Raw genomic sequence first — 72,089 nt, forward strand, 5'->3', positions numbered from 1 at the left:
AGGCAGAAGCAAAGAGGAAGATCTTGAGGTGCTTCCGGAACCGGAGATGGTTCTCCTCAAGTTTTGTAAATAAACCAAGGAGAAGCACTGTAAACATTCTGGTTATGCCATCCAAAATGACAGTGAGCTTGACCAAGAGATGTGTTGAATTTTGACAGATTGAAGCAAATACCAGTTGTTATGTTGAAGTCTTGGGGAAGGAAACCATGAGATTTGATGAACTGCAAATGTTGTCTTCAGAATGGAACCTCAAGACCGTTTTCTTTTGAACTTTATTGCCAGTAACTTGTGGAAAAGAAACCCTGAGACAAGTTGCTAGATTGAAGTCTTGGGGAAGGGAACCCTGAGACTTTACAAACTGCAAATGCTGCCTTTAGAACGGATACTCAATACTCCTTTTCTTTTAAACTGTGTTGCCTGAGACTTGGGAAAGGGAGCCCAGAGAACTGTGTGGAACTGTATTGCATTGAACTTGGGAAAGTAATCTTAAGACTTTTTGTGGGACTCTCTTGAATTTGGGAAACAGGAGCTGAAAAGGAAGCTAAGAGCTGGATGAAGCTCAGAACTTTATGCTGATCACCATTTGTTTCATTATTGACATCCTTACACATTGTTTAGCTTTAGTGAGGACAAGGATAGGTGTTGGACATAGATATACTTTTAAGTTCAACTCTTTGACTCAGACTTTCCTTAGTTTTGTTCAGGTAGGGAAACCCCACCTTAGCAGAGGGCAGGTTAGGCCTTCTTCCATCCTCACATTTAATGTAATGAACCATTTTGTTTTGAACTTTGAATCCGTTGTCTTTGTCTTGCTTCATGATACCTTCTCTATTGGTGTTAGAAGTGGGATGCACTGAATTGACACAAACTGAGGGACACCTATGTGGCTGGTAATTCAACAGACAGTAAGAAAGGACACTATTGTAAAGGTTCAAGATCAGGATCGAGTATCAACACTGAAGAGGATGATTGCTTTACAATTGCACATTCTCGTGAAGTCTCACAACTTATTCTATAAGCGCCAGGGCCTCCTTGGCACCCTTCCAATAGCAATTTATCACTAAAAACACAGTTATAAAATGTGTCTATCAATCAGAGAATCCCAAATCTTTTTTCGACCTGGAGCCTTAGGTCTTATATGTACAGGGAAGGGGTCTTCTTACATCTCTTTCCCTTTCTCTCTTGTAGAAGCTATAAAAGAGGACACAACCTCCATTAGCCAAAGGGATGTGAAAGTGAGATCTGACACCACTGAGGAACCTGCATTTTTTTCCGATGTCTGAATCCAAAGAGGATTCATGTGACACTTTATCCTCCCCAGAGACAATGACAGCATTAGAAGAAGTGGTAGCTAGATCAGCCACCCATAAGATCTAAGCTGAACAAAGACTACAAAAAGGGTTAGAAAGACTGATAGCTGCCCAGGAAAAGCCTAATATCCCCCAAGGAGTCTTGCAACCATACAAAGAAGGAGATGGTCTAGGGAACTTCTTCCAAAACTTTGAAAGATTAGCATGACAATTTCAATGGAGGATGATTTGAAAATATATTATCTGGGGCACCTTTTGAAAGGACAGTTACAGACATTATACCAGCTGTTAACCCTCCATGGAATCACCTATTTTGCCATTGTCTGTGCCTTGCTTCATGATGCCTCCACAGAAGCTAATATACATGTTGGCAGTTTGAATTTGTAAATATGCCAAGGGCATTAGTCAAACACATCATAAACCAAGTTGTACATATTTTTCAAAAGAATCAATGCTTAACCTTCACAGAATAATTTTACCAAAACTCAGAAAATCATTGAAAGAGGTTCCCATGCACACCATAGATGTGGACCAGAAAGCAGGCAAAAGACTATCAGGGGATCATCAACATAGGGATTATTTTAATGATCTGCACACCGGCCGCACAACCGCCATTATCTCAACTGCTGTAACACAAAAACATTGCTAGTCAGCAACTCTTTAAATATTTGCCATGGAGAAGGCACCCGCAACAGGAAATGCCCTGGCCATATTCAAAGCCAAAGCTTTGGGCTGGTTTAAACCAAGCAGATGAGCTAATTTCTTTTTTTCAGCAACAATGGTTGTAATATTGTGCTTACACAGGTGGCTAGGAACTAGTGAAAATGAGAAACTGAATGAAAACCAAAAAGGATCCCGACACCACTACACTGTTTACAAAAAGAGATGTTTTAAGGAAAGAGCTGAGTCCCCTAGTATTCCTAAATGTGATGTTTTGCCTAAAATACCCAAATCACTTGTTAACCCACTGTGTTGTCCAATATTATCTGGGTCAGGGTCTATGCCCGAGCCCCTCCCTAAATTTGCAGGCAGACATTTAAAACCCTTTGTACTGGGGATGGGCTTCTTTGTACAAGACACTACTGAGATCATTATTGTAATTGAAGAATACCCATTTAATACCAAGACACAACTGTTAATTAGTTTAGATACTGTTTCATTATATACTTGTATTCCACAAGTAGCACCTTTGGCTATGATTAAAGAGTTATTGTTGTCTAAATGGAGCGAGGGAGTCACTCCAAATAGTTTTATCCTATGGAGCACTGAAATGGCATTGCCAGAGAATTATATCTCCTTAAACAACAAGATGTTTCATAAAAATACATGGAACAGCAATGGGCTCCTCGGTTGCTCCTTCTGTAGCTAATCTTTATGTTGAATCATTTGAAATATCAAAAATGTTTAGTGAAATTAATCCTTTTCTACCAAGCATACAATTGTGGAGAAGATATATTGATGACATCCTGGTTGTATGGAATGGTGAATCCATCATGTTCGAAAATTATAGGATTTGGATCAATGATCAGAATCATTTTTGGAAATTTACGTCTGTTCACAGACCATCTTAAATTATTTATTTTTAGATATTATGATATGGGCTAATGCGGCTGATAATATGTTGAAACCATTCCATAAAGCAACTGACAGGAATTCTTTACTCTTGTTTAGCTAGCAGCTGTCATCCGTGCCACACTAAATAAAACCTTCCTATAGGACAATTCTTGAGATTCAGATGCAATTGCTCTAATAAAAAAACATTTGAATCCGAAGCAACTATGCTTTGTTAAAAATTGCGAGCAAGAGGGTGCCCTTAATCAGTTGTTAAAAAGGCATGTAAAAGAGCTGTTAATAACAATCATGAGTCTCTGCTTGAATACACGGGTCCAACAGCAACGAGTATATAGCCTTTGTACTTACATTTAATCATCTTTCCAACAAGATAAATGGTATTGTTAAAAGGAGTTGACTGGAGTGGTGGTGAGCTATGCACTACTTGGAATACTTGTAGTCTTATTCAAAAACTTGTAACATACGAATAGTAAAACTTTGGTTTGCAAACCCACTGTAGATAGTGCCTCCGTGATTGGCACTGCAAAAACATGAAAAAAGAAGACCTTGGCCGTGAGGCCAGCGGTGTGGGCTGCACACCCGTTGACCACTGAACAGTGGTTAAGTTAAATATGTAGAAATAATTCACTTAGCTCGATGTATTTTCAAGAGTTTGCATATATTTTAATTTGTGGCTTATTTTCTTCATAAGCTTGGCACCTTCATTAGGTGCTTGTAAATTTTGAGGCTGAAATAATGTCACATAAAGGGCCTATGCATTTCGGGTAATGAACCCTTCGTCAGGGCCTATTGACATTTGATGAACAATTGCCTTTTGGTCAAATCTACTTATATGGTCAATATATAAGCAAGTACATAATACAACAACAGTACAATCCCAGCAACAAGGGAGAACATTAATCCATGGATGTCATGTAAAACAACATTCAAATATAAGCGTATCACAAAATAAAAGGTACGTTACCATTGAACATCACAAAGTGGTCATGCATGGTCAAGTCATTTCCATTGCAGTATTGGACAGAGTATGGGATTTCATCAAAAACAAAACAAAAAAATAAATAAAATAAAGACAAAAGAATAATACGCTAATGTTAGACTATATCTCTCGGTGGTTACATATTAACTGGGTCAGAAAGCTAAGATTGCTTTAAAGATTGATCAAAAAAAAGTATGAACTGAAAAGCAGGTAACTGACCTTCTGTTTGCGTGCTCGTTATTGTGTAGATGGCGAGTTGAAACGGAGTAAATATCTCCGTGATTGTCAGTATCTCTGCGCGAATCTATACAGAAGATAAAAAAGCTGTTAGGAAAGGAGTGATGTGAATGGAAGCAAATGCAGAAGCCGAGTCCAAAAGCATGTCATTACCTTAGTCATGCAGCGGGAAGTGGCGGCAGGACGCTGTCTGCTCGCGAGTGAGAAAAACGAAACTAGCTGAGTCAGGGAGGTAGCTATAGAAACCAAAATGCTGGTTTGTTGAAAAGAGGAGCTTCATGTTCTAAGCAAATGTGACCGCCATATTGAGATGGTGCGGTGCATGTATGCAATTGGAGTGCCTTAGCGAAAGAGCGCTAAATAGCGGTAAACAGGGGGAAGTGTGAAAGTTAGAGGAGTGAGAAAAGAGAGAAGACAAAAAAATTAGGTGGGTGAAAATAAAGATGGCAAATTCAGAAACATAAAGCAATAAAAAATAAATATTAATACAAATATGAAAAAGGATGCAGAACTGAAGTTATGTGTTGCGAAAGAGCTGATGAAAAAAACAAGTAAGTTAGGACAAGAGTATAGGAAAATAGGAAAAAACTGCACTGCATCGAAACTGAATGGAGACTGCTTACCAAATAGGATCAGAAAGAAATGATATTAAAAGATGTGCGTGTTTCTCCACATTAATTCAAATCATATCTATAGTTAACAGAAAACAACTCAAATCAAGTTCTTCATTCATCCCATCGGGATTCAGTGACCCCAATCTTTCGATCCATAGTGCTTCTTTTTGTGCTCTCAATTGATTCATGTTAGCACTCTGTCCTTTGGTGGGAATCACTTCCAGTACTGCAAATCGTAGTTGTGCTATTGTATGGCCATTCTGAGTGAAATTTCTTGCTACTGCTGATGCTGGATTTTTAAGTCGAATGCAAGATTTGTGTTTGTTGATACGTATGCGTACCTTGCGTGCTGTCTCGCCGACATAATACTTGACACATGGGCATTTAATTGCATAAACCACATTTTCAGACAAACAGGTCGCATGGTTTCTGAGCTGAATTTTTTCTCCTGTTCTGGGGTGTGATATGAAAGATCCTTTTATGGTATTATTACAATTTCCACAACTCATGCATGGATATGTCCCGGGATGTTTATCAATCATCCGCTTTTTGGATTTTTTGCCTTGTGTGTCAACCAATAGGTTGCGGAGATTATAACTTTTTTGATAGACAAACACCAGAGGTTGTGCAAACAGATCTTTAGTCCTCTGATCGTTTTGCAGTATGTTCCATCTTTTGAGCACGCTTTCTTTGATTTGTTGACTCTGGATGCTGTACTTTGTGACGAAAACCAAATTTGGACTTTGGCGTTCTGTTTTTTTTTTAAGTAATTGTGCACAATCTTGTGCATCTGTTTTGACCTTAGCGGCTCGAAGATCATCCTCTGGATAGCCTCTTTCTTTCAATTTGTTGTGCAATTCAGTGAGTTCTAAATCACATTCTGCTGGGTCACTCACAATCCTTTTAAGTTTTTATCGCATCTGGCCAAATGGTAGATTGCGAAGAATGGTAGGTGGATGAAAACTCATTCTATGCAATAAGTTGTTCCTGTCGGTGGGTTTGGAATACAACTTGGTTAGAATCCTGGTACCATTAATAACTGTTTGTACATCTAAGTAGTGGATATCCGGGTCACCTATTTCCATAGTAAACTGTATTCTTTTTATCAATGTTGTTCAGATGCGATAAAAACTGACTGAGTTCTTCTCTGCTACCTGTCCAGATTCCAAATATATCATCGATGTATCGATGCCACTTTTTCAAATGTGTACTCCATTGTGGATGATTGACAATGTGTCTGCTTTCGAAGTCATACATGAATGTGTTTGCATAGGTTGGTGACATAGTAGCACCCATTGCTGTTCCGGTAAGCTGTTTATAGAATGTTTCCTTGAATTGAAAACATGAATTTTCTGAAATGAATTTGAGCAAAATCAAAAGAAATTCTTTGTTGGCTCCTATGTTGCCTGCATTTAGTAACAGTTGTTCAACCGTTTTTTGTCCTGAATCGTGAGGTATACTTGTGTAAAGACTGGCAACGTCTATTGTAAAAAGAATGTCTCTGTTGTGAGTTCAATTCGTTCTAGGATTTGTAAAAAAATGTGTGGTGTCTTTGACATATGTAGTAGTTTGCTGAATTATGGGTTGTAGGAAGTAGTCAATGTATGTGCCCAAGGGTTGTAATAAGCTTCCAGTGGCAGCCACTATTGGTCTCCCGGGAGGGGTCATGAGTTGTTTGTGAATCTTGGGGAGGATATAGAGATGTGGCATTTTGGGGTATTGTGTCCATAGGTAGGTCTTAGTTTTGCTGCTGATCCAGTCATTTTCCAATGCAATATCCAATATTTAATTCAGTTTGCTTTTGATGTCTTTCTTTGGGCCTTGCGTTAAGATTGAATATGTTTCGGCATCCGATAGTTGTCTCAAACACTCACGCTCGTAATCTGTGGTATCTTGTATAACTATGGCATCTCCTTTATCCGCCGATCGGATTGTTATGGAATCATCTGTGAAAAGATTTTTAATAATTGATAATTCACCTTGGTTTAGATTTTTCCTTTTTGGTTGATGAAATTGTATTTTCTTGATATCATTCAATACCAGATTATGGAAAATATCAATAGCTGTTAGGTGTACTGTTGGGTTGAATGTACTTTTGGGTTTGCACTCAATGTATTCGCTATCATTCTGGTTGTCCATTGTGTTGGTGGTTTCAGCAAAATATGTTTTTAATTTGAGTTTGCGAACTAATTTGTACAACTCCACTTTTGTGTTGAATATGTTGTTGCTGTAAATTGGCACAAATATGAGACCTTTTTCTAATGTTCTGATTTCTTTAGTTGTTAAATTTCTGTTGGATAAATTGACAACTAGTTCCGATTGGTTTGAAGACGTGTTTTCATTCCTTGTCCTCTTCTTCCTTCCTCTCCTTGTCCTCTTCCTCCTAAAAAATCTTTCATTGGCAGATTCATTGGTTGTCTTGGTCGTAGATTAATTCCTGATCCACTTGCTGTGGGATTCTCTGTTGTCGATTCTTCTGTGGCTTCTACATTATCTGATTCGGGACTAATTTGGTTGCTTTTAGGTTTATTTGGTCTTTGAGGCTGGTTCTGATATTTGTCATCCCACCTATACACTTTGTTATTTAAGTAGTCGTAAGTGTCCCTTTTGAATTTTCGTATTTTACGAGCTTCTAAATCTTGTTTGTATCCGTCCAGTTTGGTATTAATATCCACCAGAATTTCAGCGAATGATTCTGCATCTGTCAGGTTGGTTATATCCGTGGATAAAGTTTCTATTTCTTTTTCTAACAATTCAATATTGCCTGAAAGTTCTTTAATAGTGAGTAGGATCAAATCGAGGGAACATTTGTTTAATATTTGTTCCCATTTTTCCACAAACTCTCTGTTTTCTTTGCATAAAGTGGGATGTAATGGTATTCTAAGTCCTCTGGGAATACGTTGTGCTTTGTAATATTGGCTCAGGGTGACAGCATGCAGTTTGCGATTGATTAGCTTCCTGATTGAATATTCAAGTTGTTTAATCATGCTTTGGGGATCTTTGTTAGTTGTAGTGTGTACTGTTTCTTTGATTAGACCTAATATGGCATCTGCCTCTTCGGCTGAAAAGCCAAGCGTAGTTGCTCTGTTGTCTGTTAAGAACTCAATGGGCCCCATTACGACCCTGGCGGTAAGTACCGAACATTACCACCATGGCGTAATCAACGTTTACGCCGTGGGTCGATGGCGTAAAGTGCGGCATATTCCGACCCATCGGGCACGTGCATTACGCCATGGCATTAATGTAAAGTACGGCATGGCGTAAATGGGCCAAAAACGGCCCTTACCGCCATCGCACGCCGCGCAAGGAGCACTACCGCCACACACACCATAGCAGCGACCGCAATTAGCGGTCACCGTAAATAGGCGGAACCGGAAATAGCGTCATCGCGGCGGAACGGGAAACTGCACGACGGCCATCTTGAAAAACACAATCCATTGCCATCCTCCACAACCATACCTGATCCAACCCTGACACCTATCCACACCCAACACCCACCCAATTAGCCAAGTAAAAATGCCCAAAGCCGTTAAAAAAGCATGTGACCGGTAGCGCCAAGACCGTTTCTCAAGGGAGGAACTAACCATGCTCGCAGAGACTCTGCAAGAAAATGCTGCAGCTGTATTCTCCGCGCAGATGACAAGGCCGGCAATAGCGAAAAAGAAGGCCATATGGGCCCTAGTGGCACAGCGTGTGAGTGCAGTTGGGGCCGTACCCCGCACTGCCCAGCAGTGCAGAAAACGCTGGGACGACTTGAGGCTCCGTGTCCGAAGCATCCTCTCAGCTAACCGGAACCTAGCCACGTCAACTGGGGGTGGATCCGATTCGCCCATAAAGCTGCAAGCATGGGAGGAAATATGTGCATCCACCATCAGGATGGAGAGCATCCATGGTGTCGGAGGGATGGAGAGAGGAGCGCCGACCTCAGGAGATGCAGGTAGGTGGCCAGAGCAAGCCATGCTAAACTCAACAAAGTCCCATCATGTGAAGTACCATGTAGCCCCATAGTGCATATGCAACACATCGGCAGATGTATGTCCACAGACTCCACCCTGTACACATGCAGCATGCACACCCTAACTGCTGGCACACACATACCACCATGCTACCTCCACACAAAAGGCACAAAACCTGCATGCCCCTGCCTGAAATGTGCTGCATGTACCCACTGTATAGATGTCATCCCTCACAATGCACGGCCAATGTCCGCTGACCCATCAATAACACTATCCCTCCTTTGCTCCACCACAGGATCTGACACAGACCTCCAGGAAGAGGACAACACTGCATCCAGATCCACCAAGAGGGCCAGGCCACAGGCATCCACCTCAGCCGTCCTGAAGGAAACACACCGGCAGCCACAAACCCTGCCTGGGGAAGAGGACAGGCAAGTGCCAGCCCCCACAACAGCAAACACAGACCCAGCAGCAGCACCGCACATGTCACTAGTCGTGCCCACTGAAGGGACAGGCTCTGCTGCAAGCAGCACCCTGGGTGAAATCGCTGCCATAGCGGCAACCTCCGACAGTGAGGCAGGCAGCATCGAGGTCATCGATGAGGGAAGGCCCACTGCCCAGCCACATTCCCCCTGCACATCCCTAAGCCCCCTGCAGGCGGATGCCACACAGGGGCAGTCGGAGGCCGAGGATTGGCCAGCCACCCCATCCCCCCAGCCTGAGGTGAGCAGCCCAATGCACATGCAAATGCCACTGGGCATGGGCCAGCGGAACCAGCAGACACTTGAGGATATAGTTACCCGCCAGCAGCAGCTATCCGCCCTCCTCAACGAACATGTTGCACAGTGTGGGGTGCCAAGGGATGGCATGGAGAGTTTGGCAGACCGAGTCACAGCTGCCATAGAGTCCTCCACAAAGGACATATGCACGGAACTCGCGGCTGTGCGCAATGTCCTCACAGAACTTGTCCAGACCATCAGGGACATGCGTCCAGATTTGCAGGCGGACCGTCCTCATCAGCCAGCTCGGCACAGAGCAGCCCCATCCGCAGATCAGGGCGCAATCTACGCAGCACGGGCAGGGGTGCCCCGGGGGCCAGGGGAGGGGATTCACATTAGTGGCTTCACAGTCGAGCAGGACTACTGCACACCCTGCTGCACAGACACTACCGCACCTTCGTAGGGATTCCAGGGTGGAGGGGGGAGGGGGTGTGTTGGGGTGTTCAGGGGGAGGGGGTGTGTTGGGGTGTTCAGGGGGGAGGGGGTGTGTTGGGGTGTTCAGGGGGGAGGGTGGAGGGGGTTTGTTGGGGTGTTCAGGGGGGAGGGGGGAGGGGGTGTGTCACGACGTTTCATAGTTTGAATACACTTTTTTCTTTCCCAAAATGAAATGTGTGGTTTATTGGTGTACATTGGTGTACAGTCCACAGTGTGCATGTCCCAGAGACACACAGTGCCCCAAGTGCAGTCTCCATGTGATTCACACCAGCCGTGTGTGCTAGAAGCAGAGGTCGATGATACTTTGGCGCATTGCACGCCCCTCCTGTGCGTCGCCTCCTCCATGGGGTGCTGCCCCATCGGCACCCTCCTCATCCTCATCGTCAGGTGGTTGCAGTCCTGCGTCAGGGGGCAGGGGCACATTCCGTCTGACGCACATATTGTGTAGCATGACACATGCCATGACGATCTTTGCCACCTTCTCATGGTGGTACAGGAGTGCCCCACCAGAACTGCTGAGGCTTCGGAACCGTGCCTTCAATAGGCCGAATGTCTGCTCTATGACCACACGAGTATGTGTATGTGCACGGTTGAAGTCCTCCTCGTGCTGGTTCTGCGGGTTCCGGACTGGTGTAAGGAGCCACCTCTTCAGGGGATAGCCTGCATCACCTGTATGTAGGCGAGAATGTATGTGTCAGTCATGTCGTCTGATCAAGAACATGATGTGCCACCATGGCTTGCATCCAACTGTTACTTCGGCTCACTTCTACATGCACTAATTGATTCACACAATGCAACCAGTATATGCTCATGGCTCCCATGGCCTGTTTTGCATCCCATCACCCAATGTATGCAGAGGGGTTGAGTGCATTGTGAGTGGCCATCCTCTGTCTCCGTTCTCTGTGTTGCTCACAGCCAGGTGGAGTATGCATCATTCCCCCCCTTCAGCCAGGTGGAGTATGCATCATTCCCCCCCCCTTCAGCCAGGTGGAGTATGCATCACCCCCCCCCCCTTCAGCCAGGTGGAGTATGCATCATTCCCCCCCCCCTTCAGCCAGGTGGAGTATGCATCATTCCCCCCCTCCTTCAGCCAGGTGGAGTATGCATCATTCCCCCCCCCCCTTCAGCCAGGTGGAGTATGCATCATTCCCCCCCCCCCTTCAGCCAGGTGGAGTATGCATCGGTACGTCATTCACCTGCCCACTTCCATGACATTGGACTCACCGAGTAGCCAGGATCTTGGGCCTGCATGTCGCTCCATGTAGCGTGGTATTGTGGAGTTCCTCAGGACCATAGAATCATGGGTTGATCCGGGGAATCGGGCACAACAATGTGTGATGATCTTGTTGGAGTCACAGACCATTTGCACGTTGATTGAGTGGAACTGTTTCCGGTTGCGGTACGGTACCTCCATGGCATGTGGAACCACCAATTCCACATGGGTGCAGTCGATGGCACCAATGAAACCGGGTATGCCGGCTAGTGCATGGAAACCCACTTTGGTGTTTGCAATGTCCTGGGCAGTCCGTGGTAATGAGATGTGGTCGTCTGTGTGCTTGAGGAGGGCATCGAGCACTTGGATGAGTGTTTGTGAGAATAATGGTTGTGAAATGCCATGCAAGTGCCCCACTGTGTGCTGGTAGGTGCCTGTGGCCAGGAAGTGGAGTACAGACACTACCTTCAGTAGGGGGGGATGGCGGTTGGAGTTTCTATCATGCTGACGATGTCGTTGTGTATCATGTCTACGATGGCGGTTATGCTGTCCCGGTCCATACGGTACAGGGTGTGGATCTGCTCAGAAGTGAGGTTGAATGGATTGGCTCTGATGCGTGGGATTGGGGGCTGCCTGCGTGGTGGCACTGGCTGTGCTGGTGGGGCTTGCTGGGCCTGCCTTGCCCTCCTTCTCCTCCTGCGTCTCCTCTGTGCAGCCTGTTGTTGTTGTTGTTGTTGTTGTTGTTGTTGTAGTAGCACTTGCATTGCTATCAGGTCCTCCAGCCCCAACATTGCTAGACGTATTGGTATCATTGTGGAGTGTGACTGGGTGAGGGAAGGGGTGGGGTGTGCTCTTTTTGTACTTCTGAGTCTGTATTGCCTTCACCTGTGCTGTTTCTGTGCACCTGTGGCAGCTGCATTCACTTTACATGGCCCTTTACGGTTGGTTCGCGATGGCGTAATTAGCACCATGGAGGTAAGGTTCTTAACGGGCTGGGTGATGGCGTTAGGTGCATGTCCGCTTGGCGCTAAGTACGGTGTGGCCAGTCGCGTGTGCGCACCCTTAGCGCAGTTAGCGGTGGAGTTAACTACGATGCCGCTAATGGCATCGTAGTTAACGGTCACGGGTCATGATCGGACCTGGCGTTTTTCACTTAGCGCCAGGGTCGTAATGAGGCCCAATATCTTCATACGACATAGTAGTGTGCAAAAGCTCAGAGAGTAGCACGGATGTGAAGAAGGGTTGACTGGAGTGGTGGTGAGCTATGCACTACTTGGAATACTTGTAGACTTATTCAAAAACTTGTAACAAACGAATAGTAAAACTTGGGGTGCAAACCCACTGTAGATAGTGCCTCCGTGATTGGCACTGCAAAAACATGAAAAAAGAAGACATTGGCCGTGAGGCCAGCGGTGTGGGCTGCACACCCGTTGACCACTGAACAGTGGTTAAGTTAAATATGTAGAAATAATTCACTTAGCTCGATGTATTTTCAAGAGTTTGCATATATTTTAATTTGTGGCTTATTTACTTCATAAGCTTGGCACCTTCATTAGGTGTTAAAGGGAGTTGGCATATTTTGAATGAAGGATGAAGGAGAGTCCCCCCTAAATTGTCCCCTGTGTGCATTTAAAGAGGGTTCTAATCTGAAGGACTTACTAACAAATAATTACATCATCACACCAAATGAGAAACAAATGAGTATCACAGAAACATGGGGTCTAATGAAACTCACAAGTCACACGCCGTGTGGATCATGCAGCTGTTGTAATTCAACTAAAAGAACAAAATTGGTGAACATTGGCCTAACTAGACCTTGGTCACAAACACAGTTCACTCATTGGAACTCCCACATGCTGATTTAGGCTATTTGGTGTCCATGTGGGAATCTGTATATAGGAAATACTGAGAGAAAAATGAATAACAAAAAAAACAGTACACAAAAGTTGCATTAGAAAAACAGTGCTGACAGCCCCTTTTTGTGGAACACTTTGTCGATGGGACATACTGATGACACATTAAGATGGAATGTCTCATAACAGATTCCACCAATTGGCAACTTGTCAAGTGATAAAAGGAGACTTTATGAAAAAGAGCAGTGTCTAATTACAGAATGCAGCCTTAGTGAGGTGGTGTATTGGCACAATATACTTTGAATTGCACCATTTTAGTATGGATTGGGCTAAATGTACACTTAAGAAATTTTGAGAAGATATGTAAATAGGAAATGTCTAATTCTTTTAAATAGTATTGATGGAGGCGACAAACACTCTTTGGGATATAACATGATTTTGTTATGTACAATGGTCGTGGTTCAATATATTTTAAATTCAGAGTAGTAAATATTTTTTAGAAAATGTTAGACCATTGCTGCAATCATTGTCTGTGTCTTGCTTCATAGCAACGCACTCCATTGCAAGATGGCCGACTCTATAGTAGTCAGAATCCATAGCCGTATTAGTATGGGACTTGCAACTGGAGCTAGTCTCCGTAACAACCAGTCTTTTCTCTTAAATGAGACAACTGCATTGGCTAACTCAGGTTAAATCAGCCGGACTACCATTGACTACGGAATAATACTTTATGAGACACCAACGAAAAAAAGAATAGTAAGTACTAGGCATGCCGATACTAATACAGAAGTAGACCGAGTATCAACAGGTTGAGACATTTTTTAACTAAAGAGCATTCACTGTGTTTTTGTACTTCCGACAGTTTTGTTTGACATTATTTTATAAAACCACATATATGATGTGGTGAGACTTAACAAAGAAACAACAGTCCACATCAATTTCGGAACAACAAGTACGTACTCTCACTGTTCTATTGAAACCACAATATGTTGTTAACACGCCAGTGAAGGATTTTAGTTCGAACAATCGCAGACTATGTAGCAGCCGTGTGTTGTTTGAACTATAGAGTAATGCTTCACGTGGTAGAAGAGACTCTACCCAACCTGTGCAATCAGAAAATAGAGGTTTTACTTAGCAAATGTTGTTTTGTTTTAATGAATGGCGACTGTTGTTGTGTTGTTCAAAGAGAACACAGCTTGCTTCTTCTAAAGGATGGCAACTGTTGTCATGGTGTTTGAAGAGAACATCGTTTCTTTGGGTCTAAGGACTTTGTTACATGCTTGAGAAAATTGTGAGAATGCTTATGAACTGAAGAGTGAGCACTTTGCTCATCACACCTTTGTTATCCTTTATTCAGGAATACAGGTACACGCCTAATATCAAGGCTCACTGACCCGCTGCTTTATGAAAATACTGAAAGCTTATCGATACATGCTCCTCGAGTTATTTACTTTCTTTTGAGTAGCTAAATAGTTGAACAACACTAATAAAGGCTGTTTACACTGTTTTGTAGGTGTGTTAACACCATAGGAGTCAAGAATGTATCCCCTTTGGAAGTGGACGTCTGGATTAAGAAAGATGAATGTTGAAAACAGTCCATGACATTATAAGAATTAAATGCCCTGAAGAAGTTCTTTCATCTGTATGAAAACACGTTAAATAACAAATCATGCTGGGTTTTGGTTACTGCAATGGTTAGCAGTAAAATCAATTTGACATTTACATTTATAGGCGCTGCAAAATAGGTTACTTTTAAAATTATTTTCGCTTGATAGTAAAGTACAATTGCTATTTAGTAGGCACCTACAATTCTGTACTAATGTTTTGGTGAGGGAAGTAGCACCTACCAAACATTTTCCATGCAAAATTCTTTTAAAAGTTTTTTAAATATATGTATCAAATTGATGTTACTTTTCACTTTAGTCACTAATGATTTATAAAATCTATAGTTTACTAGTTTTTATGCTATAAAGTTCAATAATAATCTTTTGTCCCATTTAGACTGAACATGCCTGTGTGTTTTGTAATTAAGTTATAGTGGATGTTTGATCAGATCAAGCTCAATTAAAAACTTTTGTAAACAGTGAAGTGGTGTTGGGATCCTTTTTGGTTTTTCATATGTGCTCTGCTTATGTTCCCCTCTAACCTTAATCACCACAAGTCTCATTTGAGTCATATGTGGCTTGGAACTAGTACCATGTGCCATCATTTGTGCACTGCTTGATCCTCATAGTACAGGAGTACCTGAAAAGAGACACAAAGGTTGTCAATGCAACTGCAATATGTTGTAAACTCTGTTACCATTTCAGACATTCTGTGAAACCCAAGAATATGCTGACACAGTTGCAATCTGTAAATGCCCATCACCAGTTCCGCCTAATATAGGAGGTTTCATGTTAATGGAATTCAGTGCTATATTTGTTTGAAGCATCTTTGATTGACTTAGAACTATCAGCAAGTATTTGATGCAACCCAGAGGTGAACCAGGGTCATCCATGTCTTTGAATCTTATGCAAAGGTTTCTCATGAAACGGTTCATCCAGCTTCTAGCGCCATTGATTATTAGAAGTGTGCCCAATGGACTCTCTGTGAAAGTTGCATTTGGAAGTGTGCCCATTAAACTCTCTGTGAAAGTTGCATTTAGAATTCTGCCCAATAGACTCTGTGAAAGATGCATTTAGAAGTGTGCCCAATAGACTCTCGGTGAAAGTTGCAATTAGAAGTGTGCCTAATAGATTCTCTGTGAAAGTTGCATTTAGAAGTGTGCCCAATAGCTTCTAAGTGAAAGTTGAATTTAGAAATGTGCCCAATAGACTCTCTGTGAACGTTGCATTTAGAAGTGTGCCTAATAGACTCTCTGTGAAAGTTGAATTTAGAAGTGTGCCCAATAGACTCTCTGTGAAAGCTGCATTTAGAAGTGTGCCCAATAGACTCTCTGTGAAAGCTGCATTTAGAAGTGTGCCCAATAGACTATCTGTGAAAGTTGATTTTAGAAGTATGCCCAATAGACTCTCTGTGAAAGTTGATTTTAGAAGTATGCCCAATAGACTCTCTGTGAAAGTTGCATTTAGAAGTGTGCCCAATAGTCTCTCTGTGAAAGTTGCATTTAGAAGTGTGCCCAATAGCTTTAGAATTGTGTGACGTATATAGTATGGTTTGGAATGCAGAGAACGTTTGATCGAGCATATAACCATTCATATCACACCACCACGCTTTTTCTCTCCTTTACATCACCACTCAAATAGAACACAGGGATACTATGACACCATTCGGTATAACTGTTCTCATACCAACATCCGCCGCTCACTCCACATCACTCTAAGTAAACACTGCTGGTTACACCCCCCCCAGCCAGGCGTTCTCCTCAGGCCTAACGCAGCCAGATCCGCTCTGGATAAATCCTGCGAGACCGAACACATACTCCTTATCTCTCAACCACCACACCTACCGTTAAGAAGCAGCACTTACACGAATACTGCACGAGCTGCACACATACCCGGTGCTCACACGCACCTTTTGACTCTCTCTACTCTCTCTACTGATCTGAACTTCGGTTTCCAAGGGCGTTCAACCTACCAGCGCCTTCAGACCATACCAATGGTACATAAGGCGCTATATAAATGCAAAATAACATAACATAACATAACATTTGAATATTCCTTTTGTTCATCTTCTGAAAGTTTAGAGCAAGATGTTGGTGCAGGAAATTATAGGAGAAGATGATTTTGAATCTCTTAATCTGGTCAACATCACACACCTGTGCTTAGAAATAAATACCAAGTTTAACACAGACACAGTTGGCTCTGAGGATGCCATCTGTACCACCATTTCAAAATCATGATAGAGATTTCAAGTGTCTGTTTTTTTCATACTGTGAAATGTCACGATACAAGAAATGGATCCTTGACCATATTTTAGGATGAGGATTGGTCAAAACTAGTCAGGCTGGAAATCAAATATTGAATGGACTTTGCATCCAACATTAATTCTGAACATGTTTCATTTCTATGGGACTGACACATGTTCAGAGATTAAAGGACAAGTCGATTGACCAAAAATGTAGGTATCCTAAAGATGCTAAAGATACCCGCCACTTCCTGCCGCACACATATACTGTTCTAGCTGATGAGGATTTGGTAAAAGCACATCTGGGAGACATTGAACATGCTCCCAGATGTGCTGATTTAGATGATGTAGAGGATAGGATTATCATCCACAAGTGCTTCTTGCGTATGCTGCAGCATTCTGCACCAGATCGAGTGGTACAAGGTGACAAAAGAAAATGTTTTAAAGCTGATATTGATATAACTCAGATTTGTGTTATTCCTTCATCAAATATCATAGTTGTTGCATAAAGATCATTTAGTCTTTACAAAAAGATTGATCTATCCATGGGAATGCATATCTTAACCCTACCAATACACAGCACAGAGCACAACAACAGTAGACCAACTGTTGGGTTTGAGTGTATGTCTTCTCTCAACAGAGCACTTACGTTCCACAAGGACTAGTGCATCTATCTACTGTACTTTCAAAAGCAATGCTATAATGGACCACTTGTTTCTATCATATTTTTGGTGTGAAACCCTTTCAATTCAGCGGAAGTGGAAAGTTATGACCATATTAACTTGGCTTACCAGCGTAGATGTGTGTGCTCATGGGCATTGCAATGGGAGGACATTGAGTTAAGATGGTCATCACATCCCATCAAAGATTTTGTTGTGTTAAATCTGATCACTGTAACTCTCTCTTAACCAAAGTTTCTTCACTGAATTACAAGGGTTTTATTATACCATAGTTTCTTCCAGGCCCGCTAGGAATGGCATTCAGCCCTATCCACTGTACATGTTGCACCAATATTATTTTTCGTGGCCCACTAGCCATGGCCTTTGGCCTATTTCTGTTATAATTTCCTAGAAATAATTTCTTATCTTACCTGATGTCGATTCCTGTATTAGCATAGCACTGTGCAGATTCCTGCGATAATGGGAAAAATGTAAAGTCTTCCCTTTCCTCATAGGCACTCGCCATGTGTCCCCCAAGGCTTTTTTTGATCCCTTCACATCCCTCATTTGCTTTTTACACTGACACTTTCCCATTGCCCCTCTACCTCTCTTCAATTCATGTTGAACCAGTTTCTTTTCCGATCCCATCTTGTGATGTTCCCACAGTATTCCCCGCATTACACTGAAAATGTACTACCCTAGTTAACTCCCTAGCCCACCCTCAAGTCCATACATACACATGCCGTCCTCCCTACCTCTAGCCTGATGTGATTGTATCCTTTTTCCACCTCCAAATAGCATTTTGAGCACTTTTCATTTTCGGCTACCCGGATATTATCGCGGGAAGGGCTTTTGTCAAAAAAATCATGGCTTTTAATTTCTCATAAAGTAAAGTCTCCAGGCAAATGGCATATAGAGTTTCACGGTATGTTTTGAAACAGCATACACCTGCATCAAAGAGGCTTAAGTAATTAAGCAATTAAGATGGTGTTTCTCATTTTAAATACAGAAGTAAATTGAGGGGGTAGAGGGGACTACCTATGTTTGCACTTCCATACAAACCCATACCCTCTGTGTAGGTTTCTTCTCCCGGCATAGTGCAAAAGAAAGGTGTTAAAAAATAACATTGCCGTAATGTCTTTATGCACTTTGTTTTACAAACATTATGACCGCTGACTGCCATTTAGACAGAGCATATACGCAATTGCACTGTATTCCTATAAAATCTTCCTGATTTTCCTGGAACTAAAAAAAGCAGATTGCATAAAAACGCATTGCTTTCATTCCAGCAAGAAAATGTCATGCTGCCTTAGAACCATGTAGTTTTAGCAGAGGGAGCATAGGGGGCAGACGGAAATGGAATTCCAAACCCATGCCCCCGCTTTTCCCACAAAATTCAAGAAAATTATCAGAAAGTGATTTGCAAGCAGAATTAAGATTGTTGCACACTTTTTTTTGGCACAACTTACTTTGCTTTGTAGCGATGGAAAAGAAGCCTCTATTACAGTGAACTATGATATATTCTCAAATAAAATAGAGCCAGAGCAAGGAAGCATTAAGGAGAACTGGAGGCTGTAGCCTCTTCAACCCCAAAAGAAGTGCAAGGCTAACTGAATCAAAGCATCTCTACGTTGTAGTAAAAAAATAATCTTATATTCATATAGAGAGTTTGTGTTATGGGTCATGGGTAGAGAATCATCACGTTATCATTCAGAAGGATGAATGGTTGAGTTGGGCATGCTGGAATATAAACCTTTTCCTTGCAGGCTAAACACAGATATATGGGACTGTGCTTAATTCTCTGGCCTATCTCGTGAACATGTCCCCTTGACACTTTACAAACAGTCACATGTTTCATTGGCAACAGCCTGAAGATGTACACCATTGTTACACGACCATACGATGTAGACTTCATGCTGAGACAGTGAAATGTGCATTGACATACATAACATCACCCTTGGCTTTGTAGATGGCTTGCAAATTGCTGTAGTGCTAGAGCTGTACATTCAATATGCCCTTCGGTGATGCACTCAATCAGAGATATTAGTAACTACCTACAATTGGTATGTTACCTTTTGTTGGGCCTGCAAAGCTTGTAAAATTTTGATCTGTCCAGGGATGCCCTTCATTACCTGTTGCAGGCATCAGGAGTACGATTAACAACAGTATTGTACCAAATATGATATTGTAGTCTATGCGCTCTTGCTGGGGTCAGACACAGTTGCCCGCAATCTTTTTCACAAGGAGTAAATGTGTCTGTCTAAAGAGAACGCTCGGACTATCACCCTTTGCCACAGCACTGTGCCTGTAATGGATCCTATACATTAAATTGAGCCAAGGAAAAAGAAAATGGCTAACTAATGCAAAACCAGAAATATCCAGAATAGATCAAATGCTAGGGAATGACCTGCCCAAAACATTTGCTACCATGAAATACTATATAGTATGTTGTACCAGGAAAACGTGTAATGCAACAAACTCCAAAACAGAAAGGCCTCTATTCCATCAGCTTCATCCAGAGATTGGTTAGGTAAACAACCAATAGAACAACAATGTAGTGGGGACAGCTCAAATTGATAATATGCATCCAGAATCCAGTACAAATATGAGTGAGAGTGAATAGAAGAACATTCTGTGTTCTAGCAAAGGCTCAAGATATTTGAGAATTATCTGGATGCTATGGCAAACCTTATTCAGAAAGTATCAGACTCCAAAGAAGAAACACACCCCAGGTCTTTAGGCCTCCAGAATATGCTGAAAGTCCTCTGGCCATTTCATACATGTAAATCATTTGGGGAACGCATACAAAGAATTAATTATGCTCTGACGGTATCCTTTTAGTGTACTTCTAGGAGCAACTTGCACATGTCTGATCTCTAGATGCATATGAAATTATTTGGCTTATGAGGGCCATGACAAGTGCAAGGAGAGAAATCTTGCCCCTCAAGGGGAAACATAAACTGAAGACCTCAGGAGTTAGGGAAATGTTGATAATCTCTTTTCCTAAGGAAAGCAATGCATGTAAATAAGAAAGTATATGCTCCAAATTCTTAGACTGGTCTATCAAATAATGAACATTGTGCAGATCACACATACTTTCTTGCTCTTGCCTTGTCTCCTTTCTCTCGCCCGGCTTATTCCCTCTTTTTCTTTCTATCCTTCGACTAAGGTTTAATAACCATTTCAGCCCACAATATACTTCAATGATATAATTGTGAATCTTCTCCCACTTACTCTAAAATTGCGCAATATTTTCCTCTAGACTCAACAAAACAATGGCAGCTGGTTGGTATTTTGTGCAGTTGATGGTTTCTTTTCAACCTATATTAATATTACGTCCTCCTCAAATTGCTACCTGGAATAATGCACATTATTTCTTTTAAATAAAGTATAGGATTGACTGGGAAATTATCAACATAATGCAACGGAATGAGTCAATGACCAGAGATGTAGTTCTTGAGCCGATTTAAGAGAACATATGTGAGTGGGCCTTCAACACTTTCTGGTAGCCCTATCAGTGCTTCACTACGTATTTATGATGTGTGGTGGGAAGTGAAATTGCCCACACACCTCATCACAGGTACTCCAAAGGATGAGACACTAAGATGCTAAATCTGTTTCCTCCTTGGGTAATATGGAGCCATGTTGAAAGGTAAGCTTGAGCAGTCATGTTGTATTCGTTGCATTGGGATGCCTCAGCACCTCACTCTGCCCCCAGTACGGTTTCTGAGAGGTGGAAGTTCCGCAAAGTCCTTGCTCATGTTTTGGGGATCAGCAACTTGTGTAAGTGTTTCACTTCATGTGTGGGTGTTTTCCCTCATTTCAATTAGCTTCCCTTGATCACTATTTCTGACAACGTGCACATGCTCATGTGTGCAAAAGAATTAACTGAAGCCAACCCTAAAAGCTTCTCATCTTTCTAAATCTTGCACATCTTGTGAAGCCACACGTTGGGGCCCATTCACAAAGCTTTAGGTGGACCAGTTGCAAACTGAGTCTACCTCAATTTCCGCCTGTAACCGCAGGTGATTTGGCCGCCTATTTTGATTCACATATAAGCCCAAGTAGGTGGATATTTGCATTTTGCAGCCACAATAGCATCCGGATTCACAAAGAACCAGCTAATTCCTAGGATCAAGGCCCAGGTGGGGGAAATTGCACATGGGCATTGGAAATGTCAAACAAATCTATCTAAAAGTGTTGTCAAAATTCAATAATCTTTATTATGTAACAGTGGGGGAAGTGAAATGCTGACCATTTTCTTCTCTGCATTTCTAGGTGTTCCTTGTGTTTGTGTGGCCTTTTCTTGCATGGTTTTATCTAATATGTGTGCCTTTGTTTGTTTGTTTGTTTCTTTACTAATTTAGGTTTTCCCCTTCACCTTTAGGAATACATCACTGATCTATTTGTCATTCCTAACCACCATCAAGACAGTTCTTGCTGAATTCCAGGACACTAGTTTATTTGATCAGATTTAACAGCAATTGCTACACTCTGTTACAGCACCCACAAACATGTTTCTGGGTCTGACATAGCTTTCTATGTGAAAGAAACAACATTCTTTGCAAGGCCGCATAGAGTTACATGGCCAAGTAAATGCATATAGGTTTGTGATAGCAATTGAAGGCCAAGCTCAAGGGCCAACACCTTAATCTAAAGCTCAAACAAGCACGTACATCATTGGGTTTCATTTAGAATAGCCGTTTGTTAACAAAGAATCTTTGGATGAATAAGTCACTGCCCTTGAAATTTCTTGGAAGGGACAAGGATTCTTCACTTTCAATGCTATTTTAGCAGAGACAAAGGCATATCTTTTATTTGTTGCAAATTATTTAAGAGTTATGCTGAAAACATTGCTTCAAAGAAGTTCCACTGAATAACGCATTGCCATCTACTTATATGGAAGGTGCTCAGCATAAAACATTCGGTAAATGGTTTGCAAGATACGGGAACATTTTTGACAGACTAAATAACAGTCTAAATTATAAAAGAAGCAGTGAACTGCTGATTCACACATTTTATATACAAAATCAACTTTACATGTCTTGTCAGTGACCACTTTCCTTTTTAAAGGACACATATATGACCCATTGCACTACTTTTGTATGATGTCTAGTGCCCCTGAGCTCTCAGTGCCGGAGACGACGGTGTCCAGCTTGAAGGTCCAGTGCCATCCATTATCCGATCAAGAAGAGCGGTGGGTGAGCTGTTGCACCCTCCTGTAGGGATTATAACTTTTTTTTACCACTGTCCTGCTATCTATATCAACCAACAGCTTTTTTTAGTGTCTGATGAGCATTGCCATCCGGCGACCCAACACAGCATTTGGTTCACCATGCAGGAGCCAATATATTTTACCAAACGTTCACTGGGAATTCAAATTCAATGCGCCACTGCACCACAGCGATAAAGGCTTCTGACACATGTATAGTTACAGAAAATGTTGTGATTGTATCAACCCTAAGAATTTACTGTACAAGATATAAAAATGGGCTTTACACGTGATAGTTATGCAGAGGAAAAGTTCAGGGGAAAACAGCCGGTAGATAATTTTCTTGGTTTTTAACGTCCTTACCCAAGATGGAAAATCACATTCCCTTCTGGACCGCTGCGGCATATAGATATCCCTGATATAATATCTTTCCTACCAGAACAGTACTCACTTATGCTACATATATTCTTCTTAGTATCAATTAAATATCACCATATTTCACATTCTTCTCAGAAAATTGGGAACAATGAGGGCCAACATGTCCTGTTTTTAAGCTAAAGGAAAACACGATTTAAACTTTCAGTGATGGTATCTTTCTTACTCTGACATATTTTTGGTTACTGGCTTCTTATAGCTGCGGTCCCATCATCAGGCAGTTATCATGCAAGTGAAATAGATTGTTATATGGAAGAGCGGTGTAACTGAATAATACACTGTGGGAAAGGAAATTCAGTTTTTGTAGAAGGGGAAGGAAAGGGGAAATTATATTTTTCTTCAAGTGTTGTTTTTAGATCAATGAAACTGATAAAAAGTATTAGTGGGCCGAAAAAGAGAAACTTGGCCCTGCCCAAAGCACAATCTTCAAGCTAGCAGTTGGTGTTTAACTTATGAACAAAAGTAATGCGTGTGGCCAATTCCTTTGTTTTTCATTTGTCTCAGTATTTGGGGATATTCTGTTTGTTTTTAAAAGGGAAAGTCGACTAGTGAGTTGTTTACATGTGGTAATGGAACATAAAACTCATGTCGATTAAACCAAGCTCACAGAGTGTGGACTATTGGAATAAATTAAATTAAAGGGTCTCTCTGTTCCTTTAATATATTTGAAATTTCTGATTTACGAGTATCACTCTCATGTCCATTTCGTTGTTCAGAGTTTGATTAAATGCCTGCTAGCTGGAGTGGCATTACTCCTGTGAACATTAATGCAGTCCATGTCCATCCTTTCTCGAATTGTATATTCTAATTCACAAACATCTCAGTCGAGGCAGGTGAGTGAGCTCTCTATAATAAGGATGTTATTGATTTCAGTTATGCTGCTTGCCCATTCGAAAGCATTCTGTTTCTTCATAGATATTTCTGTCAAATGACTTCATCTTCTAAACACTGCAATAGTAATTTGAGCCATTATTACCAAACTGAATGGTGCACAATTTATGATAAGTGAAGGGCTAAAAACCACTACCTTCTAGTTTCGCACAGATCTCTGCAGAGCGTGTTTGACTTGCTGACCAAAAACACCAACAAGCGCAGGATTTCTATTGGTTGTTTTGACATTGGTCTATTATTTTGCCAATTATGTGTCTTGTCATGTGAAGGATAGCAAGGTGGTTTGAACATTGAAGTCTAGAGGTAGGCTGCATAATAGAACAGGGGTCAGCTTGTGTTGAGCAGCTTTACCTTTCTTACACCTATATGTGTACCAAGCTGGTATCTTTTATGCTTCTCTATAGTCCGGACCTTCTGTGACAAGGCCAGCACTTGAGAGGGGAAGACAAGGCCAGATTGCAAAGGGAAAGTGAACCAAAGGCAGGAATAGGGTGAACATAAAAAGGATGACAGGAAGCAGGAAGTGGTGGGTTTCATGGGTAAGGTCAGAGGAGGTGGAGGTGGCATACCAAGGGACGCACAGGAGTGTGGAAATGATTGCTGGAGAGGGTGAATTGTTGGTCACTGAGTGAAAGGGGTACTGTGTTGTGAGTATATGAGAACTAGTAGAAGTTGTGCTCATGTAAGGAGTGAATGTGAAGTGATTGGGACTGAGTGAAAGGAGGATATGTGAGTAGGAGGTGGGTTGGGCATTGAGATGCACGAACAGTGTCACAGGCAGGCAAAAAGATTGTGGTTGAGGAAAACCAATTAGCATGTACCATCATGGGGAAAAAGGCAGAGGTCTGCGCAGCAGAAAGCGCATATATTGTTTTAGTTAGGTTTGACACATATTAGACATTTGCATGTAGCAACACAGAAATAGCAACAGATGTATTAATGTTGCAGTTGCATAGGTTATGGATCGGTCAGTATTATAGGCCCTGTGTGAAGTTGTTGTACTCCTAGTTATGGTCTGTATTGAGGTGTGGACGACAAGCTGGAACAGGTAGACGATGGAGTCAGACAGGTACTGGGGTAGAAGCAAGGTCAGTGTTTTAATATGGCAGAAGCCTTGCCATATTGGGTGCTAAGGCGTAGTGGATCAGGAACAAAATAGAACGCAGGCCCTGATGAGGAGATGTGGCTCTGTTTAGCTCAGCTCCAAAGACAAATCTGCTTTCCCGCTCCCCAGGAGAGAAGCTGAGATCAGAGGCACCCACAGAGCACAGATAATAGCTAATTGTATCCATCTGCAAATCTAAATGTGGTGGGAACGGAGTGTGAGGATAGGGAGAAGCAGGAAGGGACAAATTAATTACTATAGAACATAAGGTTTTGCAATGTCAAATGGTCAAGAAGAAGTTCTAGAGCACTACTGCCCTCACCCTAGGGTGGTCATCCCATATGAATTGTACGTAGATACACAACCAAATAAAACAAATCCCCAAAATTCAGACTCAAGAGAGGTGCTCCAGTCATGTCATTACTGGGCACCTGGGGTTTGTTGGAGATAAGGAGCAGCCATGTTTGGAACGTTCCATGATTTGGGTTAGGAGGAGCAGAATTGATGCTAATACATTTAGTGCAGGGGAGGTAGCTTGTGTGCAACACTGTGTCTGGTATAATGAGAAGGCCTGTTGCCTTATCAAAGCCTTGGTCACATTTGGAACAGAGGGGTGCACATCATATGGCAGTCTGAATTTATCAATGTATCTATAAGTTTAAACCACCAGACCTATACCTGGATTCTATAGTGACAAAGTAGTTGACCACATGTTTAGGGGAGTGGGTTTAGATAATGTGTGGCCAATCAGTCCGGAGACTATAGGACAGCATTAGCATGTTATATAGCCAATGAGTGTGGTGGGAATATGTTGTACTTATTTTCATGGATAGTATTACTAATTTGCAGACTTACACTATGTAACCTGTAACTCCTTGAGGCATAACAAGCTCAGTGTCGGTTCAGTTCTACGACACTGTCTGAAACCTTTTGGCATGTAATAAACATTGTTTTCCCTTCAAAAGAGGTGCAGTGATTATCTGGCCTTTTTGATTATGTTTACCTTTTGGGATTTGGGATGCCTTCCCCTTTACAAATTTGTGACATTGACATGAACCCTGATTCTTTGTGAAGTCAGGGGTGCCCCAGCCACGTATCCTCAAGTGCAGCACCCATCTGCAGTGACCAAGCCCCTGTGTATGATATGTAGAGGTTTGCAAGTGCTGTGTTGTCTGAAGGCAGCCTGTTCCTTGGAGTGAGGCGCTGCTCCCAGATTGTGCGGGCAGTTTATGGGACTCCATATCTGAGGCACTCTGATTTGTGTGCACCTATGCAGGAGAAAAAAACAAGGGGAGAGTGTGTATGTGTGGAGTGAGTTGATGATGAGTGTGTTGTTTGTAAAAGACCATTGGCAATATATAGTTGTTTGTATATATAGAAGTTGCCAGAGTGATCGCCCTGCCGAGAGGAAATGTGACATCACAGTATATACTATGAGGAAAAAATAAGATTGAGGAAAGGGATCTTCTCCATTACGGAGGAAGGCAGCGCTGCAAGTAAAATAAGAGGTTAGGACCAGAATAAGAGGTACCTGGAATCCCTCCACTTGGCAAAAGGGAGTGTGAGAAGGTAAATTCCCACTTTACAAGGCAAGAAGATAGAGGAAGAGTCTAAACCATTGTGTATAGTGATATTAAAGTGTTAAGTTTAAACTACCAATCCCGTACCTGGATTCAATACTGATGATGTAGTACATGACGTGTTTAGGGGAGTGGGTTTAAATAAGGTGTGGCTAATCGGTCCAGGCACTATAGGGGGACATTAGCATGTTCCATAGGTTGTAGCCAAAGAGAGTGGTGGGATTATTATGCATATTATTGTTAATTTGTGGTTTTCTGCTATATAACCTGCAACTTCTTGGGGTGTGACACAATCTGTTAGTTATAATTGTAATTGTAATTACAACTATAATTGTTTATTTATAGAGCGCTTATACACAAGTGGAGTGCTTCAACGTGCTTCAAGGCGGGAAGAGAGCAAGGGAATACAGTGATCATTCTTAGCCTTGCAGTTTCTGAATGATCTAGTTTGGTTCTCAATGATTGTCTGATACATTTTAGCATGTAATAAACCGTGTGTTTCATTGCAAAGAGGTGCAGTGTTTTTACCTTTCAGGTTTTGGGTTGCCTTCCTCTTTACAGGTCTTTGAGTTGCAGTGTGGAAATGAGAGTATTAGCATGGAGGAGGGAGTTGTATTGTGAATAGGTAGTAATAATGTGGAGTAGGGACTAGTAGTGTGGAGGTGGAAGTGATTGTGTAGAAGAAGAAGGAATACAAATAAAGGGGAGACGATTCCTAGAAGGTACAAGAGACATTGGAATGACAGAAGAAAAGAGGGAAGAGAGTATAGGTGGGTGGAAATGGTGAAGAGGTATAGCTGGAGATATAGCAAGGGAGCAGAGAAGGTTTGCATGGTAGATCAGAGCATAGTGCCTGCAAGGCACAGTCACATGCCCCCTCATAACACTAACATCTTGATAGAGTAGGAAAAGCCTGGAATTTCTAGAGGGGCTTCAGTTAGATGAGGCCAGGTACCTGCAATGTATTTTTCCTTGTAGCACGCTAAGGCTGAAACAATTGCTATCTACTAACCGGCGGGTAACGATGCCTGGGCTAGGGAAGAGGTGCTTTAAGATGCGAGGGGGAGAGAAAGACAGCATTAGTCACCCATGGTACCCAAAGAAAATTCAGTTAAAACGTATTTTGTTTTATTTTTATTTGTATTTAATCAAAATTAGATTTTTACAAAACGTAAGTAGGGTGTAGAAAAATGTCCTGTTCGGTTCTTATTTACATTACTTGTCTCTCTAAAAAAATCCTTCTTGATTGGCTAGCGTTGATTGGCTAGTTCACCAGAAGGTTAATGGTTTGAAAAATGTTGTAAGTTGGTAGTATCCACTGCGTCTTGTCGCCACCAATCATTCGGGCCCACAACGTGGGTCCATCCAACAGAACAAAGTCCGAGAAGATGTGCTTTAAGTATCGTTCTCTTATCTGTTGATTACTGGAACATTTTAGAAGTAAATGTCAAATGGTTTCTTTTTCTGGTGTTTTACAAAAACGGCACTGGTTTGAAGGGTGCTTGCCTCTAATGGCTATTATCTGTCTCTAATGAGCAGAGTAATTCTTGTGCCATCTGTGACCCTAGATAGCTTGTTACTGAACTTGCCAATCATGCTAGCACTGCACTGGCTCTGGCTCCAGAGTTACTGCAACTGCAAAGGGGAACCTGGGTCAAACTTGTGAGTGCAGAAATGCTGATGCCCTCACAACCCATGCATCCTAAAAGTGTGGCATAAAATCTGTATGAAAGGGGCTAGTTCTTGTGGCTGACCATACTGTTGCCAGTACCAATGTCACCAGAAGCATAGCTCTGCAGAACCACTCTACTCCAGTAACATTAAATAGCACTTTTTGTGCCTCAGCCAATCCAGTGCATACCATGACCTTCTTACTGACTCCATGTTAGTCTCGGCCACAAAGAACCCTCCAGTAAAAAAGCCTGATTCCAATGGAGCCAGAGAAACTGATTATCCAAGACCCCCCTCCCTCATCCCTTCTCTCTCTCTCTGCACTTGCACATTCTGAATGGTCACAAGGCCTAGCAGAACCGCTTCTATCTTTCATTGTTATATTTCCATTTCATTCCCATGTTCCGCCCCCGTTGCCTTGTGGGTGCTTTGAAACACAATTTACTTGGTGTATAAGCACCTTAAAAAGCCACACTAAATAAATGTAATACATAAGTAATGCCTTATCATAGCAAACTCAGAAGTGATTAAAAGTTGTGGTCTAATAGCTGGCAGAGACATCTGACTGTGAGGTACCTACAAAAGCATTTGATAGCCAACACCCAAACATAGCCAGGTTACCATCCATCTACAAGCTGCTTTTATTGGAAAGTAATTTCTTTCACTGGGTTGATAGATTGTGAGTTAAGTGCTCCCCACAGATATAGTCCAACTTACCTTAGGAAGTTCAAATCTCAGAGCAGGGCAGAATCGACCATTCCTCCTTTTGAAGTCAAAACATTGAGCAGCTTGAAATTGGGTAATACTAACACCTGTTAAAACTATTTTTTTTTAGAAGTGTGCGGATTCTGACATGAAGCTATATGTGAGAACACACACTAGTTTAGTATTACTACACTTTGTCATGACCACTGACATTAGTGTTAACAAAGCCAAACTGTTCCAAGGCCATTTATCAGTCACTTGGCTAAACCCCTAATTTCTGAATTAATCCAACATAGTGGTGGAGAATTATTAAATACCTTTTGCATCTCTAAATTGCTACAAACTAGATGGAGGACCTACACAATGAAAGAAATGGAATACTTCAAAAGACAGTCAATAAAACCAGGAATACACTATAGAAGATGTGCCTACCTCTAGAACCCATAGAGAATCATTGGTGTGTCCGTATTTTACTACTGTTGGAAATGTACCAAAGGCTAAAGCTACCAAAGTGAAATGCACTGAGTACAACATTGTGCTCAGTCGTGGACAACCTGGGTAGTACTCACATGGGCCACATCCATGCACCATCACACCAAATCCAACCAATGCAATGATCTCGGAAAGGGTGTTCCTTTTTTAGGAAGTAGTAGGCTGTCTTCCTCTACCTCATCTTCCTCAACCAATGCTGTAACGAAACAGCCTACTTCTGTGGGACACAACATCCTGCCAGCTAGCTTGCAAGCATTAAAAGAGGCTGTTGATTCATATATTTCGAAAACAACAGTACTCTGTATATACTGCAACACACCACTGTGCAAAGGGGAGCCAATTTGAAATGCTTTTGAAGCTGTAATCAAGGAACATGAGAAACACTGCCCTTTACCTTAGATTAAAAACATGCACAACATCTTCCCCTATCCACCTGCCCCTCCATATGTGTGGTTGGTGCCCCTTCCCTCATTTCCCTCCCCACCTTGCTTTCTGGCCTCTCCTACAGAACAAATAAAGAAATACATACACCAATCATAAAACATTGTTCCTTTAAAAACCACCTTTCACACTTAAAAAATAGAACTTAAAAAATAAGCTTATAGACTCCATCTAATTTACATTTTTCAGTAAAGTAGTTAGATTCAATAAGATTCTTCAACATTCCCATTAGCATGTTCTATTATGTTAATGGAAATAATGGACAATTATATACTATAGAAAAACAAACAAGCACAGTAACACATTTCAGTCTGAAATTCTTCTTTCTAGTATACAATAAACCCCATAATCCATTGCCTGTGCCCCACTATCCACACTCTCTGCATTCCACTATCTAGCCCATGCCTTATTATAAAACCCGGATTGCTCATGCACACTATCACACAAAACAGCCTTTCTACTCTTTTTGCAGTTATGTTTGTAACACTCATTACTGCTTTAAAACATTCAAACATATATCCATCAATCACTTAAAAACACTCTACATATAGCCTATCAACATATTACACTTCCACCCACCAACTGCCCCTTAACAAAGTTCTACAAATCTTTTGCATCAACATTTCCCATACTTATACCAAAACATTTTACATAATTCTCCTATTAATGCACATATGCATTGTGCAGTGACAGAAGTCCATAAATAAAAGGGGCAGTTCGGATGGACTAGTGCTCATGGGAGCCCAGGAGTGAAGTGCCAAGGGATGGCAATTTGGGAGGCCACTAGCTTACTGCTGGGGCAGAGGAGTCCCAAGGGTGGGGTACATCTTAACCGTAACGTCCCTTTAACAAAGTTTTTCTGTCTATTGAATACGTTTTCATAAGTGAAAATGTTTCATAATGTTACTGCACTGTATATAAGTTATGAATAATTCCTCTTTTAACATATATGAAACAAATATAAACCGCCTTTAACAAACATATGTTTTGCTACGCATACCTTTGTGAGTCGTTATCAGCAGCGCATACTCCAATAGGCAAATTAGAGTAGACATTTGTCCTTGCCAAGGGCCAGGCCCTCTGCCCACTGCAGAAAAGTTAAATCACTATTTTTTGTTCTTATGTTTCAACTATTTCAAAAAAGTAAAATGCAGGACAGATTTGCAAAAGCATCCTTTCAGGTCTTTGCTGATGGTGCTCGCACAACTTTGCTGCAATCCCGTCCAGCACTCTGGACTGCAGCCGCAAGCAGATTTTTTTCCCCATTTAAAACTTTAGTTTCGGCCATGCCGCATGACCCAATAAGTAACTCAGAGTAGACATTCAGCCTTGCTGAGAGCCAGACCCATTGTCCATGCACCAAACCTATATCACTATTATTTGTGATTACATTTGGACACTTCGGAAAAATAAAACACAACACAGATTTGCAAAACCATGCGTTCATGTCCTTACTGATGCTCCTCACGCAGGTTTGTTGTCATTCAGTACAGCACTTCAGGCTGCAGCCGCAAGCAGAATATTTCTTCCCATTCAAACGTAGGGTTCAGCCATGCTGCATACCCCAATAATCAAATCAGAGTACACGATTAAAAAGAAATTACAGGGCGGCAGAATAGGTTGATCACTGTGCTTCATATAGTACTTTAAACAGATTATCCAGCTGCTGGTGATGGGGTTTGTTTGTGAAGATGCCCTTCCCGCTACAAGTGTTAGGTTTCGAATAGGAGAGTGAGCCCTGTTCACCTCAGCACTGGAATATTCTATAAGTAACTGTTGTCATAATGAAGCAGCCTTCAAAACTATTCCTGATGCTATACTTGTTGTTAGAAGTCAGCTGGCATGTAATTCAACTCTTCATAGTCTTTCTGAAGGCATGTGGATTGTGGACCAGTCATAGCTACGAGGTTGTGGAAATGAGTCCAATCCCACCATATTGTCCCGCTATGGTTGCAAATAAGTGTGGGTAAGGATTTCAAGGGGTGGCATGGTGACCACGTGGGCACCTGGTTCAGTATGCTTTTGAATTATCTGCGGATTAGCATTATCTCAGAGTGTATGCTGTGATAGTCACAGCGATCTGTTGATGTCCTGTGCAGCACTTTGGGCTGTAGCCATAGACAGATGTTTAGCCATGGGCAGAATTTATTTTCCCATTCAAGCTGGTCAGATAGCACAGCGAGTAGAGCACTCACTTTGACATCCTTGCAGAGCTTGCAGAAATCCTGGCAGGGCCAAAACTCAGCCATTCATCCTTCCGAGGTCGATAAATGAGCACCACACACCGTGATATTATATGATATGATAGTTTATTTGTATTGTGCTCGTACACAAGTGTTTCAGAGAGCGACAGGGCAAGGGAGGGGAACAGGGGAGAACACAACAATGATCTTACTAGGCCCAGTGACATTGAGAGCGTCAAGTGCATGGGAAAAGGAAAGGGGGAAAGTGCATGGAAGGGGGAGAGTAGAAAGTGCAAAGCAGAGAACAGATAAATAATAATAAATACAAATAAATAAATAATGGAGGCAATAAACAGTGATAGTGCAGCCAACAAGTGGCAAGTGCTGTGTTTACGGTAGCAGAACTGAGTAAGTCTGATGAGTGCAGAAAAAGAAGAAAAAGGGGGAGAGTGGACTGTATGGGTACAGATACAGTCCACAGTGCAAGGGGTAGCCAGGAGGCAGTGCAGGAGGGTGGCAGGGTGAGCAGGTACCTGGGCCCAGGGGACATAGGGTGGCCAGATGCACAGTTCCAAGAGATAGCAGATCAGCAGGGGAGAGGGGGAGCAAAGGCAGAAGCACAGAGGAAGGTCTTGAGGTGCTTCCGGAACCGGAGATGGTTCTCCTCAAGCTTTAGAGTGGCTGGTCCAGAGGGAGGCCCCAGCCGAAGACAGAGATTGACCCCCAGCTTGTTTCTTTGAAAAACGACCGACCCTGAGCGAGTTAGAGGTAGAATAGTGAAGTACTCGAGTGGGGAGGTATTTGCGGAGGGATAGCTGAATGTATTTTGGACCCAGGCCCCAGAAAGCCTTCTGGACAATGCAGAGGGTTTTTGATCCTAGCATCCACTGGGAGCCAATGGAGAGATTTCAGAGCTGGAGACAAAACTCACAGTCCTGTTCTGGATTAGTTGCAGAGGGTGGAGAGTAGAGGCAGGTAGATTTACAAAGAAGCTGTTACTGTAGTCCCACCTAGAGAGAACCAGATATTGGGAGACAGTGAGATTCTGGGGGAAGGAGAGGAAAGTCAGGGTACCTCTGAGTAGGGGAAGTAGGAAGTTTGACTTTTTAGAGACCTCAGAAATGTGGGCAGAGAAGGAAAGTGTGGAGTCAAAGATGACCCCAAGGTTCTTAGCCTTGCAGGTGGGGGTAGAGGGAGGGCCAAGAGAGGCCAGCCAGAGAGAGAGGGGAAAAGATGGTGAAGGTTTGCCAATGAGGAGGATCTCTGTCTTGCTGGCATTCAGACAAAGATCATTGGCGGCACACCAATCTTGAATGGCAGATAGGCAATCAGAGATGAGAGAGGGAGAGGAGGTGCCCGAGGGCAGCCTGAAAATGAGTTGAGTGTTGTCAGCATAGCACTGGAAATTGGAGCAGAAAATGGCAATGCAGTGGGAGAGAGTTGGCAATTATTGGTTGAAAAGCCAGGGTGAGAGGTTATACCGCTGGGGAACACCACATGTAGAGAGGAAGATAGATGATAGGAAGGACCCCAGTTGGACCTGGGAGGGTCGATTGGAGAGGAAGGAGGTCAGCCAGGCCAGAGCCTGATCAGCGATACCTTGGTTATCACAGAGACGGTTGAGCAGGATGGTATGGTTGACCATGTTGAAGCCAGAAGAGAGATCAACTAGAATGAGGAAATAGGGAATGTTAGAGTCAAGTTTGGAGAGCAGATCTTCACAGATATTCGGGAGAGCAGTTTCCATGGCTGCTTTGAAACCAGACTGGTGATCATGGAGACAGCCAACAGAATCAGAATGAAGGTTAAGCTGAGAGATGGCCAGCCTTTACAGGAGTTTGCCCAGAAAGGAGGTAATGGACGATAGTTAGCTGGACAGGAAGGATCAGCTGTGGGTTTCTTGAGAAGAGGTGCACAAGGGAGTGCTTCAGAGGGGAGGGGAAGGATCCTGAGGCAAAGGAATGGTGCAAAAATCAGCAAGGGTTGGAGCGAGGGTGTCAATGTGTCAACGTGGTCCTTGATGGTTTTAGAGGAACAGGGATGAACCTGTTTTGATGAGGCTTTCATAGATCAGACTTGTCTAGTGACCTCATCAGGGGAGAAAATGGGAAAGGAAGAAAATGCGGGATAGGGGTGGTTAAAGGGGGGGTTAGCAAGCACAGACTGAGAGGGAATAGGGGGTTGGGGGTGGGGAGCAGAGGGTAGACAGGATGTCCTGGGTTTTTGAGATTAAGTGAGAGGCAATGGCATTGCAGAGAGAGTTTGGGAGGCAGGAGGAGGGGTGGAGACTGCAACAGGGTTGGCAAGCTCCTTGCAGATTTTAAAGAGTTCAGCCAAGTTGTTAGATGCCGCAGAGACACAGGCTTGAATGTGGACTCTCTTCTTGGTGTGGACAGATAGTCGGTATTGCCTTTGGAGCAGGCGACAGGCCAGTTTGTCAGAGGATGAACAAGAGGCCCGTCATTTCCTCTCAGCCGCCCTACACTTCTGTTGAAGTGTAGCTAGGTCAGAGTCATACCAGGAATTACACTTGGCTTTAGACTTCAAGTGGATCTTCATGACAGGGGCAATAGCATCAAGAGTAACAGAAATAGAAGAGTAGAGAAGGGACAGGGTTGTGTCCGGGTGTGAGTCAGCCAGAGGAGGGGGGGAGGTGGCAGCGAAAGCCTCAACTGACAAACGCTTCATAGGTAGGATGTCCGAGAAGGTAGGTGGCAGTGTTGGGGTGAGCTTGGCTTGGGGGGAAGAGAGTGAGAGATGAGATGAGAGGAGAGAAGAGGCAGTGGTCACTCCAGGAGAAAGGAGTGGTCAGAGGGATAGAGAGGGGGAGGCCAGAGGAGATCAGGACATCAAGTGTGTGTCCTTCACAGTGCATCGGGCCAGAGGGGAGGATAGAGAGGGAGATGGAATCGCAAAGGTCACGAAAGAGCAGAGATGAGAGACAGGAAGACTCGAGGTGGATGTTGAGGTCACCAAGGGAGAGAAGTTGAGTGGTTGAGGTCAGGAGGAAGGAGGAGAGGTCAGCCCACTCAGAATGAAAAGAGGTCATTTGCCCAGGTGGCCGGTAGAGTGTGGCAACAGTAAGAGAGTGGCTAGGAGAAATTGAGAGCCTGCAGACAAGGCTTTCGAAAGAGGGGTACATCTGAGTGAGAATGATAGTGGCTGGTAGTGGCTGGAATCGACTCCACAGGAATCATAAGCAGTGCTCAGATGCCTGCAAGTTCGTAGTGCGATATAAATGCAAAAAATAAAATAAAAGAATAAATACATCTATCCCAATTTTGAAATATGTCACCACATAGCCAGTCCTTGGTGCCATTCAAACTTTAACCCCATTGCCAGTCCTTCGTATTCATGGCAAGTAGCCAGATAATCCAAACCATGGCCTTTGGACGTGACTCAGACAATCTGCCCACTGCCCATGGCAACAGGCCATGACTCGGACAATCTGCCCACTGCCCATGACAGTGGTGTCATCAATGACATTTATGATGTCATCTTTGATGTCCTGGGTGTTAGTCTTAGCAGTGCACGGTGGTGGCGCGAGTTATGGTTGCTTAGCTTACCATAACTGGCGAATTTCATGGGTTTTTCGGTTTTACTTTGAACCATAACGTCCCTTTAACAAAGTTTTTTTTTTTATTTCATAGATTTTTAGTAGCGCACCTTAACCATAACGTCCCTTTAACAAAGTTTTTTTTACTGAATTTCATAGGTTTTTAGTAGCGCAGCTTAACCATAATGTCTACGAACATCTGACTTCATTCCACACCTTCCGGAGAATGGCACATGACCATATGCTTGTGCACAGCATGATGACGTGTCCGAGAACCCATACGCACTTCACAATAAAATGTGTGCTTCATGGACAATTTGGAACTACATTTTCTACTAATGTAGGAACTTGCAACTTCAACATTTCCCTTGCACAGCTCCAACACCTATACGCCCATCCATTAACAATCTAGTACACAGTACATACTTTTGGCAAAACGGCTATTTACGTTATAATGACACCAGCTAACGCCATCCCTCCTCCCCAAGAGACACCACCACTGCTGTAATCAAGCACCAGGAGAAACACTGCCCCCTAGGCAAGCCAACTCTTTGATAGGCTGTCGCGGGACACTTGGCCACAAGGCAGTGATGACGTCACTTCATTCCCGTTTGGGCCACCTCTCTTTGATTTTTTTTTTTAATGGCTCTTAATTCCTGGCTTAATTTAAATACAAATGCTTTGTCCTGGGGAGGTGATGGTCACGTTTTTTAGCTGCAAACATCACCATCACGACCCCAGTAACAAAGCATTAGCATTTCAATTAAGGCAGGTGTCCGAGCTTTACAGCTCGACCTGTAGGCCCAAAAGGAGCCAGAGCTGCAGAGGCGCCCAGAGAAAGAAAGCAGCAGGCGGCAGCGCCGTGCTGAGCAGATGGCCACTTGGGTTTGCAGAGTGGCTGTGCTGGAGGCAGGTTGTCCTACGTCCCGCACAGCCACTCTGCAAACCACGGAACGGAGTTCCTAATTGCGGGACAATCCCGCGAAATCGGGTACACTTGGCCACCCTACTACCCCCTACCTTAGAAATAACACACGCACACTATTTCCCCCTTTTCCATCTGCCCCTCCATATTAGTGTTTGGTGCCTCTTCCCTCTTTTCCGTTCCCACCTTCTGTTCATAGCCCTCCTGCCCAAAAAAATCCATCCGAAAACAAAATAAATGTTCCTTTAGGAACCACCTTTCACAGTTAAAAAATAGAAGTAAAAAAAAACACATAGACTCCATCTACTTTGTATTACTCAGTAAAATACATAGACGCAATAAGATTTTTCAACATTTCCATTTACTTGTTATAGTAATGTGAATATTGTAGCGTTCATGCGCCGTTCCAGCGACTGGAACAGTGGATAACGGCCCAGTAGCCCTAGTAATCAGCCCAAGCGAAGCGAGGGTGGATAACGAGGTCTCTGGACCATTACCCCCATTTCATCCCCTAAAATGGGGGATGAACGCCATTACCAGCCTAGGTTTCCAAAGCGGTAACTCGTGCTACTAAAAAATAGGATTTCTCATCCTATATAGGGAAACTGCGTCCCAGTTTAGAAATACAATTATTTTCCAAGATGGCCACCATAGAAAGGGAAAGCGCCAGTTCCATACAGGACCCATCTTCCCTTTCCATGGTAGCCTTCAAAAGGCAAAAAAAAATCCTCTAACCATATTAACATACACACATTTTTCTTCCCTTTGAAATCTATCCTAATTGCGAATAACTTTACGACAAAGCCAGTCCTAGGTGGACATGACCACTTTAATACTATGTTTTGTCCCTTCTGGTCATGGTCAGTAGCCACATTGTCTGGATCATGACCTTATACCATGACCCCGACATTCGGGCCACTGCCCATGACTACAGCCTACACCTCAGGCACTAAAAAACCATGCTTCTCGATCTTTGCCAATGAGCCTTATGCAAATTTGCTGTAAATCCATCCACTTTTTATTTTTTCAAAACTGTCAAAATAATACACAAATCATTCGTCATATAAACTGTGTACAAAATTCCAACAAACTTTGTAAAGTCATTCGAAATTACGTCAGAAATATTCCAACCATGATCATCACCCCTCACCTCCCCAAACATTATTGCATAAGTTTCACAAGTGCAATGCTCACAAAATATTTTTGTCCCGAGGGTTTGACCATGTATTTTTGTACATACGATAATTTATCGCAAACATTTCCACATCAGCTTACCGCATTTCTCTTCTTTGAGAAACGTACGAAATCTGGCAACAGGGTGCATACATCTTGTGCTATTGTTAACCATTTCTGTATCGGCCTAAGGTAAACTGGTCGGATGTCACTAAACCACTAAACCATATGACCCACCCCTGACCCTTACCCTCACATAACCAACCCTAGTGATAATGAACAACTTTTTCGGTGATGTTCCTCTTCAGCTTAGCCAAATGCGCCCATAACCACTAACGTGACGTGACGCAGAACCCAAAAATCAACACACAGCAACTAACAACATACCAGGTCACAATTAACATTATTAAACCGCTCTTTAAAAGAAAACAATAACAGTATACAATTTGTAAAGTACTTTTATTTCACAATAAACTCTCTGAGAACATCTGACTGTTCCCATATTCAATCAAATTGCAAATTTGTTTCTTTGCTCGAGTGTTCGTTTTTGATGAAGGAACCGCTTGGGTCCCACAGTGAATTCCAGGGCGTCTGCATCAATTTACGCCTAGACCACCATAAAAGATGTCATGTTACTCCGAATCGCTAGTGCAGCGTACGGACACATGGGCGTTGACCGATCGTCCCACAAAACAGTCACAGTAGTCCACCCGTCCACGACTACGTGCATCTGACGAATGAAGAACCCATCAGTTGGCATCTGGAATCCATGGCAATCGCAGTAAGGCAGCATGTAGCTATTTGGAAAACATAACAGAAAATATGTATCAATACCCGACCTTTATTACACTTTATTGCAATATATGTATTATTTTCTTAATTCGGCATAGAGTTCAATCTAACGATTAGCAAACACATCAAACAATCTCAAAAAAGACAATAGAAACTGATACACAATACCATATTGTCATACATGACATTTTGAAGAAATATTAGCATTGAACCTGGGTGAATCTAGTTATAGTGGACATACGACTACATTTTGCACTTTCCATAACCACATAAAACAGACAACCACACAGAAAAATAGTACTTGAGTTACATTGCCAAAATTAATCTTCAGATAAAAATAGGTTAAACCTCGTTCCGGTATACAGTCGTCAAAAGCAAACTTACATAATATTGACCGTCTCCATTGTATTTGCGAAAATCAGTCCGTAATACTCAATCCACTTGCATCAAAGAATCTTCCTGAACTGAATTCACATGTTCCGTACACACTTTTGGAATGCATAACCTTATTAAATGTTCTTTATTACAAACCTCCTCTCACTGACTGTTCACGAAAAAATCCCTTTCTCTCAAGGTCAAAAAACAATTGACCCTTCTACTTTCTGTCCCATGCGTGGGCTCCCTTAGCTTGCAATCAAAAAATCAAAGTTGCTGACCTTCACTCAGAATCTAAGTACATTCTCACTTTGCAACAACACGGCTCAACACACCCATGAGAACTCATATTGTCATACACATGCACGGCCGCTGTTTCCATCAAACACTGCAGGTGGCTGCCTCAGATGCCAAAGTCTAGGGGGCACCAATCTTACTGCAATATTATTTTACATACATTGTAACACAGATACATTACTCCTTCTCCGGTATTTTACGCACAATATATTGAGGAAGACCTCCAAAAAGGGTGGCCAACTTTGTCACATCCCTTTGCTGGACAAAAGGTGGTGATGACATCACAGCGTCATTCACCTGACAGAATCAATGCATTGCACACAAAGCTACTGACATGACCGGCCTGCAAGCCTGTCACATCAGTAGCTGCAGTAAATGAAATACAATAGGACTCTTATTTACAGATTAGCTGCCACTTGCCAGCCACTGTTATTCCCATTCGCGGAAAATGTATGTATATGACCCCCTCCCCGCTCGGCCCCAACCTCCAGCATGACTAATTGTGACTCCTAACTTAATCTGTTAGATCACAAATTGTGCTCGAACAGTGCAAGTCGGGACAACCCGCGTCCCGCAGAGCCACTAGGCAAACTGCGCAACACAGGCGCCAATTGCGGGACCATCCTGCAAATTACGGGACAGTTGCCCACCCTACCTCCAAATATACCGTATGACTTTTGGGACAAAAAAACACCATCCCATCCTCATCAACCCTCACCTCCCCAGACAGTATTTGATAAGTTTAACAAGTGCAATTTTGTGTTTTTTTTATGTGTTTTTGCAGCGATGTCCACGGACACCAACACACGGATCAAAGATGGCGGACGCAACGGAACAATATGACGCACTTCACGTCCTTCACCATCCAATGAGCAGACGTGTCACATGTCCACGGACATGACGCGCTTGATTACCCAATCAGTGTCCTGCCCATGGAGCAAACAGGGAAGTGTGTCCGCGGAGCGTACATAGACATAACTAATTTTTTTAGACCTACTTTTTGATCGTTTAAAAAAAACTACTGGACGGATTTTCACCAAATTTACAAAAGCACGCTTTCAGGACCAAACCGCTGCTCCTGCCGCGGTAGTGGCCGTGTAGTTATGGTTAAGTTGCTATTCCCATAGGAAGAGCACTTTTTGGGTGGCTTATAACTTTGCTCTCCCTGGACAAATCCTCACCGGAACTTTGCAAAGTATATGGCCCACTCTGAATGTTTTTGCAAAGTTTGGTTAGGTTTGGTCCAGGGGGGGCAAAGTTATAGGGGGGTCCCAAAATTTCTTTTTTTCCCATAGACTGAACAAACCGCTGGACGGATTTTCACCAAATTTGAGGCAGGAGCAGCAGCTTGGTCCCGAAAGTGTGCTTTTGTAAATTTGGTGAAAATCCGTTCCGTAGTTTTTAAAAAAAATTACCAAAAAGTAGGTCACAAAAAATTAGTGAAATCTATGTCCGGTCCGCGGACACAGTTTCCTGTTCGCTCCGCGGACAGTGTCCTGCTGGCTAATCAGCTTGCGTCATGTCTGCGGACATGCACCGTGTCCGCTGATTGGATGGTGAAGAGCGTGGAGTGTGTTGGATTTTTGGGAACGCCTGCCATCTTGTATCTGCGGACATCCGCAGACAGCGCAGTGACAAATGGTGGAGAAATACAATTTTGGCAAGTATGTTGGCGTGTAAGACTGTTTGGGGAGGGTGGGGGAGTAAGAGATGGGTCAAATATTGTATCTATTTAGGTAGCAGACACCCCTTTTGTAATTGTTGTGTCCGCGAACAGCCGCGCTGTTCTCGATGTCTGCAATCGACCCAAATGGGGGTGTCCTAAGGACACTATACCTGTCCGTACTGTCCGCAGACAAGTTGAAACTGTTCTAAGAACACACACAGTGTCCGGGGTGTCCGTAAGTAAACAAAAATGGAGGTGTCCTAAGGACACTATACCTGTCCGTACTGTTGGTAGGCAAGTTGAAACTGTTCTAAGAACACACACGTTGTCCAGGATGTCCGTAATTAAACAAAATTTCAGGTGTGCTAAGGACACTATACCTGTCTGTACTGTTCGCTGGCAAGTTGAAACTGTTCTAAGAACACACACGTTGTCCAGGATGTCAGTAATTAAACGAAAATAGAGGTGTCCTAAAGACACAATCAGGGTAATTCATGGAAATTCGCACAAAAATGTCGCACGCGGCTGCGCACAGCGTGCCCGTGCGAATGTCTGCGCCAGCCGCGTGCGATACACGTTGTCCAGGATGTCCGTAATTAAACAAAATTGCAGGTGTGCTAAGGACACTATACCTGTCTGTACTGTTCGCTGGCAAGTTGAAACTGTTCTAAGAACACACACGTTGTCCAGGATGTCAGTAATTAAACGAAAATAGAGGTGTCCTAAAGACACAATCAGGGTAATTCATGGAAATTCGCACAAAAATGTCGCACGCGGCTGGCGCACAGCGTGCCCGTGCGAATGTCTGCGCCAGCCGCGTGCGATAAAATGAATTTCCGCGCACAGCGTATTCATTGATTCTCGCCTCCAAAAGCAGACATGGCGCCGAGTGGCGCAGCGACCCTGCAGCAGCGCCAGTTACGCCCCCAAGAACGCCCTCGCGCAAGGAAAAGCCATCAAGATCGCAAAACCATCGCAAAGGGTTGTGCCAACCCTGTACCAGTTTACCGGACTGCCAAACAGCAAACGCAAAGCGGGGAACGTGTATTACGGGTTTTGGGAACATGGGTGCGCGAGAAGTTTCACACGCAATCTGGCCTGGGGGAGCGTGTGCGTGTACTTCAGAGGTGTGCGAGAAGTCCCACATGCGAACGGGCTGGGTGCGTGTATTTCAGGGGTGCGCGAGAAGTACCACACGCGATTGGCCTCGGCGCGTGTATTTCAGAGGTGCGCGAGAAGTCCCACACGCGATCGGGCCTGGGGGAGCATGTGCGTGTACTTCAGGGGTGCGCGAGAAGTTTTACACGTGAATGGCCTGGGTGCGTGTATTTCAGGGGTGCGCGAGAAGTTCCACACGCGATCGGGCCTGGGGGAGTGTGTGCGTGTATTTCAAAGGTGCGCGAGAAGTTCCACACGCGATCGGGCCTGGGGGAGCGTGTGCGTGTATTTCAGGGGTGCGTGAGAAGTTTCACACGCGATTGGGCTGGGTACATGCATTTCAGGGGTGCGCGAGTAGTCCCACACGCGATCGGGCCTGGGGGAGCGTGTGCGTGTATTTCAGGGGTGCGTGAGAAGTTTCACACACGATTGGGCTGGGTATGTGTATTTCAGGGTTTGCGCGGGAAGTTTTACACGCGATTGGGCTGGGTGCGGGTATTTCAGGGGTGCGCAGGAAGTTTCACACGCGATTGGGCTGGTTACGTGTATTTCAGGGGTGCATGGGAAGTTTCACACGCGATTGGGCTGGGTACGTGTATTTCAGGGGTGCGCGAGAAGTCCCACACGCGATCGAGCCTGGGGGAGCGTGTGCGTGTATTTCAAGGGTGCGTGAGAAGTTTCACACACGATTGGGCTGGGTATGTGTATTTCAGGGGTGCGCGGGAAGTTTTACACGCGATTGGGCTGGGTGCGGGTATTTCAGGGGTGCGCAGGAAGTTTCACACGCGATTGGGCTGGTTACGTGTATTTCAGGGGTGCATGGGAAGTATCACACGCGATTGGGCTGGGTACGTGTATTTCAGGGGTGCGCGAGAAGTCCCACACGCGATCGAGCCTGGGGGAGCATGTGCGTGTATTTCAGGGGTGCGTGAGAAGTTTCACACACGATTGGGCTGGGTATGTGTATTTCAGGGGTGCGCGGGAAGTTTTACACGCGATTGGGCTGGGTGCGGGTATTTCAGGGGTGCGTGAGAAGTTCCACACGCGATCGGGCCTGGGGGAGCATGTGCGTGTATTTCAGGGGTGCGTGAGAAGTTTCACACGCGATTGGGCTGGGTACGTGTATTCCAGGGGTGCGCGGGAAGTTTTACACGCGATTGGGCTGGGTGCGGGTATTTCAGGGGTGCGCGAGAAGTTTTACACGCGACTGGGCAGGGTACGTGCATTTCAGGGGTGCGGGAGAAGTTTCACACGCGATTGGGCTGGGTACGTGTATTCCAGGGGTGCACGGGAAGTTTTACACGTTCGCCTACAACAAGTATTCATGGAATCGAACGTGGCCAATCCGGAAACACGTCTTTGATGTCCTGGGTGTTAGTCTTAGCAGTGCATGGTGGTGGCGCGAGTTATGGTTGCTTAGCTTACCATAACTGGCGAAATTTCAAGGGTTTTTCGGTTTTACTTGGAACCATAACGTCCCTTTAACAAAGTTTTTTCACTGAATTTCATAGGTTTTTAGTAGAGCAACTTAACCATAACGTCCCTTTAACAAAGTTTTTTTCACTGAATTTCATAGGTTTTTAGTAGCGCAACTTAACCATAACGTCCTTTTAACAAAGTTTTTTCACTGAATTTCATAGGTTTTTAGTAGCGCAACTTAACCATAACGTCCCTTTAACAAAGTTTTTTCACGAAATATATATATATATATATATATATATATTTATATATATATATATATTTATATATATATGTTAAATGGCCATAAAATATTGCACATTATTTTGCTTATGCAGAGCACTGTGTACCATTACTGTCGCTATCTTCCGACATTTCCCCAAGCGGAAAATTCTCCTCCTCCGCAAAGAACAGAATGACTTTATTTTTTCTGCACCTTATACCAAAAAAAGTGCACGCTCATATAAGAAAAATGAAGTCAATTTACCATTTTGCTGTAATTTATCTTCCTTGAAGTGCGTGCGTCTACGGTCGGTCCTGCCTACAGAGTTTCTGTGAGGTACTTACGTTGGAGTCATCCTTTTTCTTTTTATGGTACAATCCATTTCATTCTACATGGTCATTAAATGCATAGTTTTTGTTTCAGACGTTTAGGTTTCTCTATTTATGTACTACTAATTGTAATGTCTTTTTGTGTCCTTTCTCAAAGTTGCACATTTTTTGAGTGACACATTAGTACAATTTCAGATGGCCCCTGACTGTTTTGGTAGTGATGAGCTCGTCCACGTCCGTCCGCAGACAGGCCCTCAGTCCGTGCCTTCACAATATCGACAGCGAGGAATTTCTGTATGGTCTACGTTGTATGTTTGTTAAGTAATCAAACTATACTACATATCTGCAAGATGACATGCTGATAGTGTATATTCAGCATAAAAACGTCATTAACGTGCTGTTTTGCTTAGGTTCCCCTTCAACAAATGTGTGCAATTCAGTTACAATAACATTTTTGTTAAAGGGACGTTATGGTTAAGTTGCCCTACTAAAAACCCATACAATTCACTAAAAAAAACTTTGTTAAGGGGTTGTTATGGTTAAGTTGCCCAACCAAAAACCTGTGCTCTTCACTAAAAAACCTATTCAAACGTGCCATTATGGTTCAAAGTAAAACCGAAAAACCCCACAAATTTGCCAGTTATGGTAGGCTAAGCAACCATAACTGCACGCATCATTGTGCACTGCTAACACTAACAGGGTTACACTCATAGGGTTATATGTAGAGTTTTTGGCAGGGATTGGTGAATGGATGGGTGAGTGTTTGAAATCAGGCATTGAGGGAGTGCTCCAAATATACAATTAAAAAGGGTAGAAGGGCTGCCCTGTGCGATAGTGTGCACATGCCATCGGGGTCTTTTAATGATCCATGGCCTGGAAAGGGGACTGTGTAGACTGTGAATAGTTATAAAGGTCCATCAGTTATGGTCCTTATTGTATGCTAGAGAAAAGTATTTGAGACAGAAAAGTGTTTCTGTCCTTTTATATTTTTCTCTAGTATACAATTGTCCATAAGGAAATGTACCAAAATGTTGACCACGTAACTGCAACTAAGCAGTTACGGCGACTTTTGTACATTTCCTTTTGCTTACTCCCATTACTGCGCCCAAGCAGAGCAGCATTGCAGGGGTGTCTCCTGGTCTCCTTGGGTGCAGTAACGCGAGATAGGGGTTATGGGGGTGTCCCCAGCTTACCATTGTGGTTAGCGGGGGACAAGAAAGTAAAAAGAACCCTGCAGATATGACCCACATAAGTGGGAGGAACTGACTCTGCAGGAACAGCGGGGAGTTGGCGGAGCAAACACAAGTTTGCCGCTGTAAAGGTAAGTGGAGGGAGCATCTAGGGGAACGCAAGAAAAGTGATCTGATCACTGCACTGCAATTGGCGTGGACATTTTCATCGGCGCAGTTATGGGCGGAGCAGTGATCACATAGATTTGTCCATTAGTTCCGTTAGCATATCACAAAATGCTAATGGAAATGTTGGAGAATCTTATTGAGTCTATCTACTTTACTGAGAAATATAAAGTAGATGGAGTCTATAAGATCATTTTTATTAGTTCTATTTTTTTACTGTGAAAGGTGGTTCCTAAAGCAACCTTTTTTTAAAATTATTCTTTAGGAGGAGAGGTTGAAAATAAGGTGGGGAGGGAAATGAGGGAAGAGGCACCAACCACAAATCTGGGTTTGCAGTAGTATATATAGCGCTTTATAAGAATATAAGAATGTATAGTGCTTTACTGAATGTGATGGCATTTTTTTTTGTTGTGTTGCCAGCAGTAATGTTGCACACACATATAGTCATTTTGTGTTGCCAATATAACATGGGAATATGTTGCTGGTAGCATGCAAGGTATAGAATTCATAACACAGAAAAAGCCCAATGTGAAACTGCAGAGAGTAAAGTTCACAATTTTTTTTCTCTTGAATACCTCATACATAGAAGACTACATTATTTATATAACTGATTAACTTTAATTAACATTTACTAAACACTAACTCCCTTAACATTATAATGTAGTCTCATGTACAAAATGAGGTGAAAATACTTATTTTGAAATTCGTTTTTAAAAGTGCACTGGCATTTTTGTTTCTTTTCTCTTACTGTGTTGAGTGCAGAAAGCAGAGAGGAAACCAAAGAGATACAGTTATTATGCTCTGAAGCTCTCATTGTTTGGAACATGAAGGTGGTAACAGAACACATTTTCTGCTAATATGATTGGAACGTCAAATGTGGGAAGGCTCTGAGTTTTTCTAATGGGAAAACTTACAGAGAGCAGGCAGTTCGGGTTTACTGGGCTCTGAAGACAGAAGTGCATGGTGTCATTGAGTGCTGGCTTGAGAATTTCTCGCCGCGTATTCCAGGCACCCAAGATTACAGGAGCAGTTCGCTGACTGGGCCTGCCTTGCTGTTGAGTAAAGCAAGGTCGTGTGGGAGAACTTCAAACAAATACTTCTGGTAAGCAGATAAGTTTAAGTGAGGTCACTGCGTACAGTTGGTATGGATGACAGAATTAGAATGTCGTGTAGGCAGGATAGCAAAGGAAATCCCCTGCATTTTTCTTCATCATGTTTAGAATGTTAAAAAGTAACTCATGTTTTTAAAAGGCTTGCTTGCTCTGTTTCTTTTTCTTGTATTACAGGTGATAGTATAATGTTCATGGTAAGAACTGATAATTTTGAATTGTATTTGCATATAATATAATCAGAATATAAAAACGAATCGTTTAGTCTAATTTTTGCATATGGGACTTTATATGAGGGCACAGGGGAGATTCATTCTCTTTGGTAATACATGAAGATAGAATAACAACCCAGAATAAGCAGTGATAAACTGGTGTGTGTGTGTGTGTGCCTCCTTGCATGTTGTTGAAGGGAATCTAATATAATATATTGATTGCTGGCGGTCCATGATTCAGCCTACGGGCGCATAGATCGCTGGTGTAGATAAGCCAGTGATAGCGGCCACAAACTGTAGGTGGCGCTCTATATAACATTGTTGGGTTTCATTGTATGCATAGGTCCAAGGCTCTCGATATATCACTGAGAGAATTCGAATAGAAAGGAAGGTTTTTTATGATTGGGTCATAATATAGGGAAGAAAACTATGCTCACCACTAAATACTGCAAACAATATACTACCACTAAATGCCAAAAATAATATATTCCAAGATTCCCCAATATAATATAACAAGGTATGGTCACTAGAATAATATGTGGCCAAACCCAATCTAAATGCGAGGATAATTTACCACCAAACTACTGCTCATATGTTGCCTGTAAGAAAATACTGCCAAACCCCAAATTTACACAACATATCCTACAGTTTGCAGGTGGACAGGGGAAGATATTGCGCATGTGTTACATTTAAGGTAGGGGGGCAGTGTTTCTCATGCTCCTTGATTACAGCTTCAAAGCACTTTGAAATTGCTCCCCACTGCAGAATGGTGAGTTGCAGTATGTACAGAGTACGGCTGTCTTTCGAAAGATATGGATCAACAGCCTCTTTTATTGCTTGCAAGGTAACTGGTGGGATTCTGTGGGATTCTGTGTCTCAGAGAAGCAGGTTGTGTGGTTACCTACTACTTGCTAAGAAAGTTCCAACCTTTCTGAGAGCACTACCGTGGTTGGATTTGGTGTGGCACTGCATGGAGGTGGTCCCGTAGGTGTACTGTCCAGGTAGTATGCAACTGAGTACAACGTTGCATCAGTGCATTTCACTTTGGTAGCTTTAGCCTTTGGTACATTCCCAACAGTGGTAAAGAACTGCCACACCCATAATCCTCGCTGGGTGCTAGAGGTAGGCACTTACTTTACTTCATCTTCTTGGTCCTCTTCATTGGCCCTCATTACGACCCTGGCGGAATTCGGAAAACGATGGCGGAAATGCAATACCGCCATCGAACAGCGCTCGGTGCGACTATGACCCGTCACCGCAAAGTACGAAGCCATTAGCGACACCGTAGTGAACGCCAACGCTAACTGCACCAAGCACGCGCGCGCGCGCCATGCCAAACCGTAAACACCACCATGGCGCAAGGGTACGCTAATTCCGACCCTAGCGGACATGTACCTAACGCCATCAAGCATGGCGGAATGTACCATTCCGCCATGGTGAGAAGTACGGCATCGCGAATCAACCGTAAACGGCCCCACTGAGTGCCTGTACACCGCTCCCTGCCCACAAAGTACAACTCCCCGTAGGTGCAATGAAGTCACAATGCAACCAGTGAAATGTACAAGTCACCCATGCATGCCAACGAACAAAAGAAACACAACAGGGGCCAATGGGAGCTGCAGGGCACAGATGGCACGAATACAGAAGCCATCCCAATGGACATGACCACAGTCCCCCACCAAGAAACACACGCAAACACAGGCACCTGTGACCAGCAATATTCCGAAAATCACAACATTCCACCAGTCCACCTGGCTGACCGGCATCTGTTACACAAAACCCAATCCCCCGCCCCTGAGCATGACAACATTCAAACAGTCATATTGGCAGCCCCCATCCCTGACCTCACTGGGCTTCGTAGGCAAACGCGCCCAGTACAGTACCACGCAACTAAACTCCGAAGCTGGAACCCAATGCAGATCTCCTCACAATACATCGCTCCCCAAATAGGAATATGCCACATCACTTGCAAAGAAGAACGCTACACGGGCCAAATCAGAATAGAAATTTAATGCACAACAAAATCACCAAGCCCATACAGCCATTAGGCCATGAACTCCAAAACACATTTCACCATTGTGGGCTGCATCCGCAAGAAATGACCAGCCACTACTTGTGTGACGCCCTGTTCCATCATGGTACACAGAGCCACATTCACGTACGAAAAGGCAACATGGAAGCGCACAGAACCGCAGGGCCGTCCCAATGGGGAGGCACTAGTCCAGCTGAAAGGCCGAAATGTTGCTCCGAGCCACCAGTACTGCGTAAGGGCATGTGGCCCATTGGCGATCGTCCCATAAGATCGTAATGCTGCTCCACTGATTAACACGAAGCAGCAGGTGTCGGGAGTAAAAGCCATCTGCAGGAGTGGCATACAGATGGCAGTGGCAAAAGGGGAGGAGATACCTGTCAACCAAAAGAAAAGAAAAAGAACAGAATGGCCATCAGAACTACATTCGAACAACTCACTTCAATGATCACACTAAATCCACAGCCATATGCATGCTAGCCCACTCCAAAGGATCATCACCACCCAAAAACCACTTGCGACTCATAACTATCTATATCGAGGTGTAAACACCATCACAAACGAGTGTACCTGTGCATGCGTCTGTCAAAACAGAATCCATCAGATGGGATTGGTAACGTGCATGGACACAAGTGTCTGAGGGCGCGTCGAGACAGGGAGGGCTCAACAAGGCCAGATAGACGATGGTCCCACTATGGCAGCCCTGCATCACATAGCGCAGGGGAGGCGGATAGATTCCAAGAAGCCCTGTACATGGCAAACTCTGTATCAAATCACCTGCACATGCATCCATTCATCATTCCCTCATCCCGGGATTAAAACGCCTGAATATTTACTCACATAACATTAGAAATATCCATTGAGTCTGTGCGTTATGCAGCCTGCAAAATCCACAGTGCCCCAGCCCGTAATTCCAGTGTAGTGAAGTAACATGTATTTGGGAATGTCCGGCCTCATCGCCCACGTCGCTATTGCGCATCCCAAACCATTCATATCAATCATTGCATCCTCGCCATGGCCCCTGTCTCAAGGACATTGAACAATAGTACGTTATATTTGCAGTCAGACCTGTGGGCATTTCCTCGCCGCTAGCTGAAAACCGAAAGCGCCGCCCTTCGAATTCCTCATTTGCAACATCACGTCGAAGAGGCATCTGTGGCCGTTTGAAATCACTAATTAATCCATCGAGTGCGGCTGTGTGTGAAAATGGCAACTGCCTTCACCCACAAATGGGACGCCCCGCCCGTCGTTGCAACTCGGTACAGTGATGCATGAGGGCCCACCGTTACTCGAGTACTACGTTCCACTGACCCTTCACAAGTCTGTTCGCGACTGCACAGATAGTATGTGAAACAATGGGACCACAGCAGAATGAACATGTCAACCAATGTTACACGGCCATCGGGTACAAATACATGATTGCAATAGCAAGATGCCATTCCTCGAATTGCAGCGTTGTGTGCAGGACGTGCTCGGCCAAAGGGGAGAGCAGTTTGCACAGGTGGAATGAATCACCACAGGTGGAGGCCATACAGCCTGAAAACACATAAATTGCACACCCAGTCTCCTCCCACAACCACACCGAAATGCTACCGGCAGGACTCGCGATGTTGGCCCTGGGGGACCTGATAGCACTGCAAGTACTCCAACTCCAAGAAGAAGACGAACACCAACTACAACCGGCCGCACGGAGGAGACGCAGGAGGAGGAGGAGGGCAAGGCAGGGCCAGCAAGGGCCGCCAGCACAGCCACTACCACCACGCAGGCAGCCCGCAATCCCACGCCTCCGAGCACATCCATTCAACCTCACTGATGAGCAGATCCACACCCTCTACCGTCTGGACCGGGACACCATAGCCGCCATTTTGGACATGACACAGGCTGACCTTGTCAGCATGATAGATAGCCCAACCGCCATCCCACCCCTACTGAAGGTGGTGTCTGTACTCCACTTCCTGGCCACAGGCACCTACCAGCACACAGTCGGACAGTTGCATGGCATTTCTCAGCCACTGTTCTCACGGACACTATTGCAAGTGCTCGATGCCCTCCTGCAGCACGCAGATGACTACATCTCTCTACCACGCTCGGAGCAGGAAATTACAAACACAAAAGTGGGATTCCATGCACTTGCCGGCATACCGGGTTGCATTGGTGCCATCGACTGCACCCATGTGGAATTGGTCGTCCCACATGCCATGGAGGCCCAGTACCGCAACCGAAAACAATTTCATTCTCTGAATGTACAAATGGTGTGTGACTCCAACAGGATCATTACACATTGTTGTGCCAGATTCCCTGGATCAACCCATGATTCTATGGTCTTGAGGAACTCTACAATACCACGCTACATGGAGCGACACGCAGGGAACAGATCCTGGCTACTCGGTGAGTCTCATTACATGCATGATAATGTGGGGTATGTGATTCGGCAATGACCTGGCAGGAAGGGGGGGGGGTGCGTACGTAGCAATGGCATTCCACATCATACGTTTATCGTCCACATACAGGTGATGCTGGATATCCACTGAAGAGATGGCTCCTCACACCAGTCCGGAACCCACGGGACCAGCATGAGGAGGACTACAACCATGCCCACTCACGTACCCGTGTAGTCATTGAACAGGCATTCGGCCTACTGAAGGGTCGTTTCCGCTGCCTCAGCAGGTCTGGCGGGGCACTCCTGTACCGCCATGAGAAGGTTGCAAAGATGGTGATGGCATGTGTCATGCTCCACAACATGTGCGTACGTAGAAATGTGCCCATGCCCCCTGACGCAGAACTGCAAGCACCTGATGATGGTCATGATGAGGGTGGGGATGTGGCAGCACCTCAAGGAGTCTGCGAGGCACCGGAGGGCCGTGACATTCGTCAGCATCTCATTGATGTATGCTTCTAGCACTCACGCCTGGTGGCTGATACATGGACACGGGACTCGTGGCACTGTGTGTGTCTGGGACATGCACAATATGGACTGTACGCCTATGATGGCCTAGTACACAAAGATCAATGTCCACACATCTCATTGGTTGATCGTGCACTGTTTATGGCATATGTGATATCATGTTGTACACCCTATCGACCCGCCACCCAAGTGAGCCCAACACACCCCCTCCACCCTCCTACCTCCCCCCCGAACACCAGTGTCCAAAGAGGCTCATTGTCAGTGGGCAGTCGCTATTGCAAGCCCCCTCTGCGGGTATCAGGGGCACCCCTGCCTGTGGAGCGCAGGTTCCTCCCAGATCTACGTTGGGGGATGCCCTGGACGGAACTTGCAATGGATGTTGTCTCTGCCTGCTCACGTCCATGCATGTCCCTAAGGGTTTGCGAGAGCTCAGTGAGCACACCGCGCACTGCGGCAAGTTCGGCAAATATGTCCTTGGACGTCGCATGCAGTTCCCCCCTCAGGCTCTCGGTGCTTCTCTCCACTTGTGCCCTTAGTGTCTCTGTACCTCTCTCCATTTCTGCCCTAAGTGTCTCAGTTGATGTTTCTATGTCTGCCTTAGTGCCCCCACATTCATCGGCATGGTCCTTGAGGAGCGTGGCCAGTTGCTGCTGTTGCACGATTAACTGGTCGAGGGACTGTTGCCTCTGCTGGGCCATGGCCATTTGCGGGGGTGTCACAGAGGGGCTGTTGACCTCATGTTGCCTTGCCACAGGGCTTGTGGGGGATGGCCAGTCGTCGTCTTGTGGGTGCCCCTGCGTGGTATCCTCATGTTGTACGGGATGGGACAGACAGGGGGATTGGGACAGGTCATGGATGGATCTGACTTCGACATCCCCGTCTTCTGTGTCGGAGCATGCTGCCATCAATGGGGTGTCACCTATGGTGCTGCTGCCACCAGAGGTAGTGCCTTCTGTGGCATCCGTTGGGGGGACCTGTGGTGGTGGTGTTGTGTGCATGCATGCTGCTGGGGTGCCTGTTGATGCTCCCTCCTCTGTGCTGCCACCTGATTTGTGCTGCTGCCGTGTCTTGATGCGTGCAGCTGAGGTGGAGGGTCTTTGGCCGTTGGTCTTGGCCCTCTTTGCAGGTGTGCTGGTAGGGGTGTCCTGATGCTCGTCGTTTGGATCGGACCCTGTGGTGGAGTAAAGGAGGGCGAGGGTTATTGATGGGTCTGTGGGAATTGGAATGGCATTGTATCACATGCATTGGGGTGGTACCTGAGGGTGATTTGGGTCGGGGCCTTGGAGGTGCTTTCATTTGTGTGTGGAGTGAGGGTGCAGTTGTTTGGCAGCCTGCAGTTAGGGTGTGCCTGCTGCACGTGTAGTGCGTGTTTTAGGGGTTTTTAATTATTTATGTATTTATTGTGGGTTTTAACGTGCGCTATCAGGCCGATGTGTGTGGACGTTCTCCTGGACATGTGTTTCTGTTGCACTATGTGGACACATGGTACTTCACATGGATGGACTTTGTGGATTTGGCATTGTTTTATCTGGCCCACCTACCTGAATCTTCGGATGTCTGCACTCCTTTCTCCATCCCTCCGACTCCCTCTATGCTCTCCATTCCGATGGTGGAGGCACAGATTTCTTCCCAGGGGGTCAACTTGATGGGTGATTCAGGACCTCCCCCGGTGGCTGTGGCAATGTTGCGGTTGGCAGAGAGTATGCTGCGGACGCGTATCCGCAGGTCGTCCCATCGCTTTCGGCATTGCTGTGGGGTGCGGGGTGCGGTCCCCACCGCACTTACCCGCTGTGCCACCAGAGCCCATATGGCCTTCTTGTTTGCAAGTGCCGTCCTGGTCATTTGCGTGGAGAAGACGACGGCAGCATTCTCCTGGAGGGTCTCTGTTAGCACGGTGAGTTCCTCACGGGAGAAGTGGACCTGCCGTTTGCGGTCGCACGCTTTCTTCGCTACTTTTCCCATTTTTCTTGGTTTCGCTAGGGTGGATGACGGGTTGGGGTGTGTCTCAGGGTAGTGTTTTTGGTGGTTGTGTGGTTTTAGTGGTTTTATAGGTGTACGGCGGGATGTTTCCCGTTCCGGGCCCATGTTTTTACTTCCGTTTCCGTATATTTACGGTCACCGTACTTTCCGGTAGGCGCACACTGCGGTGTCCGCTGTGATGGGTGGCGGTATTGCACCTAGGGCGCCGTACGGCGGCGGTGTGGGCCGTTTTGGGGTCATTTCCGCCATCGCGGACTTTGCACTTCCGCCATGCCGTGGTGCTCGTGCCCGATGGGTCGGAATGGGCCGCACTTTGCTCCTTCGTGCAATGGCGGAAACGCTATTTACGCTGTGGCGGTCCGGTCAGTCACTTTCCGCCAGGGTCGTAATGAGGGCCATTGTCTTTTGAAGCACTGCGCTTTTTTTATTGTGTTTCTCCAGGTGTTGGTGACGGCACTTGTGGAGGAGGGATGGCAATAGCTGATGCCATTTGTAAGATAAATAGCAGTTTTGCTAATATTCTTGGAAGTTTGTGATGTGTGCGAGATTGCTAATGGATAAGGAGTAAGAATCGGTGTAGGAGCTGTGTACGGGTACATTTTGAGATTCAAAGTTCCTAAATTAGCAGAAAATGTAGTTCGGAACTGTTCACGAAGCATGGACCAATTTGCGAAGTGCAGATGCGTTTGTAGACACATTATCATGCTACGTGCAAGCTTGTTGTCACGTAACACTGTACAAAAAGTCTATGATGACATCATTCGTAAATGTAAACAAATACAAAAACAGTGGAAAAAGTTGCAAAAAGTATATAGAAGTGTAAAAATGATGCTAGAAGGTGGGAAATGGCAGCGTTTTAGGGTGAAACTGTGTAAAGTGGACTAAACTCTGCTATATTTGGGTATGTATGATATTAGTAAATTGTAGGAAATTAGCGTGCACTGGTAAAAACCCATGAAATTCACTGAACTAACTTTGTTAAAGGGATGTTATGGTTAAGTTGCACTAATAAAAACCTATGAAATTCAATGAAAACATTTTGTTAAAGGGACGTTATGGTTACAAGTAAAACCAAAAAAAACCCGGAAATGTTCCAGTTATGGTAAGCTAAGCAACCATAACTCGCACCACCATCATGCACTGCTAAGACTAACACATAGGACATGAAAGATGACATCACAAATGTAAGTGATTTTTTTCAGTTTTACTTGTAACCATAACGTGCCTTTAACAACCTTTTTTATTGAATTTCATCAGTTTTTAGCAGTGCAACTTAACCATAACATCCCTTTAACAAGGTTTTTTCAGTGAATATATTACACGGCTCGTGGTTAAGTTGCTAAACCCATAGAAAGACCACTTTTTGGGAGGTTTAAAACTTCGCTGCCCATGGATGAATTTGGATAAAACTCTGCCAAAAAAGTATATGGGCACTGCTGAATTCTGTTGGAAAGTTGGGTTAGGTTTCGTGGGTGGGGGGCAAAGTTATAGGGGGGTCCCCCATTTTTTTTTCCATACACAGAATGGGCAAAATCTTTGCACACGCCTACAGGCCAAACGGCTGGATGGATTTAAAGAACTGAAATGTACGTCTCAAAAAAGGTGTGCTAGCTGGCTACTTTCCGCAGACCCTTTTCCCTGTTCACTCTGTGGACAAAAGTCTCATTGGCTTGCAGTACGCCGTGATGTCGGTGAACATTGGACGTGGCCGGTGGTTGGCTGGAGGGAAGCGTGCTGTGAGTAAAAACTTTTGGCAAATGCCGCCATGGTGTAGTGCAGCGCTGGAAGGGGTTGCAAAACATGTTTTGCAGGATTGGGTGCGCGAAAGAGAGGAAAAAAAGTTTGGGAGTGTGAAAAGCAGAACATATGATATATTTGTTTAGGTAGAACAGGACGGTGGTGTGCAAGTTGTGTCCACAAGCAGTGCAGCAATTTGCAGGTACCTCCTCAGGCGACTACTTTCTGTGGTGACTGCATGGACGCTCCGTTGGAAATGGGGACTGCATTGCAGATAATACGAAGATATTGACAATGTGTTGTGCTGTTGGCTAGGGGTGCCAGTGGTTATGTTGCCTTTGCGGGTTCCCATTGTGTCGTAGCATTGAGTAGGGGTGCCGCTGGCTGTGGTACATTTGTCAGTTATGGTTGTGGCACCTGCACTGTAAGTTATCTATCCTTTTTTTCTACAATTCCATACAGTGTCTGCCCTTGGAGCTAAACATGCTTTCCACTCAAGGGTGTTTTACAATGAGCGTGTCCTGTTGAAGGAGCGGTATGTTAGTTTTTGTTTTCCGGAGACCATGCCGAAAAAAAAGGATCCAGGCTGCAACGCGTTTCGATTTTACCATTTGTTTCCGAATGTTGGTAGGGTCGTTACTGTGAAGTTAGTATGACGTATAAGGAGAGATGATGGTGCCATACACATGCTGCACATGCTGCACTGAATGCATAGTTGGCAACATACATTAAATGTGCATTTACAGGCCCTAAAGAACATTTATATGTGCAGTGTGTTACGAGGCAACGGTGTACGATGGCAGACTGTGTGTTCAAGGGGTCAGAATATGTGGGTGGCTCGTGCGAAGTTTGGTGTCTTGCAAAATGAAAATGGTTGGGAGCTCTCGTTGATCAAATAAAAGGTATTACTTCATACCTCCTTCACACACTCTAGGGGGGGTATGGTTTTCAAATGGTGTTTCCGTTAAACATTAAGAAAGGGAATCAGAAGTTTGAACATTTAGGGAGTAACGAAGAGTGTGAAATATGGTTGCCGAGCTATGTACCATGTGCTCCAGTTAAATCTGTGTTGTATACCTCTTTAGAAATGGTGTAAATAACAATAGATATGACCTAATGCCCTAAACGGTGCCAGTGGCATGTGAGGAGGCAAATGTTGCAGCAAATAGGACAGTTACATCAGGCATATGGATGCATTGTTCAGTTTGCATTGTTGTGATTATGCAGATTATCGGGTAGCTTACTGTACTATAATGCATTCAGTGTGTCCACTTATTATAGGCTTAGGTGAACAGTGTATGTAGGAAAAAAGGGTATCCATTGTGTGGAAGAAATGTCATGCAATGTGAACTGCACTGGCTAAGGGGTAGGTGGCTGTGTTATGTGTGGGGTTTGTGGTACGTGGATAGATGTTTGTATGCATAGTTGTACTGTAGTGCAGTAGTTGTGGGCAGTGTCTACAATATTGAGTGCATGGCTGGAGCCCATATGGGGTGTAGTGAAACATGTACGGCATAGGCACAAGACACGTAGTGTAATATAGGTGTACATTGTACATTGTGGCATTTCTATGTGGATTGAAGAAATATGTGAACACATTGCACTGTGGACATTACAGAGAAGTATGATACAAATAATTTCATGCTTACTGTTTGGATTGTGGCGGGCCTGTGCTGTTTTTTTGTGTATGGGATGTGAAATGTTGTTGTAATCTTTGATGTATTATCTGTGGGAAAAGAGAACATACAATGTTAGAGCAGGTATTTTGTTACTTTGCAGTCCACTACATTGCATATATTCATTTACTTTGTGGACCCTCATAACTACTACTTCAAAAGTACTATGCTTTGAACAAGTGTACTGTGCAATGTGCACAAATCATGTGTTTCTTTACATAATCATTGGGTGTGTGGGAAAAAAAATCCATGCTGGATTTAAAAAGATTATTCTGAATTTCTTTGCTGCTATGGTGCACGATGAATTGCAGTATCATTTGCAGTGGTTATAGCAATTTGTAAGGTGTGCTCTTGAAGTAGAAGGAAATGCAATGGTATATGATTTCTGGTCTATACATGTTGGTAGTATGGGTGGCGTTTTATAGCAGTTGGTGTTTTATAAATGTTTACCTGCTTCCATTTTGTAGCACTGTTTCTTTATGCGTTTGGTTGCTGCTGGAGTGTTGCAAGTTTTGTGCCACAGTATTGTGCTACTGCAGAATTGTGAGGGTAGGTGCGTGCCTATTGACATACTGTAACTGTTCATACTTTGGAAGTGTTTGAGGATCTGTTCGTCGCACAGTGGTTGTTGAAGGTTGAGTTGGATTGTTTTAATGCTGCAAGTAACATTGTAATATTCTGGTTGCAGTTAGATACCAGGTGGTGTATTCTAACTGATTACAGTGTCCGATTCCTATAGGGTATGTTTACAAGCTTGTGCATTCCTGTTGCTACTTTCACATCTGTGTACATTCTGAAGTGGTGGTGTACCATTATGGGTTTACGTAGTGATAATTGCATGTGCATGGCATATGTATGAGTATTCATAGACAGGTGGTGACTCATGTGCGTACTTGTTTGTTTCAGAGGTTACTGAGGTTAGTTTTGAACCCTCCTACTTAGTACTTTCCCTTTTACATATCATGTGCTTAATACTGCTAGTGTCATTTCTGTACACATATTGTTTACCTGAGTGTACTCATTGGGAAAATATTGTCCAACAAAGACTTTGATGCATTTCTTAAATACTTGCTGTACGCTATGTTGCTTTAGGTCCGCAGTGTGGAAGGTAATTATTTTTTGTGCAATTACAAAGGTACTGGTGGGTGTTGCGGAGTAGGATATAGCAGGTTTGTACATCAATGACTACATTTTGGCTTCATGAATATTAAGTAGGCATTTGCAAGATTTACAGGTAATCTCTGCTTGGAATGATGGAAGTAACATTGCATTCTCACCTTCACCATTGCTTTCTAATGTATGCGGTATAGTGGCCTGCACTAGTTGTGTTGCCTGTGTGGTAGATTCTGGCTACTGTTGTGAAGGTTTTCTTGCTAAGTGATACCTGCCCATGTGTGAAGTCAGTCAGTCTGCAGTTGTTTTGGTTGCATATGCATTGTATCTTAAGAGCATTACAATTACATATTGACTATGTGAGTGTATATGTAGCATCGAACGATTATTTGAATTGCACGACATACACAATATGCTATGGTTGGCATTTTTTCACCAGTTGCTGAAATGGAATGGAGTCACAGTTCAGTATTGATACATACAAAAAGCATTTGTTAGGGGCTTGTTCGTGAATGACATGGTTGCAGAGACTGCATGTATGTTTCCACATGTAGGAAATCTGAAAGATTTCATTTATGAGTATGTTTTTCCTTTCCAGTATTTGTAGTATATTAGAAATTCCTGTGGATCTTCTTGTCTGTTTAACGTAAATTTCACCATTCTAGAACAGTAGTCCATCTCTTGCCTTACTCCTGAGACACTATAAATGTTGTCAGGATTACTTACTGTATTTCTGTGAAGGACAAGCATTTGTAAACACAACTGGTCTGCTCCATTTAAATAAATGTTTTCAACAATTTCTGGCATTTGAAATAGAACATTCATTGTTACATTTGCATAGCAATTAACACGTTTGTATTAGAAAATATGAATGGACCAGGTACTTCTGTGTCTGAGTACTTTGATGAAAGGGCAAGTCGTTTGTTTGAAGAGGCTCTTTTTTGTGTGTGGAGTTGGGTATGTCTTGTCTTTTTTACTCCTTTTGTCTGTGCTTTTGGTAGTTGATGGAGTATGAGCTGATTTCAATGTCTTTGGTGGTACTGTTGCCAAATCATTTAGAACTTCTGATTGAATATGCTTTCTTTTGAAACCTTTGGGTTTCTGAGGAATAGGGCACATGTTCAGATGGGGTGTGTAGAGTGCACATAGTCTATTGTACTCTATGATGCAAGGAATGTCTGCACTGACTGCAGTTGCATCAATATTCACTAGATATAGTCTTTCCAGTGTACGTAGCCATGACAGTGCTAAGTAACTTGTGCCTTCTTTAAAGACTGTGCTGCCAATATCAATTGTTGCTTAATCTAAGGTTAAACCTTGCAATTTATGAATAATTACTGCATAAGCTAGCGACACAGAAAACTGTTCTCTGCCTACATACATGTCTTTGAAAAGAAGGAAATGGAGCCGTTGTGTGTCCTATTCTTTTAAGTTCTGAAAGTTTGTCAAACTGGATGTTGAAAAACTGAAAGCTGTTTTCCCGTGGGTATGTCTGGAAGACAACAACTGTACCAAGTGCTCCATTAACTAAACCTTGCTCTACGTCAAGCTTATGCTTTAGCATTAATCTACAGTTCACACATAATGTTAACATTTTCTCCAAACAAGTTGTGTTGGAGATAGAGTTTTCAAAGGTATTTAGTCGTGCTATGGCTTGTTGACACATAGATATTGTCATACCGTGTACATTCAGTTTGTCTGTAGCGTAAATTTCCACTAATGGTTGTTTTTCTTTTTTCAGTATTGTTGCATTGAATTGTGCACAGCTTGCTAGAGTTGGCATTAAGGACATACAGGTGATATTTTTGAGAGCTAATTGTTCCATGACATCAGTAGCACATGTCATACGCCCGTAAAGCTCATTGATGCGTCTAGTATTGATGGTAGCCTGCACCTCCTTTGATAGTACACCGATCTGTATGTAGGTTTTTTTAAATGTTGGTGTAGGTGAGATCTGGAGACTGATGCATGTTTTGAGTTAGTTCTCTGTATTGAAAATGTTGCCAGAGATTTACATTCCCGATGCTTTCAAGACTTTTACGGCACACTTTGTGTTGTAAGGTTTTGAAGATAGGTTCACCTTTCACTGGTGTTAATTGAAGGAGATCTCTGAAAACAATGACATGTTTTCCTCCAAACAGTTCTTCGTAGTCTGTTTTGAGGACCTCTTGCAATCTGAGGTGAATCAAAGCAAACATTAGGTTAGAAACCATGCTCACCTCATCTATTAGGAGATTTTTCATTTGTTTCAAAACTCTGCATAGCTCCATAGCAGTTTCTGCTGAAAGTTAATAGTACTCTTATTTGTTTTGGTGTTCTACTAGAAGGAGTAGAAATCAGTGTAGAGTGACTCCACCTATATTGTAGGATTGCTAAACTTGTGGGGGCAGTTACAACAGCTGAAAGGTTGTTGTTTGTTAATTGTCGGAGGTATTTACTGAACATTTTTATTAAGAATGTTTCCCCTGACCCAGCTTCACCACTTACATAAAGCAGTACAGGTTTGTAGTTGTCACAGGTACATGTTTTACCTTTGTGCTGTATACCATGTTCAATGTTTTCACTTACTTCTAGAAAAATGGTACGCTGTTCATTGTCTAGTTGGGATTTCAGTACAGCCAACGCTTCTGCAGATTGCTCATATTGAAACATGGTGGTGGTTTCTTCCGTCATGGCTAATTCTGCCTCATTTGCTATGAGTGACTGTCCAAGTGGTTCTTGGCTGCCTGTTAGAGAAGATTCACTGCTCTCAGAAGTGTCTACATTTAGTTGTGCTTGAAGTTCTTCTTCTTGTTGGCGTTCATTGTCCAATATGGTTTTGTACCATGTAAAGTTTCCATCTGCAATTGTACTTTCACTTGCATTGAAAGCATCTTCATAGGAGGCGTGGGTAGCTAATTAATCTTCTTCTTTTCTCCATTGTTGAAAAGTTGCAGTAGAGCCAAGTGATGCAGTTCTTTGTGTTGAGGAATTTTTAATGAACATTTCATATGATTAATTAGGCAGCGTTTGGTAAGTTTCACCAGGCTGCATTCACAACTTTCCACTCTGTAGCTATCTTTGTTCTCATCTGGTTTAATGTTATTTTTGTGTGAGAAGTTTTGGGCTATCTGGTACAGGCACATGACTTCTAAAGTAATACTCCTGTTCGGGTAGTATGTGTCCAACAAGTTGGCCTTCAAAATGTCCTGGCTATTGGGATCATTTTTGGCGATTGTTTGTATTTTTGTATTTCAGTACTCTTTTTCTGGATGCAGCAGGACAAGAGCTTAGCCACACTATGTTCTCAGATTTCCCATATAAGGCAGTGCCTGTTAAACGGTCTGTGGGTTCATAGCAGCCACATTCTCTATGGGACAGCATTTTATTTTATGCTAAAGCTGTACAATTTTTGTGCCAGTGTTTTGTCAGATGATATGTCATCCCAGAGGTCTTTAAGCTTTGTTTTCTCTGCTTTGGTTAAGTAGGCTGTGACATATTGTGCAACTGAAGTGGTATTGTCTGCAATGTACTGTACATCAACATTAGCATTCCATAGCAGGGCAATTATTGCATTGTAATGATTGATGTACTTTGATGCTTTGCTCTTTTTTATGCAGTATGTGTTCTTAGGAGATTTCCCTTTCACACTGTGTCCAACCAAAGACATGAAGCTGTTTACTTGACCTGTTGCTGAAACTGGTCTAGGGAAACTGAAGCGGCATTTGATGTAGTATTTGCCTCTGTTCTTATATTTGCGCCGATAATACTGCAAAATTTGTGCTTGTAGGTCACTATGTGTACTTTCTGAAGGAATTTCGCAAGTGACATATTTGTGAATGAACTGCAAAACAGTTTCATCACTCTCCTCACCAAAGTTAGGAGCATTTTTAATCCACAAAAGCATGTCGATGTGTGGTGCTTGTCTGGCTTCATATTCTATTCTCCAAAAGAAGTGTTCCACTTCTCTGAGGGGATGAAGTGCATTATTGCAAATGAAGTGCAGCATGGCAAGGAATCGAAGATAGAAGTACCATGAAACATTTACAGGATCAAGAGAGCAACGTTCTCCTCGTCTTTTCATGTCTACACCTGTTTTGTATTTGTTTGCTATGCGTAGGAAAGTGTGCAAGTCTACCAATGAATACTCTGCACAACTTAAAGTGACAAACCATGTGGGTGGGCCAAGGTTGTATAGCATACATCGTACATCTGCGTGCCGTCAGAACCCTTTCGTACCACGCATGTTTGCCAAGAGATTTATAATACTTGACTATAAAACTTTGTCTATGTCTTGCACCTTTTGAAGTAGCTGTGTAGCAGACATGTTTTGAAAATGGGAACCTGTTTTCAATGTGTGTGCAACTCCATAACATAGCGTAGCAAGTTCACTTTCAAAGAGGAGGTGGAATATGTACTCCACATTCTGTCTAAATCTGGGGTCTTCAGAATACATCTGTAAACAGCGGTATTCTGATGCTGTTATTTGTGTGCATCTTCCACCTTTTCCAGTCAGGAAGAGTAGAGGAAAGGCTTGTGCTTCTACATTTTTTCCCCATATACTGATAGGTGCTCCTTTGGCTTGCCGCATTTGAAATGTTTCTAGTGCATCGTCTATGGTACCTTTGGATGCAGTGGGAGAATTGTATAGTGATCTTAAATATTGGAGGCTGCAGTATGATCTAGACATTGAAATTGGCCAGTTGTTGAAGAGTCCTATATTATTTCGGTGGTTTCTCACAGGTGTTCTTCAACGTTTATTTCCTTGTAGTATTCATTGTTTTTTTAAGGTATTGCAAGGCTTCCCTAACTTTGTTTAAGTCCACTAGTTGCTGCCAAATTTCTTTGTCTTTTGTAGGTACACCATTTACCAGGATAATCAAAGATTTTTGCATTGACCTTTGCACTCGTAGACTGTCTACATTTTCCTTCAGATCTAATGGTAAATAAACTACTTTCCCACAAATGCCTCTCAGTAATTCAGTGGGAGGCAATTTTTCAGTTTTCGGTTGAAGTCAATGGGTGCACTGTTTGGATTATAATGCTCTCATACAAATTAAGCTGCTGCAGTGTGTTTGGCAGTGGAAATACAAATTATTACTGATCACCGGTGAAGGCATTTGGTTATTGTCCAGTTTTGCAGTGCGGTATGTGCACAGTATGGAGGTGTTAGTAATTTTCTATTTGTTTTCATCTATAAGGTACAGAGCTAATTGAAACCATTGCGATTCCTCATTGTCTTCTATTTTCTGCAATATATCTCTAGTTTTGGTGCTCTTTCTATAGAAAGTTCTACGGCAACACACAAATACTTGGTTTGGCATTTCAGCAGATGTGCTTTTGAACTTTTGTATTTCTTTTTTGTATGTGTGACATAAAAAGTTGACATCTGCAATGGTGTCAGTACTGTTGTCTGAAAATGCTGGAGTTTGTAAGTGCTCTTCATTTCGACAATATTTCCTTTGGATGTGCTCTATTTCTTTGAGCACTTACTTGTTTGGCTGTACCGTGTAGGAGAATATCATTTCAATCTTGCATTCCTAAAACTGGACTTTTTGCATAGTACAGTTTGTAAACTAGATTTCTGACAGTTGAATGGAGGATTGCTGACATTTGATAGGGTGGAAGGTGCCTTTGCAAGCAGGTCCAGAAATACAGGCTAAGGAATGTCCTTGTATTCCTGTGTAGTTGCACACTGGACAGGAGTCCATAGTTGGTAGTATTTTCATTTTCCTTTTCTCGTTCCCTTTCACATAGTGATTGAGGAACTGCTGCAAAGATTTGGCGAACATTACACATTGATGTGCAAGGCCATTTGTAGGTGAGGCGTGTTGGTTTGGTGGAATAGAGAGTGACATCTAAGTTTGATGGGGATATTTCTGAAAGCAGTGTTTCTTCTTCCGTTATAGTATTTTGTATCTTTTCATACCCTCGTCCACTCTGATGTAAGGCAATTTGGTTTGTTTGCTCTTGTTTGTATGATTCTTCATTGAAGTATTGCTCTGGGCCTCATTACAATGAGGGCAGCCGCGTAATGAACGGTGCCGGTAAGGGACTGGCACCGTTCCTTCCATGTCACCACATTACGATGTCTGCAGCGGGTCCCGCTCTGGACTCCTGGCCAGACCAGACGTGCAGGATGCTAACAATGGTTGTTAGCATCCTCCCCATTCCCATTGAGCCCTGTGGGAATGGGGACGTACCGGGTCCAGGTCCCACAAAAGGGAATTACTGGGCCCTCCAACGTAGGAATGGCCCGGTAATTCCCTATTTTCGGGATCCAGACCTGGTACCCGGTTTGGGGGTAGCCATGCCACTAAAAACGGCATTGCTACCTCCAAACTCCTAATGAGGCCCTCTGTGTTGGTGGTGTGACTCCACTCACCTGTACAGATGTGGCCAAAGGTATCTATTTTGTGTTTGTTTCGAAGTAGTGCTTGTGGTTTACCAATTAATGTTGTGAGTGTTTCATTCTGTTTAAAATTACTATAAACCATTTCCGTTTAACCATCATTGCATTGTCTACAAGAGCTTCCAGTGTTACTTTTCTGCGGTGCGTTTTGAGGGTTGAGTGTGATTTCTCCTCTCTATTTATAAGGTTCTGAAGGACTCTGTGGTGGAACATTTTTTGTAAAATAAATGTTTTGAAATGCTTGCTTGTGGTTGCATTACCATTTGTATGTGCTCTGTTAGCAGAAGTGTGGGTTGCACTTTTTTAGTGCTTTTCTTTTCATTGTCACATTTTGACAAATGAATTACACTTCCTTTACTGGTAGGTGCATCTGTTTTTGTTTAATGACTGTATTAACTCTTCTCTTTCAACTTTCTGTAGAAATTCTGCGTGCAGCGGATTGCAACTTTCTATGCTTTTACATTGTGTGGCTCTAGTTCTGCATTGCTTTCTACGGAGTTGCAGTTTGGTAGGCATTGTGTAGTAGCTGTTGGAGAAGAAAGGGAAGTGGGGGGGTGCAGATTTTCAAATGTATATGTGTGCAATGTGCATGAGTGGTTGAATAACAGGGTAGGCATATAAATGAAAGTGTGTCACTGTAATGGCCTATAACATTCGGTTGCGGACAGTATAATGCTATGTGGGTATTAGTCTAATGGTGGCGACATAATAAACACTGAGCACCTGTAGAGATGTCATGAGTAACAATGAAGTACATACTGGTGGGTTGCCGCAAATCTATATTCTAGAATACAAGAATAGTGCACTCTCTCAGTAAGACGTAAAACACTACAATGGTATTGTACTTACTTCGTTGCTTGGTGAGAGTAGGTTTATTGCAGGTTGTATTTTGAGGTGCACACACCTGTGTGTGTGTGTGTGTGTGTGTGTGTGTGTGTGTGTGTGTGTGTGTGTGTGTGTGTGTGTGTGTGTGTGTGTTGTATATAAATGGATGGCTTACTATATGAATGGGCACTTGGGAGCATAAGCATTTTTGGTAAGGGGGTAGGTTGGTGATTTGCAAGTGTATTGTATGATGTTATATTTAGCAAGTGTGTGTATTAGTGTAGGAGTATTCACTTTGATAAAGGAGTACTTCTCATTTCGGAAGGATGACAAAAAGGTTTGGAAAGATGTACAGACTGCAATGCAGAATGTTTTTGTGTGTGCATTTGCATGTACTTTTCTACATATATATGCTTGCTACATGAGTGGAGCCATTGTTTACATTTTTTAATTTCCTCATATGCATTTATGAATGGTACTGTTGTCAATGCGCACATAAATGTTTATCTTTTTTAAGTAATGTTGCAATCTATAAAGTGTGAAAGGTAGGTGGCAGGAAACTGTTCTAATGCAAGCAATGTATGCACTTGACTTAGTTTGGTGGGGTACGCTGACTAATCCTTTTCTGTGCGAAACAAATTTCATAGGAGGGGGGTTAATGGGGGAAAGCTTTGTAAAATTGACGGAATGAAAGAACAGAGTAACCGTTTGCATGTAACAATCGTTGCTATTGGCAAATGCCAACTTTGCCAGCACCTACCACTGTAGGAGCCATTTCATGGTAGGTGATGGGAGAAATAACAGTATGCATTTTCAGTAAATCATGGAGATTCAGTGCCTGGTATCCTGTTGCGACGGACTTATATCACTGGAAAGGGAAGAAGGACTGGCCCTGTTTTACTGGGGCACGGCCCTCGTGGTAGTTGGGAAAGCGCACCTGATACATACTGTCCTTCTTAATATGCTTGCCATGGAAATGGGACTATGGAGATTATGTGCCTGGTATTCTGTTGCGACGGACTTATATCACAGTTGCAAATTTAATTGGTGGATGTGTGTGTGACCGTTTAGCAGTAGCCAATGAGTAGCCAATGAGTGAGTGCTGAAAAAAGACTACTGCAAAGGGAAGAAGAACTCGTGGTAGTTGGGAAATCGCACCTGATACAAACTGTCCTTAATATGCTTGCCATGGAAATGGGACTACGGATTATCGAATCAGGTGTATGTCTGCTTTTCTGTTCCATGCTGGAATGTTCTTCTGTGCCCATGAGAACCTTAGTGCTTCCAATGTGATGTTTGTCAGTGGAGCTGATATTTTCTTTTTTCCTCCTACTGAAAATAGTCTTGTGTTCCACAACGTAAAATGTAGTTGGCTGAAGCGCGTGTAATAATATAAGGAGGAAAAGAAGAGAGCAATCCCCAACACATACCAAACAGAAAGGTGTTTCTTAACACGTTGCTTTACAAAATTAAAAACACACTTATCACAACTACCAACAAAGAGGGGATTCTCTGTCCTGCTTCAAATGTGTTTGCACACCCACCCACACTGGACAATATGTTCGCGAAAGCCGCAGCATTTGCTACATCCAGGTCTTGAAAAACAGAACTGTGTGTTGCAACACAGTGGCCCTATGATGCACTCCTAGGGGGAAAACGGTCCCAGGGATTGTCTGTAGTGTTTAGTATTAGGGTCACCCACAGACGGGGAAGCCAAAGCTCATATATAAACTTCAATCATGTAATTTACTTTTGATCCAAAAACATGAATACTTAGTGACATCACCAATTCAGTCCATAATCGGATACAATGTTTTGAGTACAATGGTCCAAAATATCAAGATTCAGAACTCAGATTTGATTGAGGATTTATCTCATTTATCGTATCAAAATCAAAACAACCGCACAATGATGACAAAACTATATCATCTTGTTAAGTAACATAGGCACAATAGTCATTCACATGTCAGTATAGCCAATGTTAAGTAAAACATCATATTAAACAAAACACAGTAGGAACACTGTTCAAAAGGCCCCTTGTTTGCAACATTCACATATGGGCACAGTAACATTTTTCAAGATATTCCAATCACATCCACTGTCTTTTCAGGGTGGCTGGCATGGAAATAGGACTGTGCAGGAGTTGGGATTGGTCAATAAAATTTCCTGGGTGTGGTGTGTAACCACATATTGTGCTAGAATGTGTGTTTGCAAATAGGCATGCACATGGCTACGGGTATGGTGTGCCGGTTAGTAGGTGGACTATATGGCTTTTGGGCAACTCCTGGATACATTTGTTAAAAGTTTACACCAAACGCTGTGCACTGGTTGCATACCTTGGGTTCTATAATGTTGATGTCCACTGGTACGGAATACGTGGGATGAAGTGGCTGCATGTGCGTCCTCTTTGTGCCACTTTTGTGATGCTCGATCATCCAGACATTATTTTTCTTCATTGTGGAGGGAACAGTTTAGGACATCTTAGCAGCATCTCACTGCAGTTTGCGATGAAGGAGACATTTCGGCAACTCATGGCAATGTTTCCAAAGTCACACATAATTTTTTCTCGCATTGCCCAGAGACAGTTGTGGCTGCGTTCTTCCTCGTGTGGGCCACAAATGGAGAAAACGCAGCGCAATCTGAACAAGGCTGTTTGCACCTTTTTGCGAGACATTGGCATGTTCTCCTTCCACAATAATAACATTACGTTGCGTAGTAGCAACATTTTTCGTTCAGATGGAGTTCATCTAGTATCCAAAATGCAGTGCAGTGCTTCCTGCAAGTTTAGCAAGCATTTCCCCTGTGGGTGTTCACCACTTCCAACCTTACAAACATAAACAGCACAAAAAGGCTCTTTTCAGAGACACCACTTTGTTTTGGGAATGATACAATGTTTTTGACGGAGTCGCACCACCCATTGTTCACTACCCTGTACATGGCGCTTATAGGCTGTGGGACCGCCTGCATGCTTTCATTGAAATTCTATTTTTAAACAGAGCAAGATGGCTCTGAAAAGAGCCTTTTTGTCTCCCCCACCCCTTCTGGTTGTGTTGCATTTTTCCTGTTGTTCTAAGACACGACACAGAAGAGAAGGAATTTAAGGGAGGTTTGGCAAAGGGTACCAACTACAGGGCTAAGAAACTGCAAGTGGAGAGCAGAAGATGTTGGGTGGACCTTACTTGGTTAGGGGGCAATCTTTGTCATGCTCCTGGGCTGAAGCCTCAAAAGCACTTTAAAGTTGTTCCCCCCTGCACAGTACTGTGTCGCATTACATGCACAATACAGTGACCTTTGAAAGGTACAGATCTGCTGCGGTGCTGATGGCCTGCAAGGCTGGGTTTGGGATGCGCTGGCCCACTGGAGTGTCCCTAGTGGTGGCAGGAGCAGATGTGGAGGATGCTGCAGAAGAAATTAACCTACTGCCTTGTGTGAAGGGGACAACCCACCAAACAGCTGCCTTGTTTTTCGATTTCAGGTGCCGCTGCATAGAGGTGGTGCCACAGCTGTAAAAGCCAGGTTTTCCATGACTGAGCACTATGTTGCACTCAGTGCATTTCACCTGGTTAACACAAGATTTGGGCACATCTACGGTGGTAAATAGTTTCCACAACCACGTATCACGCTGGCTACAGGCAATGGGGAATCGCTCTACTTTATTCTCGTTTCCTTTTGATCTCCATCTACATTATCACACCTGTTCCCTTGTTCAGGCCCTTTAGAAGGAGGTGGTTGTGGTGGTGATGGGGAGGTTATGGGTGCTGCTGAGTCAGAGGTAGTAGCAGTAGCCCTGGTGGCCATTATTTGGAAAGGTCGTTTTGTGACACAGAATTGGTCACAAAGGAATTTCTGCACAAAGCAATGTGCACCGCTTCTCTGTTCTGGAAAGCCAAACATGGATTGCAGCACAGCTGTGGGGTGTGGCCTTTTATAGAACTTTTGTGCAGCACGTGCAACTGGAAAGTGGCCCTAAATCTTTCCCAAAAATAAGTAGATGCAAAAGAGACAGTGTAGGACCTCTGTAAGGGTGCACTTTCACAGTAACACTGCAAACATTGCAGAAAATAGTACTTTTTTGTTGTGCACGGGATCGGATCATGTCCACCAAATAAGGGCCCATGCGCAGCGTGGTTCTTTTCCCATGGTAACATTGCAATTGTCCTCCATTGGGACGGCTGTCCGCGGGATGCATATTTGCCGGAATATTTTGTGCACATGTGCATAGGTGTCCTACGGATACCGTTGGGATCCCTGGACTACTTAAAAGTGCAGCATACGTGCTCTGAACATTTCTAAACCAGCTGGGTATGAGAACGGTACCATAGGTGGGATGTTCATGTGCAAAAATACCCGCAGGACATGGGTGAACGATTCCACCTACTAAAAGTACATCACACGTGTCTTCGCATATCTTGGCCAGAGGCGGTGTCACCAGGCATCAGAGGAAGAGATACACATGTGCAAAGTTGTGCCACAAACAAACATACGGTCCTACATCTACTTACATGTGCTTCTGTGGATGCGGACATGAAGCCCGTAGTGGCATCCTACTGATGCTTCCATTGTGATTGCGCATAGGCCAGCAAGGTGCGGCGGTCGTAGGACTCCTCCATTTTCCTCACTTGGGATCATCCCCACCAGTACTGTGCTCTTCAGAGTTATAATGGGCTTGTGAAAACAAAGGAGAAGGCACATATAAATTCAGCAACAATTTACATATCAACCTTTATTTCCACACATTCATAGCTACTATTAGGAAAACAAAGGGGGACCAGAAACGGATACATATACCAGGGATTTCGGCACTTCTACAAGTTGTTCATGTGGGAAGGAAGGGATTGAAGTCTCATTGCAGCGTCTCTCATGACACAGAATTAGCAGGGATGGCGGGTTGGAAAAAAGGGAAGGGGGCATGTGGAGGTGGGACAGTGGTATTTTATTTTCTCCATAATATGTCCTTGTACGAAATCTTTCAAGGCGCGAAATATGTTCAGCAATTCATCCATTTTGGCAGCCAGGCGGTCTAGTTTGCTATTTACAGCGTTTCCTTCTGTTGCTGTGGCCGTATGTAGCTGTGGAAGAGGTGCCGCTTGTGGTGTACTCCTTTCTATTCGTGTATGTTCTGTTAAAGAAAAATGCGTTTGGTATACATGAAGTAATATATTGTAATTGTGTTACTTTTCACACTGTGTTCCCTACCTATGGGGTTACTATGGTCACTCATTTCGTCATGCGGGAAATTCTCTTCCAGCCATTCTAGGGTGCTTGCTTTTGCAGTAAATATTTTACTTTTCACACTGCAGTGCCTACCAATGGGGTTATCGTCCTCACTCATTTCGTCATGCGGGAAATTCTCCTCCAGCCATTCTAGGGTGGTTGCCATTGCTGCGCACAAAAAGGCAAAGGCATGGCATGATTTACTTGCATTTTAGTGTTATTAGGTGGAGGATGTGTTGGGATGGGTGGAAGGTACTACAATGGGCTGACAGCTGAGATCATTTCATACTGTGACATGGAATTTTTGACTCTCATTAAGGACAAAGCTTACAAGATGAGTATTCCTACCTGGGTGAGGTGGGGGAGGGGCATGTTTCCTTACTGTGGCATACCATTTTTTCCTGGTCTCAAGGTCATAGACTATTCTTACATGGGGAGCATTTATGCAACCCACAAGGCAAAGTTTTCGTTGTGTGGTGTGGCATGTTTTACTGGCATTAGGGGCAATTGCAACACAATGAGTGTTCTTATATGGGGGCCCATTTGTGCAGCCAGCATGAACATGTTTTCTTACTGTGGTTTGGCATTTGTGATACTTCATGTCCTTATATAGGGATACTAGCAGTCTGGATATTTTCATACTGTGACATGGAATGTTCTTCTCTCATTAAGGGCAAATCCTGCACGAGGAGGGGATAGGATAGGGAAATGAATGATTTCTTACTGTGATATGGCAATATTTACTGGTGTTTATTTATTTATTTATTTGCACTTTTTAAAGCGCTAACACAGCCCGCGGGCATCAAGGCGCTGTTACAGGAATTGTTTGATTTTTAGTTGCATAATTGCTTTGTTTTTGTTTTGTCTTAGTTGCTTATTTATAACACGCTTAAATACCCAGAGGTTTATAAGCACGGACCCGGGATCGAACCTGAGTTGCTTCGTGTCTTCTTGCTTCCAAGGTGAGCAAGTTGCCACTGAGCTATCCTCCTGGGATGAGGGATGTTACATGAGGGGCATTTGTGCAGCCCACAAGGCAATGTTTTCTTACTGTTGCTTGGCATTGTTTCTGGCATTAGGGGTCAGAAACAACAAAAATCAATGTTCTTATATTGGGTGCACATTTTTACAGCCAGAAGGAACTTGTTTCCCTACTGTGGCATGGATTTTTTAAACTGGTATTAAGACAGAGTCTTAATGTTCTTATGTGGGGATACTGGCCTATATTGGCAGAGGCAGTATGAACATGTTTTGTTATAGTATTAATAATTGCATTATGGGCAAAGCAAACATGTTCTATTGTGGGAATACTGACATACATCGGTGCACCAGCATGCACATATATGGATGCAATCAGCAAGCACAGTACGGTCATATAGTAGACAGAGACATTATTAAAATGCATTATAAAATATGACTGTCC

The sequence above is a fragment of the Ambystoma mexicanum genome, chromosome 2q (genome assembly GCF_040938575.1).
Source record: "Ambystoma mexicanum isolate Mex_15411 chromosome 2q, UKY_AmexF1_1, whole genome shotgun sequence".
In the NCBI taxonomy this organism is placed as follows: Eukaryota; Metazoa; Chordata; class Amphibia; order Caudata; family Ambystomatidae; genus Ambystoma; species Ambystoma mexicanum.